This window comes from Tetrao urogallus (assembly GCF_951394365.1).
Source record: "Tetrao urogallus genome assembly, chromosome: 1".
In the NCBI taxonomy this organism is placed as follows: domain Eukaryota; kingdom Metazoa; phylum Chordata; class Aves; order Galliformes; family Phasianidae; genus Tetrao; species Tetrao urogallus.
In genome coordinates, this window is record NC_136813.1 from 175,419,239 (window position 1) to 175,489,051 (window position 69,813).

The following is a 69,813-nucleotide window of genomic DNA, read 5'->3' on the forward strand; positions in this document are numbered from 1 at the left end:
GTGCTCTACATGTTATCACATCTATCTTTTATTTTTGTTCTCCTACTGGTTTAAAAATAATAATTTTGGGTGTAATCTATCTGAAGTTTAGATGCTTTGGTAAAAACCTTACATTTACTGCGTATTTAGAGGACAATAGCATTAGAAGATTGCGACGCTCAACACTTTACAAAACTGCTTATTTTTATGAATCCCAATCATCTCCTCCTTCAACCTGCTACTACGAATTGTAACGTTTTTAAGACTTTCCAGAAAATTTAAGTACAATTGCCAAGCTTAGTTTGCATAAGTAATTTTTTTTCCCTTTTTCTATGTACTTGTAAACAAATGAACTTTGGATAAAAAGCAGTGTTTCTATTCCTTTACTGACAAATTCAAAATGCCATGATCCCATGATAAAATCCGTCTTCCATCCCAGAAAATAATGGAAATTTTGTCACAGCATGAATATTTCTTGGAACCATTTTAAAGTTCTGAAATAAAGAAATTTCCCATGGAATTCTATTTGCCTGCTATTCAGAGAACATTAACTCATGTTGTTTCTTCTTTCCAGTACTGCAATTCTTACTCATGAAAACACTGTGTTCTTACTTCATATTATGGGAAGCTCAAACATTATTACAATAAAGAATACAAGCCAATGGGGATTTGTACTGCAACTTGGTGATGGCTTTCCTGGTAAATATTTTACTATTTTTGTATAGATAGCTATTCAGAAGTACTACATTTTCTTGTTTATTGAATACTGTGAAAACTGGCAGTTTTTTAAATCGCTGTTAACAGACATAAGTTCACAGGATTTGGAACACATGCTCTGATATTGCTAAATTCAACAGCCATGGATGTTTTCCATGGAAGTGTGAGACGTAGACCAGGGGTCAGCACCTTTTCAAGTGCAGTGTGCCAGAGTACTCTTTTTGCTAACAAGAAGATAAGTGCACTGGAAGAAGCTCAGAGTGAGGAAACACGGCTGTGAAAAGAATGATGAACTAATTGTTTTCACCTCTATGTGAAACCTGCAAACTCTGCAGTCAGAAAGTCAGGGGAGCCTCCAAGTGTCTCAGAAGGGCTCAGTAGCTCCAACCCCTTATAACCAAGTACAACTCAAGTGACTCTTTTCCACCTTTGGCCATGTTGTTGATCTTTGCTACTAACTGAAGCATTTCAACCATCATGTAGATCTCTCTCGTCCAATACTGCAATGCGCTACTTAAATTCTATGTGCCAGTGCCAATCCTCTTATTAAATTCTAATTGCATTTGACACACTAGAGATTATCCACAGCCTTAAAATGATGCTTTATTGCTCATAGAGCCTCAAGCACACATCCATGATTCGGCGAATTGGTTAAACTTATGCTTAAATACTACAGGTTTTATGGCAAAAGTTGTATTTCAGTTTGCATTTAATACTTTCTACTTGTGCCATACATATTCTTGTATAAAAATAGATGCATATGTTTGTATGAATTTACTTTTTTTCTGAAGAGTGCCTAAACCAGGTGAGATAAGAAGGCATAGGCGTGTATACATATATAAAATACATGTACAAGGAATTTATGTTTGAAGCAATGCATACCCCTCATGCCAACCTGAAATGATGTTCGCAATTGTTATCTTTAGCATTTTTATCATGCTATTTGGTCATCACAGCAGTGACAAATAAGAGTTAAATTTTTAACATTGCTTATTTAAAGCGGTGATGGCTGGAAAACTAAACTAACTTTAAGGTGCAAAAGATTGATCTCACCTTCCTTCAGGAACAAGAATGTTAACTGTCTGGTCTATACACATTCCAGTACCTAATTCCCTCCTTGCTATCTCTTTCTTTCCCCTAATGATCTGCTCATAAAAAAATTAAATACGAGGGGTGGTGTTCTAAACAACAACGTTCACCCATTCTTTTACTGTCCCAGTATATTTCCATAAGATTTTTTAGAAGAAAGAGGTAGAATTTAACTGGCTGTAATGTCAAGTCAAGGGTCTACAAAATGATGCTATTCTGTTGTTAATAAGTAACCAACTTCCATTAAAGCACATCTGTTTCAGGTGGCACCAGGTTGCAACTTGATCAAAAAAAGTCCCAATACTTTCAGTGCTCTGATGATTCCAGGAGCTCCAGAAATGGCAGCAGAAAGTCTTAAAGCATTTCCAGATGTTTCTGGATACCACATTGCTCTGCCTCTGGTCTGCAGAAAACATTCAGCTAGAGGCAACTGGAACAACTGGTGACATAACTGACTGACAGAAGAAAAGACTGAAAAGCAGTGAGAGCAAATTGTTTTTTCGTTTGAATAAACTGAGTTTGTATAAGTGAGTAATGAGATGGTTACAAGTTTTACAGGGAAAGATTATGAGCCTTTAAAAATGAAGATTGTACTTATTATGCAGTCTGTATCACTTTGTCCGGTGCAGCAAACAGTGCACTTATGCTACGTCTTTTTGATATAAAATCATGCTAGACACATGTAAGCTATGTAAAATAAAGACAATTTTTCTTCAAGTGTTATATTTTAAAGGAATAATAAAACATCATAATCAAATTTTGCAGTTTTGTTTGCAGTACATTTATGTATAAATCTCCACTGTATATTCCTGCACTTAGTAAGGAGGAACTCCTTGCAATTAGGCTGGCAACTGCAGGCTGGGAAGAAGCTCTTTAGTGGAAAAGGGCGTGACGGTGCTGGTGGGCAGCAAGATGACCACAAGCCAGCAGTGTCTTGGCAGCAGAAAAGGCTACCAATCTCATGGGCTGTATTAACAGGAACTAAGCCAGGAGTCAAGGATTCACTGCAGTGTATGGCATCAGTGCAAGAGACAAAAAACATGAACTGGAATAATACTGGCTGAGACTAAGCATATAGAAAAACATTTTGATCATGAAGACAGTTGTCAAAAAGATTGCGCAACCTCCATCTTTAGAGTTTTTTCAAGAGAAGATGAGACAGCTGGTCATAACTCATGGCTGGTTGGACAGAAGACATCCTGAGGTCCCTTCCAAGCTGCAATTTCCCTTTTATAAGTTCATGTTATTTTAATATGGTTGAGAAGATCTCAGTTGATTGTGGTTTTGGAAAGAACACGGTGCAGAAAATGTATTAAGTATATGAACTATTCATCAGTTTTACTTATTTGTAATCAGGCCCATATATTGCCATTAAAGAAGGGACATTTCTATCCCTTCCACTCAGTATGAAAACTCAGTTTTGACATAAAGGCCTCATGAAGCAAAGTAACACCTTCTTGGAAGCTTAAGAGTACCCTCTGCTGGCTTTACTTGGAAGTTGCGAAAGTGTGCAGCACAAGCTACTGAAATAGCACTGTAGAGATAGGCTCCTTTCCTGGTGTAGCACAGCTGTGCATCTCCGCATGGGGCAAACAGCTGTGTAGCAACATTTATCATCTACAAAGAGAATGCCTGGAGCAACATCGAACTGTGATTGTTACAGAGTTCTCTTTCCCAAGCAACGGGAATTCCAGAGCTGTCATGCCATTAGGATGGCTGTCTTGTCAAACAGCCTGTCAAACACCATCTGCGTGAAGAGCTTTAACATAAAATAAGACTTATTCTGGGGACACTGTTTGTTTTGTATGAACAATGTGTAATGAATTGATAAGAGAATTATGTCCTAAAAGATAGAACAGCTTGTGTCCTAATGACTCATCTGTCTCTCTTGTGAGCTAACAGGAAGTTTTTCCAACTTTCCCAGCTCACACAGCAATTTAATTTCTTGTTGCAACTTTGACATCAAGTAGGAAGGACTTATGTTAATTGCTGAAGAAAAATTGAGAACTATATATATCATAATGTATAAAGACAACAAAATAAAGCTATGAAATACTGCAACAGAAAGGTGATCATTAATTTATATGGCTCAAGAAGCACATCTGCATATACCATATACCTAACTATGACAGTACCTCTTTAAATACATAACCATCTAGATTTATAGTCACAAAAATAGACACATAAACAAAATTAAGGCTTAATACTTCTGAGCTGAAGCATTAAAGAGTACCAAGATATTGCCATTGATGTGGATAGTAAGCCACACTAGTGTCAGAGTGGCTTTGTACACTTGCTGACTTCTCTCTTTCCCCACTGATGTGAGATCTATTTAGCAAAGCTGGGCAACCAGAGCTAAGTTTTCTATCATAAAGGCCCTGGGAAGCACACTTGTACAGAAAGAATTCAGAATGAATCTTCCAAGCACAAGCATAAGTGGACTGAAACTATATGCTTCATTACTGTCAGGATTTATGGTTGGCCATTTCCTTTAGGAAACATTTTATGTTAAAATTTCAGTTATTCTTTTCTAAATGATGGTTTATAGCTTTCTTCGCTTCAGTGCTTGAAAACATGAAAATGTGTTATTACCCAGCTCAGAACCTAAAACTGAGAAATGAAAAAGGAAAGTAAACTAAAAAACCCTTAATATTTATGTTAGATATTATAGGTCAGTCTCAGTTCTTTGAAACACTTCCTCCTCCATCTTTTGCAAGGCAAAGATCTTGCAGAGGATCATCTTCTATGTTTGCATGTTACCTTAAACAAATGAAGCTATAATCACAGCTGCATGCAGGATGGTTTTTATTTTGCCAGTCACTAAAAACAACTATTATAAAGTAAGTACCTGACAATATGTTTTATGTTATGTTATGTCATGTTTTAATACGTGAAACTGTAGCGAATGATTGAAAAGATACTGCCTAATCAATTTTGTAATTTGATGTGTTTTCAAATGTCACAAACAACAATCCCACTTGGGCAAAAATAAGATGATCCACAAAGTCTTTCCTGTTAGAAGATCAAATTGTTTATTCACAGATCCTCTTTTGAGCAGTCTTTCTTACTCTAGAAAAAATGCATGCAGGCCGTCCTATTTTTTTTGGTTTGGGTTCCTCCTCGTATCTCACCACAAACTTTCAAAATACATATATTTTTCTTTTTAACTTAGAAATGTTGAAGACAAACAACATAAAAAAAATGGAACTTGAAATAACTTCTTTCTTACAGCCATACGCAACAGGCAAGAATAACCAAATTGGACCCAAACTGGAATCTTCGAAGATACCTAAAAACTATTGTGAAACTATTTAAAGGTTCCCTCCTCCCTTTTCCTCCCCCCTTTGAGCAAAGATGATACATACATAGGAGTGCATGAGATGTGGAAATAGGGCAGGTGACCCTGGAGGAATACAGAGGTACTGTCTAAACATGAAGATATGGGGTCAAGAAAGCCAAAGACTACTTTTTAGAACCAGGTTTTTTAGAACCAGGTAAGGAATTTGAAGAACAAGGGCTACTACAGGCCTATCTGCAGCAAATACGTATGCAGAAAGTGAAAGGTGACAGAAAATGGCCTGCTGCTGGACAATTGTGTATTGGGAGACAGGACACAGAAAAGGCCAAGTTAATCAATGACTTTTTTGCTTTGGTCTTTATAGGCAATATTTGTTTTCAAGATTCCCAAGCCTATGCCAATATTTGGAATAAGGAAGACTTATCTGAAAGATGATCAGATTAGGAAACATTTAAACAAACAGGTCCATTGGGTCTGATGGGATGCATATGAGGCTAGCCAATGTTATTGCAAAGCTGTTCTTGATCATCTTTGAAAAGTCGTAATTGGAAATGATTCCTAAAGACTTACCGAAAGCAAACGTCATACTATCTTTGAGGATTATCTAAGGAATGATAGGGCAGTCAGCCTCACCTCAGTCTTTAAGAAAATGATGGAGAAAATATTCCAGGAAGCCTTCTCCAGACATATCAGTAGCATTAAGTTGTCCAAACTTGGGTTAGCACAAATTTACATCATGCTTGAGAAAGCTGACAGTATTCTACAACAAAACAAGCTTGATGGATATGAATAGAGCACTGGATGTTGTTTACCTTGACTTTAAGCAAGGCCTTTCACGCTGTCCCTTGACATCTTCACTGTTAAACTCAAATATAAGTTAGATAAACAGACAGTGATGTGGTCTGAAAACTGGCTGAACTGCCTGGCTCAGAGGGTTGTGATCAAAGATGCAACAAATAGCTATGGGTAAAGGCGGCATTTCCCAGGGGCTGATCCTGAGACCCGTATTATTTAATACCTTCATTAATGACCTGGCAGGTTTGCACACAAACAAAACCAGGAGTATTAGTAGATTGACCAGCTGGTTGTGCTGTCCTTCAGAGGGAGCTTGAAAAATGAAGAAACAGGCCAACATGAACATCCTGATGTTCAATAAAAAGAAATGTCAAGTCCTGCACCTGAAGAAGAATAACCCAGAACAGACTGGAGGCTGGAAAATGGTTTTTCCAACAAACTGAGGGTCCCAATAGATACCAAGTTGACTGTGAGCCAGAAGGGCCCCGATGAACCTGCTGTAGACTGATCTTGTTTTGACCAGGGCTGTTGGACTGGACATCCTCTACAAGCATCCTGTACAGGTATATTCTATCCTCAACCATTCTGTGATTTTGCCATCTCAGAAACTCATTTGCTTCCACTGTTGGCAGTGGAAAAGTTGTTCAATTCTGTTGAACTAACAGAACTAATTCTGGCTGTAGCGAGGATAGGTGTGGAAGAATAAAAAGTCAAGACAAATAAAAAAAATAGGAAAAAAAGAGATCTAATATAATGGAAATACAATTTCAAAGGTACATTCTAATAATAAAGACAATATAATACATCAGTGCTACTACACTAGCATCTGTTAACATCTAGCTAGTAAGAATCAGAAAGAAAAAAACAACAAAAAACCAGTATCTCTGCAGGCATACTATGTGCTAATGTTATAACTGAAACAAGAAAGCTAGTCATGGTGTAGCTGAAAGAGACAGGGAGAATTCCATTTTGATCTGAAGAAGGTACAAAGGATAGGTGACTGTTCTGAGTAAGTCTAGGAGCTTTCTTTCAGAATATATATGATGCAATTGCAGAAAATAATCCATGGCAGACTGATGGAAGGTAAGAATAAACAGGAAGGATATTAATAGGCCAGCTAGGATAATAACAGAGTACTGTCATTTATCTTACTGCTAAATAGGATCCGGGACTGCATGCTGTTGGTGGTGGTTGTTTCACGGCTTTTATTTGACACATTATTTTCAATTAGCACTTGTTAATATGGAACAAAATTAGGTGTACAGATAATTAAGAATGGTCTGCATTAAAAGTGACCCGAAAGTAACTTCAAGGGAAAGAGTCCATCGTGTTTGTGAGAGATAATCGTGTTATACCTGCATAGTATACACTGAGCACTTAACATCTTTGGAGATTTTCAAAAGTTTTGGTCCCTTTTTAACTTGCAAATATCAGCTGAAAAGTTAGCAAAGACAACTGCCTGACTTTCCATCACTCAGTAGGATAATGTATGATCAATCCTTGTCAACTGGAAATGGAAAACAAGCGTTGAGTTTGTACAATATATATATCCAATGTACATAGACTGCTCTAAAAGTAATGCCTCCCATTTATTTCCATGGAAACTACAACAGAATCCAATCTCCCTGCTAAAGCAGGTTCCCTACAGTAGGTTACACAAGAAAGCATCCAGGCAGGCTTTGACTATTTCCAGAGGAGATTCCAGAACCTCTCTGGGTAGCCAGTGCTTTGTTACCCTCAAATATTTTCTTCCTCATGTGGAACTTCCTAAATTCCAGTTTGCACCCGTTGCCCCTTGTCCCATGCATCAAAGTGGCTGGGCTCCACTGAAAAAAGCCTGGCCTCATTCACTAGATGCCTACCCTTTTAGTATTTATGAGCATTGTAAGATGCCCTCTCAGTCTTCTCCATGCTGAACAGCCCCAGGTTTCTCAGCCTTTTCTGATAAGGGAGATAATCCACGTCCTTCATCATCTTTGTAGTCTTCCACTGGACTCCTTAAAGTTCTTGTCTTTCTTGAACTGAGGAGCCTGGAATTGGACACAGTAGTTCAGATGTGGCCTCATCAGTGCACAGCAGAGAAGGATCACCTTCCTTGACCTGCAGGCCATGTTCTTTTTAATGCACCCATTCCATGATTCTGTGAACAGTGTTAACGTTTACACAATACTTGGATTTCTCAACATGCTAATAGTTCTCTCTCTGAATTTCCAGATCCCACCAATCAAGCTAAAACATCAATTTTGGACACTATACTAAGAAATATAAATAAGAGAATGTGTTTCGTTACTGTTATTATAGCTAAAATGATAAGACAAAAAGGGAAGAGTATGAAGATCTTTCAAGCATTAAGACTAGCAGGTTATAAAAAAAAAATAGGTATTAGAGTTGAGTACGCTGCTCTGTGCAATGATTTGCAGTTTGACCTTCATTACCTTCCTAATCATGAAATTACTTCACAGCTGTTAAATGCTTCTCTTGAGAGTGACAGGCAGCTTGACACAAACAACCTTGTATGCGGACATGAAACAGTTTGAAGACCAAAAATTTGAGTAATATGTGCAGTTACTTTGTGGTACACTGCAGGTTCTGCATCCAGTGACGCACCTTTGCTTCACACGCAGTTCCATGTTAAATACCACTGTCAAACAGCCCCTCTGCTGCCATCTGTCTCACAGCAACAAAACATAACAGAACGTTGGTGCAAAGGTTCAACTACGGGATAAAGAAGGTCGTTGTATTGCTAATGAGTGGTAAAGCTCAACAATAGCTTGAGGCGGACGTAAACACGCACAAGGCGCCAAGCCTTAAATGTAAGCAGTCTTGGCTGAGCAGGAAAACCGTTGTGTTGTGCGGGTATAAAAGGCTCTGAGCACCTACAATAAAGGTCTTTTGTTCTGGACCATGGAGGGAGTCTCGTTCGCAACACCCGCAAGGGAGCTTGATGCCCTCTTGCAACAACCAACCTCTACTGCCGTAACACCAACACCCAACTCTAACAGCCCAACATAATAAAATCGGAAGCGTTACTTTCAGAGCAGCCCTCGTGTTTTACCGTGACATGCATCTTGACCTTGTCTATAAGCGATGGGCTTTGGCATCTCTACTGAGAAATAAGTTAGTGATTTGAATCCTTTCATGAGACCTCTATGAATGAATTACCTCAATTGGCAAGTTATCCACCAAAACAGACTGCTTTTATTGTATTTATGAATGGATGGTATTATACTTTGCAGAGAACTCAGTGTCCATGATATATACGCTGAGAACTCGTGTCAGAGAAAAAAAAAATTCAATAGTGAGATTATTTCCAAATGCTCAGATGAAAATATTTCAGCACATGCTTAGATGTCTAAGTTTAGACACTTCATAAGCACTGTGGCATACTTGCTGTATAGAGAACTTCCCTGACCCTGTTTAAGAGCTTTAACTGAAATAGAAGAAGAAGGTTTTCTTATTCCTGGAAAGTACTTCCCTCTGAGTTCAAGATTAATCTTCTATAGGATTCATTTATAACCTAACAGAGAACCTTTCTGTACAGTGCTTGGATACTGAGTAGCATACTTCCCATTGCAAAAAGTGCAGTTTTTAATCTGATACCACAGCATGACATATATAAGATAATAAGCAATAATCTGGAAGCATGGGTTCTGATGAGACCTCATTGCAGCTTTCTAATACTTAAAAGGAGCTTATAATCAGGAGGAAGATGGACTTTTTATACCGTCTGATATTGACAGGACAGGTGGAAATAGTTTTAAACTAAGAGGGGAGAATTAGACTAGATCTTAGAGGGAAATAAGGCACTGTAACAGGAAACTACATTCTCCATCAAGGGAGGCACTCAAGGCCAGGCTGGATGGGGCCCTGGGTGGGTGCCAACCCTGTCCAAGGCAGGAAGGTTGGAACAAGATGATTTTTAAGGTCTCTTCCAACCCAAGACATTCTATGATTCTCTAAATTAGGAGTTCACCAATAATTTTAGCCTGTAGTATTTATAACAGAACTTCACTAAGGCACATCTTGTTTGCTGGATCACTTTTGGAGTATTAATCAACATATTCACATAGTTTGGCACAAGAGCTTAAATTCCAGGCAACCATAAGACTAAAGCTTTGTACTAGCTAACCCTATCTGCTTGCAATGTAAGGAAAAAAGCAAGCTGTTCCTGTTCCATTTTAACATGTTTTCCTAAAAATACAGAGTAGGAAGCTAGACAGGCTTGCTGATAAGACTAGGTTGTCTAACACAAAGAATCTCACCTTCATTGCCAGTTCCTGATAAAGTCAGTTTAAATTCTGCCCTACCTCCCATCTTTGGTGCTCATTTTGAGAACGATGGGAAAAAAAAAATAAGAGTCCACTTCTCACTATATTCACATCCGAGGGCCAAAAAAACAATATTCAGTCAGAACAATTTTTAGTTCTGATTTTTAAAATGCAGTGTAATTATGGTCTGAAGCAACAAAGCAAAGATACAGAACAAAACAAGAACTGACTCCAGAAACTCAGCAGTGAGAATGGTACGAGGCAGCAGAATATTTATTGTAAGATGCCTATCAAATATGTAGCTCAGTAAACATGGCCACAAGGGCACACTGCTGGCTCATGGCCAACCTGTTTTCCATCAGGATCCTCAGGTCCTTCTCCTCGAGCTCCTCTCCAGCAGGTCATCACCTAACCTGTACTGATGCATGCAGTTATTTGTCCCCAGGTGCAAGACTCTACACTTGCTCTCGTCAAACCTCATCAAGTTGCCCCCCACCCAAACCTGCAGCCTGTCTAGGTCTCGCTGCATGCAGGACCTTTGTAATTCCACTTAACTGAGGGTACTGTTGATGGTTTCTAGACTATAACTTCTTCACTGTCAAGCCTATGCTATGTTCTTTTTATCAGTGCTCTATCCTACCTCTTCACGCTCCCAGTATCTACCACTCCAAACTTCCATCTAAACTTTAAATGCTGCAGCAGGCTGGTCCTTGCTTTATTTACAGCTTTGATGGTTCTGCAATAATTTTAGCTCTAATACTTGCCTCTAAGCCTAGGGACAATGTGGGAATGCATTTTATGCTATACTTATTAGCTTTATTTCCAAAATGGCAAAAGATAAGATAACAACAAGATAAATTGGTTGTTATATGCCTGCTCTGAAAAAGACAAGAAACTATTATCTGCAGGAGTAAATGGTAGTGGAAATGAAGATTTCATCACTTCCAGAGATCACTCATATAACAGCTCTGAAATACTGAGTGCAAGTATTAGCCAAGCTTACTTCTCATCCCTTTATAGTTTTATACACTTACTGCTAGTATCTGGAGGAAAGACTTGTCCACCTGCCTTCGGAAAGCTGTTTGACATTACTTTCCTCTAAGAATTACATTTCCCCCTAAAAATCTACATTCCAGCACAACTTGAAAAGGTGTCCAAGCGCTGAACAGAAATGCAGTGCTTATTAGGTTCTGTATTTTTTTTTTAACCTTTTCCACTGTCCAAACGCAAAGTAGACATGATCACACAGCAAGGTAGTGACTTTTTAAAAATTTTAAGGCACGTTCCAACAAAATAATTTTTTTATTGAATGCAGTAGTAGGCATTCTATTTTAAGGGAACAATGTTTTTCCCCACCTTAAAGAGATCTTCCCTTTCACAATTTCTAAATGCTGTATTTCAGTTACAGAAATATTTCTCATGTCAAAAAAGACGACTCAGCTTAGATTTTTTTCTTGAATTATGAAGTGCAACTAAGTCCTTCCAAAAGAAGATGATAATTACCAATAGGCAGTAGAATGAGAAATCTTCAATGTTTACTATCGTTGGGTGCAATTTATGTTAATTCAAATTTTATACTTACCCATCTAGACTGTTGTTCTTAAAGAACTATATAAAAAGTGGCATTTAAGAATAAAGAAATGCAGCTTAAAGAGCAGTTTATCACCATTTTAAAAAAAAACTTAATGTTAGCCTGCATGTTTAATACCATTCCAACAGTATGTCAGCTAGCACAGGCTTAGTCCAATAATTTAGAACTTGAGAATAGGAATGTCTTTTGGTTCTGAATGCAGATCATAAGTCCTCATGTTCCGTATGTGAAGGCTCAGTTGTTTCAGTCTCCACTTCCTCTCCTGTGAAATTAAGTATCATTAGAACACAAAAATGAATATGTATTATTAATGTATTATTAACTACATCATAGCTTTTTAAATGATAAATCTTTAAAAGGGAAACTCCAAATAAACGTACTTTACAAGACCAAACAAGGTACAAGGTCATATAAAAGGGCTACTTGCACCAGCAAGTCCAAGCTCATGAAATTTGTACCAGATGCAAACAAGAGATTCAAATATACTAGTTTCACAGTGGTAGTGAAAGATAGAGCAGCACAACTATTTCCATTTCAAACTTTTGTTTTCAGCTATTCACAAGGAATTTTCTCCTTTCCACGTGACCTCCCATAAGACATTCAGATATTTGAACCTAAAAATCAAGAACCTAAAAAGCAAAAACTACGTTCTATACTGCAGACTGCCCAGTTCAGATGTTAAAGCAGCCCTCAAAAAGCAGAGCTGTTTTATCGTGTTGATAATACAATCACTTAAAGAAAATGTTAGGTCACTCTGTAAACTGCTCATTTTGCTTTTACATTCATACAAGTGTCAGGCCACGTTAAAATCATAGCTAAGCAGCTTTTGTGCGTGCAAATACTCAGGAGATCAGTGACCATGCATTTGTGGTTTTTTTGTTTGTTTTTTAAAAAGGACTAATAAGAACACTAAGTACTGAATGTAGTTAACTGAAAGACCCTAATGAGCAATACTGAATAGTACTGCACAGATCTTTACAACTTCATCGATGCAAGATTCACCTGTTCTGGTTCTTGTGTGTTCTCCGTACAATCAGACAAACCTCTACGTCATAATTAATAATGAAGAAAAAAGCAATGAGGAAGACAACATTACTTTTGAGATAGCAGTGATCTGCTAGTTCACATTAATGAAACCTAATGACTTACAAACATAACCTTGATTTAAACACAAAATACAACACAGAAACTTGACACTTAAAAAACACTCCTTTTTGAGCAAGACAACATGCATGTCAGAATATGCCAGAATGCACCCTCAGCAAGTTTGCTGACAACACCAAGCTGAGTGGTGCGGTTGATACGGTGGAAGGAAGGGATGCCATTCAGAGGGACCTCGACAGGCTGGAAAGCTGGGCTCGGGTGAACCTAATGAGGTTCAACACGGCAAAATGCAAGGTTTTGCATTTGGGCCGGAAGAACCCCAGGCACCCGTACAGGCTGGGAGGAGTGGTCCTTGAGAGCAGCTCGGCAGAGAAGGACCTGGGGGTCCTGATGGACGAGAGACTTAACATGAGCCAGCAGTGCGCTCTGGCAGCTCGAAAGGCAAACGGGATCCTGGGCTCCATCAGGAGAGGGGTGGTCAGCAGGGACAGGGAGGTGATTGTCCCTCTCTACTCGGCTCTTGTGAGGCCCCATCTGGAGTACTGTGTCCAGGTGTGGAGCCCTCAGTACAAGAAAGACATGGAGATTTTGGAAAGGGTCCAGAGGAGGGTGACTAAGATGATCAGGGGGCTGGAGCACCTCCCCTATGAGGACAGGCTGAGGGAGTTGGGCTTGTTCAGCCTGGAGAAGAGAAGGCTGCGGGGTGACCTCATTGCAGCCTATCAATACCTGAAGGGAACCTACACCCAGGAGGGGAGTAAACTCTTCAAAAGGGCTGACAATAGCAGGACTAGGGGAAATGGATCCAAGTTGAAGGAGGGAAGATTTAGGTTGGATGTTAGGGGGAAGTTCTTTACAAGGAGAGTGGTTAGGCCCTGGAACGGGCTGCCCAGGGAGGTTGTGGATGCCCCGTCCTTGGACGTGTTCAAGGCCAGGTTGGACGGGGTCCTGGGCAACCTGATCTAAATGTGTATGTTTGGTGGCCCTGCTAGGCAGGGGGGTTGGAACTACATGATCCTTGAGGTCCCTTCCAACCCGGGTGATTCTGTGATTCTGTGAATACAAGGCCAACTGCAACAACCTGAGACAGACTAGAGCTTTAGAAAGATAATAAGTTATACAGAATAATTTTCAAGTCGCAAGATCCTTAGACAGAAACACATCTCTATCTATATATTTAAAATATATATTTAATATATATATATTTAACAATCTGTCATTAAAAAGTTACTTGCCTGTTTTTACAGTTTGAACACATGTTCCATCCTTATCTTCAAACCCTTCTGAACATACACACTTGTAACTACCTGGAGTATTAACACAGTCTTCATTCTCCTTTGTGCATACCTTTTCTGAAAGGTTACATTCGTCTATATCTAGAGACAGGATAGAGGAAAAGAAATTAAAAAAAAAAGTCCATTGCTATGGTTTTATTATATAACTTAGTTACGCTCAAAATTCCATCTCAGGCCACTTCCAACATAACAATTAATTGCTTACTAAAAACACTGAAGAGCAGAATGCTGCTGCAACAGATTTGACTTCTGCTAAAATAAGCTGTTACAGTTTGCCATATTTAAGATTGTTTCAAACTTATTCAAGCTCATTTTATGTTCTGCAGGTCCTACATCAAGAAATTAATTAGACTACAGCATTCATCTTAACCTACTGCAGATTTCCCACTGTCACTTTCTGTCCATGCCACCAAGGTGCAACAAAAAGGAAGGAATCTTGTAAACACTTCATTGTCACAGTTAAAAGCTATTTAAGATTGTGTACCCTATTCTCTCCCACACTGAGAAGCTCTGATTTCGCTCTTATTTCAAGTGTGACAATCACTGCAAATTATTATCACTGGAATTTGGACATTAATGCATCCAAAAGACAGACTGTACTGCATACTCTCTTTTCTGTTAAATAAATGACTACAAACACACACTTCTAGTGCAGTGATACATAACTGACAGTATTTGCATATTTGTTTCTGGAATCAGCTATAAAAGAATTTCATCTTTTTGTTGGAGTATTTCAGCTTAAAACTTTATCAAGCGTATTAGCTTAACAAAATTAAAAAAAAAATTACAGATACTGTACATTATATAATATCACAGCAACTGGGATTATTCTGATAGGTTTGAAAACTGAGTCAGACTGAAGTGAAAGCGCTTTGACAGCTCCCTAATGTGACTAACAGTGAGCTGACTGGCACTCAGTCACATCCTGTTAAATTCACCAACCTGTACACTTCTCATCTTCCTTCGCGTATCCTGATGCGCAGGTCTTACACTTGTCAGAACCTTCTCCTGTGCAACCTACACAGCTGGCATCACACGCTAAAGAAAATAGTTTAAGCATAAAAATGTATATACTTTAGTTTTAAAATGCACCCTCTTTGAAGTCAGCCAGTTTACCCACGCTTAAGATAAAACACTTAAATACAAAAACTCAACTATCTCAGTCTTAAAATAACACCTTTGAAATCAGTCAGATTACTCAGACAAAAAAGAGCCAGAAATGCCTCACCTTACTCACATGATAGGTCTAAAGCCTCATCCTCCCTAAGCCCAGCGAGAATCGTACCACATGGTAATACATGCCTTCTCTAGCATTCCATTAAGAGTCTAGACAATATACTACAGAAGCAAATTAAAAAGAAACCTTTGCATGAGAAAGATCCATCTGTGTTCAAACAATACTGCTCATCTTTGCAAGGAGAAGAGGCACATTCATCTAAATCTGAAATATAAAAAGCAACAAGTTACCTGAAATAGTAGTCATGATTAAATAGACAGATAATTTAGTTACTGTTTTTTTCAGCATAAGCTTATACTAACAAATGAAAACTGTGATCTGCAGAAGCTGTTCTATGATGACAACAACAGACATATTAGAAATTCAAGAGATGGAGTTAAATAAAGCTTCCAGGATACCTGCCATCCTTGCCATTTTCAAGTCAATGTTATGCTATTTGCATAAAAAGCGTAAATGCAGGCAAAACAAACAGACTACTCTTCTGAAATACTTTGATTACTCTACTATGAAACTTTTAGAAGCATTTACAAAAAAAAAAAAAAAGAAAAGACAGCAAATTCATACAACTAAAGCCCATAGTTTTCCACAAAAAGGAAACTGGAAAAAGAAAAAGTTATGGTCCAAACCATAGCCAAGTTTCACTCAGAAAGTTAAAATATTTTGGCCCTGTAAATTCAAGGAAAGAGCACAATAGTATTCATTATCAAAAAAATTTGGACTAAAAAAGGCTATTTCAGCCATAGTTGCCAACATCATTCCTACTAATTCATTAATTAGCTTGTACTTTATCAGCTGCAATGTGGAAAAAACCAGCTGTACAGAAGACAATACCAGAGCACCTTAAAAACCTCTTCCTGTGTCTAGGCAGGTGTTGCAGCAGCAGTAATTCAAATCTTAATTCCCATTAAAGGTTTTCAAAAGAAGCCATATTCACATAACTTCTAAGGTACTGCTTCCAGACACCACTGTAAATGTCTTCTGCTAGTTTGATTCGATCAGTTTGCTATGGCATATTTCATATACTCGTGACTTTTACATAATTTGAGTGGAACATGTTACTCTCACATTAGTGTAGTCCTGCAGTTTTTCCTTAAGTGTTCCATATATATCTCCCAAGACAGAAATACTGACCTAGAAACCAGTGATCAGTGGGGAAGAAATACCACTTTGCTCCCACATGAAACAAGTTTGGAAATGAGAAACTACAACTGTAGGAACCTAAACCAATTGGTTTCATAGAACACGTTCAAAAAAATACTATAAAACTTAGTGCATTCTATTTTTATCATCCAATGTTGCTATAAAACCTGCTTTAAGTGTAGTAAGCATTACTCACCCACACAAGCTGCTTCTTCATTTTTGATCCAGCCTTCTTTACAGTCTTGGCAGTCCTTGTTACTTGAACCAGTACAAGTTTTACAAGCAGTGTGGCAGGCTGAGATGATAGAAAACCACAATGTGAGCTATGCTGAGAGATTCCAATATGAGTTAATGCTTACACATTTTCAAAGAAAAACTTATTTAGGATTTACTAGAAAAAAATCCTATTTTAGCAGTCTGAGCCTTGTATTCACAAGATTAAAAGTTGATTTTGTGGAGATATCATTTACAAAAGTGCAGCTCTGTCCTACCAAAAGTACAGGAAGCCACTCTTCAGAAAACAAGGAAATACACCATAAATCCAGCTGACTGACTGTATGTTATATTGTAATATAAAACAAATTAAGTGGAAGAATTACTAGACAGATGAAAAAATAATAGAAAAAACTATTAAATCTCACTATCAGGATTTAGTTGATATAGAATCTTATTCAGAACATAAAAATAGCTGAAAAAAAGTAACATATTATTTGTACAGCCTGATGGACTGTTTTATAATTGAACTTAGACATATTTAATTGGAATCAACATATTCTGTAGTACAGATACGCTATTTCCATGCCTGTTTATTCCAGCTATGTGTATTTGAGACATGAGGTGAAACCAGCCTTTAAAATAGTTCATTCCACTGCCACTTCAGTTGAAGATTTTTGTACAGTACCTTAAGGGATTAAAGAAAAAGTACAGAACTGACTCTTGCCTCTCTCTTCTCTCACAATAGAAATGAATTCTGCTTTCCAAACCAAAAACAAAACAAACAAAAACAAACAAACAAAAAAAACCATACAGGGGAGAAATTGAAATCAGTCTATGAAATTGACCTACAAAGTTTTCAGAATTCCGTAAAAATAACTGGGAAGACCTCCATGGTTAAAGCTAAGTAATCAAAAACTATTTTCTTACAAATACTTTAAGTCATTATACTTATCTGTTTAAATTGCTTCTACCTTGCTTGCAAAAAAAAAAAAAAAAAAAAAAAAGAGAAGATGGAAGACAAAGATCTTTGCAGATGCCCAAGATTTTGTTACCTGTACAAACTGAATGTGTGTCATTTCTCAAGCTACTGTAGTAACCATTAGAACAGTCCAAACAAAATTCTCCTGTGTATTCCTTGTTGCAGCTGCATGTGCCATCTCCACCTCGGGTACCATCACCATCACAGCGGCCATTTCCATGACAAGGTCTTTCTGATCCACCACGACAAGCTCAAAAGGATCAAAATATTTTTGAAATCAGATGTAAAAGGAAATAACTTCCTATTCTTAGCCACAGTCTCCCTAAGCGCCTCCCTCTGCATAGACAGTACAACACAAAAATATACACCTATAACAGTATGCAATTTCCAAATCTTATTCACTTGGGAGCAACCAAAATACTAAGATACCTGAGTATACGGAGGAATTCAAAACAGTCTCCAGGGAAATTCAGCTATACATTTCATGACTTAGAATGTTACCTATTTTTCTAGCTTGCAGGATAAAGTTGGTGTCTTCATTTACTCCCGATATCTAAGAATGTTCAGACTGCAGTTGGAACTCTTAGATCAACACCAGGAATTAGCACTACTTTATTAGCAATTGCCAAAGATGAGGCCAAAGCTGACCTCCAACAACATGGAAAGTTTTACAGATTTATAAACCATACAGTGGCCAAAACACTTTCTTTCTCTTGTATCATAGACCTCGCTTTGATCCAATCATGTTCCCACCTATTTCTGCCACTCCCTTTTTAACTTATCCTTATTTATGATTTTCTTTCATTTAATCCCCAGTACTGTCTCGGCTGATTTGTCTTGAACTCAGTCGAGTTCTCTACGAACCTTCTGAAATGGTACCTAAACAACAGACTTACTACTCAGCAGCTGCTACTCAGCAGCCAAATGTCATACTTCATATGTCCATATTATTAAATGGAGAAATGAAACAAACAAGTGAAAAAGAAAACATCTGTGACTATATGCTTCAAAAGAAAAATTACCAAGGCAATCTGGTCCATAAGTTCCAGGTGGGCAACAAACTTCTAATGTTTCTATACAAAACCACTTAAACAAATCAGGATATTTCTTCTTTCTGTATATGAAAGACAATCATTTATCAATAAAAAGAACAAAGATTTTTAACAGTTAACTCACACAAATGAACATCCACACTGTCAACCACAATCTATTGCACGTGACACAAGATAGAGACTTCTCTGCTGAAATGACAACTACCTTACTTCAGGAATCAATTCCTAGAAGTCTTCCAACTTCAGGCATTGCTAAAAAAAAAATAACTTTCTAAACTGCAATACTATTAGCTAATTCCACACAATGTTTTTATTTACAAAAAAGTGGAATAAGAGTGATCAACAAAATGACTTGAGTGTAGTTTTGATATCCCCTTCCACTTACTTATTTTTTTCAGGAAAAGTTTACATAAAATTCAGACAGTCACTTTGAAATACTTCTCTTAAAGACAGCTATTGTATTTACCTCAGAAAGAAGAGAACCCCAAGCAGATATTAATATTTGCTCAAATGACTGAACCTGACTTCTCGGTAAGATGCACATTAAAATTCCTTGTCTTTTTTGCCATGAATCAAGGAATGTTTCAGAAGGATTTTCTTTGTATTAAGAAGTAATAGTTATGTTACTTCAGCACTAGAATATACCCTCAATAAACGATATAAACACTAAGTATTATTTTACAAGCAGGCACAACAGCTGCTACACTTACACTTATGACTCTCAACACTGCAGGGCTTAAAAGTGACCTCTGGAGACCACCTAGACCAACTCCTCTGCTAAAGTAGGATCTCTACAATTTAGGTTGCAAAGGAAAGTATCCAGACTGGTCTTGAATATCCCTACAGAAGACGACTCCTCAACCTCCCTGGGCAGAAGTTTTTTCTTATGTTCAACTTCCTGTGCCCACTGTCCTTTGTCCTGCCACTGAGTACCACCAAAAAAGAACTCGGCCTCATGCACTGATACCTGGCCTTTGATATTTATACACACTGATAAGATCCCCTCTCAGTCTTCTCTTCTCCAGGCCCCTCGTCATCTTTGTGGCTCTCCTCTCTCCAGTAGTTCCCTGTCTTTCCTGAACTGTGGAGCCCAGAACTGGACACAGTACTCCAGATGTGGCCTCACCAGGGCAGAGTAGAGGGGGACGATCACTTTCATTGACCTACTGGCTATACTCTTTTGAATGCACCCCAGGATATCATTGGCCTTCTTGGCCACAACACAGGCTCATGGTCAACCTGTTGTCCACCAGGACACCTGGGTCCTTCTGTTCAGAGCTCCTTTCCGGCAGATAAGCCCCTAACCTTTCAGATGCACATGGTTATTCTTCCTATGTGGAGAATTCTACACTTGCCCTTGTTGAAACTCATCAGGTCTCTCTCCACCCAACTCTCCAGCCCATTCAGGCCTCACTGTATGGCAGCACATCCCTCTGGTGTGTCAGTCACTTCTCCCAGCTTTGGATCATCAGCAAATTTGCTGAGGGTGCACTCCATTCCTTCACCCATCAGGTCACTGATGAAGATGTTGAAAGAGACCAGACACAGTATCAACCCCTGTGTAACACTACCAGTTACAGTCCTCCAACAAGCCTCTGTGCTGCTGATCACAACCATTTGAGCTCTCCTAGTCAGCCAGTTCTCAATCCACCTTAAATGAAAACTGAAAGATCTCAGTATCATGCAGATACAGAAGTTTCAAAAACCATAATTAATGAAAGCCCTACAAAAATGCCTAGAAATTCTGCAGTCTGCCAGGAAATAAGCCTTCAGCTACTCCTGAGGCACATACAGCTTTTAAAAACTACTATGTCTGATCGCTTCTACTCTAAGGCGCAGACCCTGAAAAGCTTTCCTCCAGTTTGCATGTTTAAAGTCTACTCAGTCCTGCACAGTACAAGTATGATGCAATAAAAGAATCATTAAGAACAAAAAGGATTATCAAAAATTCTTATCCAGTGATAAAGTGGTGTAACAGTAGTTCACCCTATTGAATTTCACTTGATCTGACCCAGTTTGCCTGCAAATGGGAAATTGAAGTAGATGAGCTAACTGAATTGCCCAGCTCCTTAATCCACACAGGGTGATCCCTTCCACAATTCATTTGGTATCACTTCCTGACATACATGTATTCCTATACTAAATGGAAGGATAAAAACAACCTGGGGACTGGAAAAATCTTGTTCTAGCATCTTGTGAACTCAAGGTAATAAAAACAACACTAACTTAATGAATTAACAATCACTGAATAGAGGAATGAATATTAATTGTTAAGTAAAAAAAAAAAATCCTATGAAATTTTCTTTTCATCCAAATTGTAATTAGATGCTTTCTCCTCCCCTTGCTGTTGTACAGCAAAACCCAACTTCCATTCAGAGGTGGCTGCAATTAGCAGCCCTGAATAAATTTAATTTGGAACATATAGTTCAGTGTCACTTCATGATAGCTCTCGGAATTTCCATAGCTAACTACTGTCAGGAGAAACAAGTGGACTTACACACTTTCCATCTCTGTGCTACAACTAACAAACTCCTACTAATTAGGCACAAAATATAGCATTAGTATTTTGTCCTCGTTTATCAGCACAAAGATCTATACTCAAAAAAAAAGATACTTACAGTTTGAACCACCATTTCTCTATATGTTCTTCATGCTCTTCTACCATGTTGTTACATTCAAAGTTACTGCTGTCACAGAGATTCTCAGTGATCTCTACAAGACGAATTTCACTACGAGAAGGAAAGTCATAAATTTAATCTACTGTTTAATTTCAGTTTAATTCAGCACCACTCAAAACACAGAAGCTACACTGCGGCCCAGAATATTTTATCAGTTAAAGGTGTGTTCTGAACTAGCTCGAAGACACAGTAAATATTAGAATAAAGACCTAATTCACTTACTGTAACTATGAAGATTGCATTTATTATGTTTGCAGACTACACGTTTACCAGATTTTTCTACCAAATTCAACAGTAATTTTTACATATTGCTAATATCTGACAAAGCTTACAAAGTTTAGACAATCTACCCTTGCACATCAGTGTTCCAATTAAGATTAAAAACTCAGTTTGAAATTTGGAAGAGGCTAGATCGCTTTGCTCTGCGATCAAGCACATACACAAAGCAGTGCAGTAACCTGTCACTCTTCCAGTTTGCCACTTGGTACTGAAATAGCAACCAGTGAATTCTAGGGAGCAGTTATTGCTCTAACTGTAAAACAAGACTGGCACTACACCAAGATAAAGTCCACGCCGTTTAGGACAATCAATTAACTACTAACCATTATTTAAAACTATTGTTTTGGTAAACAAAAAAAAAAAAAAAAAACAACCAATGCCATGACCAAAAACAGTACTACCTTTTTTGTTTTTCAAAAGAAATAAAAGTAAGCACTGTCAGTCACTTACAAATAAGGGATGTCAGTCTTTATGGTGAAGTGCATACATGCTGCTGTAACCTGTTGTATTTCAGCCAGTATGGATTCATGATTTGGACACATGAGGCTTTTGTTCTGATATTTAAGTGCCGGATTAGCAGTCACACACAGGGATAGAAAACCCAACCAAAAGAGTGCCAAGGCACTCACCTGGACTCGTACTTCGACAGCGTCTTCTCCTCCCAAGCAGTGTTTCCACCACCAAAATTCTTCTTTGCTGTATCTGCTAACCCCTGGCAAATTAACAGAATATGAGCAGCAGTCTCCATTTCCAACAAAAGTTTAGGGCAGCAGTGACTGCTTACATGATGCCACAGACACTTCAGCAAAGCTCTAAAGGTGCTGATCAAATCGATAAGCACAAAACCGACAAGCAACAACAAATGAAAGAGCAGAGGCGATGGTTCCCACCCACCCACCAGATCCTACGGACACACCGGCATTACAGCACCGGCTGAGCTCCGGCAGCGGAGCCCGAGCCCGGCCAGGCCCCGACCTGGCGCCTACAACGGCTCCTGAGCGCGGAAAGAGCCGCTGCCGCGCGGCAATTCGATCGCCGCGGGGGCTGACGAGGAGCTCCGCGGCGGTCCGGCCTGCACCCCGCAGCCCCGCCGCCCACCTGGTTGAACCTGTCCACGATGCCCCGGCAGGTGGTGCACGCCAGACGCCGCCGCTCGCCGGCTCCCATAGCAGGAGGAGGCGGCAGCAGCAGCAGCAGCAGGAGGAGCAGTGCGGCGTACAGCGCGGGCAATGGCGAGCGAGGCGCGAGGCCGGGCCCCATGGCGAGCACAGCGCAAAAGGATAAGGATAAGGCGCGAGGCGGCCCGGCCGCGCTCCCAGCCCGCCGCAGCGCGGCCCCGCAGCGTCGCCTCGCCCCGCCCCGGCCCCCGTAGCAACCAGGGAGACACCGGCCCGCGAGCCCCATTCGGATTTCCGCGTCAGCCCCACGCACGCTCCGGCTCCCAGCGGCCATTGGTAGAGGCGGAGGGAGAGGAGGAACGTGGTCCAATCAGCGACCGCCACGCTCTGGGCCAATCGGAGCCCCCCGCGTGCACAGATTGCCGGGCGGGGCGGGACGGAGATCTGCGTTGACAGTAACTCCAGGCTCCGCCGCCATCGTGAGTGCGGGCAGTCGTGCCCGGCTCGGAGCCGGCCGCCATTTCTACTGACGGCTGTCTCGGAGCTTAGGGTGGCTGGCGGCGAGCTCTGCCCTTACCTAACATGGCCGACGAGGAGGCGGTCACGTGAGTTCGGCGCTATTCTCTTTACTCCTCCCGCCGGCGCCCTCTGGGGGGCGGCCACGTGGAGAGCCGGCGGGTGAGCGCGGGGCGGGACGGGACAAAGCGCGACAGGGCGCGGTGCCGGGGGTAGAGGTGAGACAGAGGGGCGCGGTGGCGGCTCTTTGAGGGACGAGGCGGGAGGCAGCGGGGGCAGAGAGGGCGCGGGCGGGGAGTTGCTGCCGCCCGGCGTCCCCGAGAGATCCCGCCCCTGCAGCCATCAGCCCTTCGGTGCGGAGCGCCGGCCGGGCAGAAGCTGGCGCTTTGCGGCTGAGAGCACCGCCAGGGATGGCCGTTCTGTGCGAGCGTTGTCGCTAGCGCAGCCGTTACGCCCGGGTTCTGTTTCCCCTCGGCGCTTTCTGGCTCCCGGCGCGGAGCGCTGCCGTGGCCTGGCGGGGGGTGGGGGACGGGGAGGAGCGGCCTTGCGGATGTGCTCCCTGGGGTCGCGGCATCCCGCGGGTTGGGGTCACCCCGCTCCGTCGGGCTCGGCGCCACGACAGGAGGCTGCTCGGCTCTGCGGCGATGGCTCTTTATTCCGAAAATAGCTCTGTAGCAATCAGGGAAGTCAGCGCGTACGTCAGTACACAGGCCAGTGCGCTCCTAAATGCTGGCCCTGTAACCTGGCGTTAAGCCGTTGTGATTCCTCAATTCCTAACCTATGGAAATGCGGTGTTACCTTATCTCTTACGATACCCTGCGGGGTACAGCACGTAAGATGCGGTCACGTACTTGATTCATTTGGCAGTGATTCCATAGCTGACGTTGGGAGCGAGGAGGAGTGTCGGAGGAGCGGAGCGGCTGAGGGTCCCCGACCCGTGCCCGGCTGGCGGCCCTGCCCAGGTAGGTGGCGGCCTGGCGTGAAACGACCGCCAGAGGGCGCTGTGCCCGCGCGGAGCGGAGTCCATTGGTCCTTAAGGGCCGGTTGACCAGCCCAGGTTGGCGGTGCGTGTGTAAGGAGAGGATTGGTTGGTCGGGAGTGTCCCGTGTATCTCGTCTGTATGTGTGTTGTATGGAAGGGAGAAAGTGCTTTTTCACTCTCCAGTAGGCGTATTCTACGTAGCTTTATAGTTCCTTCGTAGCTGGTACTGTCCCAGGCTTTGTTTCCTGGCTCAGATTTCTATTTCCTGTTGGTTTTTTTTTTTTTCTACTTTCATAAGTTCCCAAGCTAATGAGGCGATACAGCTTTAAATAGCAACTATCACATTCATTTTTATAAATAATGATGGGTTAAAAAAAAAAAACAAAACACCTTCAGTGCTTAAATCTGACCTCAGAGGTTATCTCTAGAAAGGAGTTGGACAAGCTATTGAAGCGTACCAAAGATAGTAGCCAACAAGGGAGGATGCTAGTTGGCATGCTCTTGATGGCTCTGCTTGGATGCTTCCAGACAGTGTGTGAGGGGGTGAAATGCCATCTCTGGAGAAATTTGGGCACAATCCGATGCATCGCTGCAGGCTTGAGGGCAGAGTGGCTGGCAAGCTGCAGCAGAGAAATGGGTCTAGGGATGTTGTTGACAGCTGGCTGCATGTCTGCCACAGGCGTGCCCAGGTGACTAAGAAGGCCAATGGCATCCTAGTATGCTTCAAAAATAGTGCAGTCAGCAGGAGCAGGGAGGTGGTCATCCTTTTGTACTCAGTGCTGGGTGAGACTGCACCTTGACTGCTGTGTTCAATTTGGGTCGCTCACTGAGGAAAAATGCTGAGGCCCTGGAGTGTGCCAAAGAAGGGCAACAAAGCTGTGAATGGTCTGGAGAACAAGTCTTACACGGAACAGCAGAGAGAACTGGGATTGTTGAGGCTGGCCAAGAGGAGGCTTAGGAGAGGCTTCATTGCTCTCCTGTCCTGCTTGAAAGGAGATCCTAGCAAGGTGGCAGTCGGCCTCTTCTGCGTAGTGATGGAATGAGAGTCAGTGGCCCAAAGTTGTGCTAGGGGAGGTTTAGGTTAGATATTAGGAAAAAATTCTTACAGTGGTGAAGCATTGGAGCAGGCTGCCTATAGAAGTGGTTGAGTCACTGTCTCTAGAGGTGTTCAAGAAACATGTAGATGTGGTACTTGGGGATACAGTTTAGTGGACATGGTGATAATGGCTTGATTGTTGGACTAGTTGATCTTAATGGTCGTTTATAACCTTAGTGATTCTGTGATTCAGTGTGTGGATTGGCTGCAAAACTCTTCGTGTATTTATCCTGAAGAGTGTCTAAAAAGCATAACTGAGCCAAGTAGGGAAGACTGGAAAGTGAATTCTTGAAACTTCTCATGCTTCCACAAAAGAAATATTAAGAAAAGAATAAGCTACTTTTGAAAGAACTGTTTGAGACATTTGTTTCTTTCAGATGTTTTTTTTTTTTTTTTTTTTTAAACATTATTTTCACCCCATTGAATTCCAGGAAGGGATGAACTCCTGTTGAGAATCTCTCTGAGGTTCAATTTCTGTGAGGGAGTAAATGTTGTTATGTCATCTGGCTCTGAAGATTCTTCAAAAGTTGCTAGAATGTTGATGATGAATAAGACTATTTGATTAGTATATTACTCTAACCTTTATTATTAAAAGGTAGTGGGTTTTTTTAATTGAAACCTGTTTTTGGCAGTAAAAAATAAAAATGTAAATTGCATGTATTCTTGCTGTTATATAGCAAATTCATTTTAAGAATCAAATTCAGTGCCTCCCTGCCTACCTGTTGTGATAAATGGCACTTGAATTTTGAGGCTTGTCAACATCAATTTTCAACAGAGCAGGTTATCTTGAAACTTGACAAGATCACTAAATTTATTAAACTTGATCTCAGAAGACTAGGTGTTGTCTTCATGCTTTGTTTTTAATCTCCTAGCTTGTTTCCCTTCAGGGAATTTCAGGACGTATAATGCATACGTTTATCTTCAAAATCTGAGTGCTCTGGCAAAAGCTTCCTTTCTTCAGGCATGCACTAGGATTAGAGTCTACAAGATCTTAGAAAAGAACGAAAAAAGAAAGCTTTGTGATAAACTGTATATGGGATATGCAGCTTCAGTGTCGCTCACTGATAAAGCTGTTTGGCTCTTGAGTCCTTTTCCAAGGATTCATTGACTCCTGTAATAGCTGAAGTTTGGACGAAGGAATTTCAGCTTGCTGCTGGGATACGTGTCAAATACAAGTTGTTCAAACATTTGTGCTGCTATGTGGCCTGATTCTTCAGTGTCCATTTTTCTGTGGGTAGATTTTTCAGAAATGTGAGATATCTCTGTATTTAATGGAAGAATTCAGCAAGGGAGCTTTCTAGAGGCAAGAGTTTATGCAAGGTAGACTGTACTGTACAGATACTTAATTCCTATCCAGCACTTCTTGAAGTGGTAGTCCAATACCTCATTTACTACTGCTGTGGAAAAAGGATTATGCTGTGACAGAACTCATTTTTATCCATCTGAGTAAAGAAGTAGTACTAGGCATGGATTAACAACACTTTCCACTTCATGGGATGTGTTTATTTAGGCTATTTACATTGTAAAACAAGGCAAAAATTGTGAAGACCTACCGCAGAACTCTTCCTTTGAGCCCCAGATCAGAGCTTTTGTTAGAGTCTGTAATCGTAGGAATTACACAAAGTAGAAAATTTCTAGTACTATTTTCTAGTAACTTTTCCTATTGTGTGTAGGAATATGTAAGTACATGTATATATGGATTGAATTGGAATCACTAAGGTTGGAAAAGACCCATCCAGTCCAACCTATCACCAGTAGATCTCACTAAACCTTGTTCCTCAACACAACATCCAAACAGTCCTTGAACACCTCCAGAGTCGGTGACTCCACCACCTCTCTGGGCAGCTCATTCCAGTGCCTGATCACTCTTACAAAGAAGCAGTATTTCCTGATATCCAGCCTGAATCTCCCTTGGCACAGCTTGAAGCCATTCCCTCTAGTCCTATCACCAGTTACACGAGAGAAGAGGCCGACCCCCAGCTCACTACAGTGTCCCTTCAGGTAGTTATAGAGAGCAGTAAGGTCTCCCTGAGCCTCCTCTTCTCCAGACTGAACAATCCCAGCTCCTTCAGCCTTTCCTCATACGGCCTGTGCTCCAGACCCCTCACCAGCTTTGTTGCCCTCCTTTGAACCCGCTCCAGGGCCTCAGTGTCTTTCTTGCAGAGAGGGGCCCGAAACTGGACACGGTACTCGAGGTGCAGCCTCACCAGAGCTGAGTACAGGGGGACAATCACTGCCCTGTTCCTGCTGGCAACACTGCTTCTGATGCAAGCAAGGATGCCATTGGCCTTCTTGGCCACCCGGGCACACTGCTGGCTCGTGTTCAGCCAAGCATCAGCCAATACCTCCAGGTCCATTTCCTCTACACAGTTTTCCAGCCACTCCACCCCAATCCTGTAGCGTCGCCTGGGGTTGTTGTGGCCAAAGTGCAGGACCTGGCATTTGGCCTTGTTGAACCTCATCCCATTGGCTTCAGCCCAGCCTGTCCAGATCCCTCTGTAGGTCCTCGCTACCCCCGGGCAGATCCACACTTCCAGCCAACTTGGTGTTCTCCACAAACTTAATGAGGGTGCATGCCCTTATCCAGGTCATCAATGAAAATTTGTGAGTATATATGAGGGCTGCTCTGGACATACTGCCTCCTATTTATTATATTGGTCTACAACATCAGGGTGGATGTTGGTGGTATGGAAGTAGGGGTTGAACCTTTGCATCAAGATTCTGTTACATCCTGTTGCCATGTGACAGATGGCAGCAGAGGGGCAGTCTGACAAAATGGTGTCTGATGTGGAAATGCATACGAAGCAAAGGTGTGTCATTGAATTCCTCCATGTGGAAGAAGTGGCACCCATTGACATGCATTGAGACTTGCTGAATGTTTATGGGGACCAAGCAGTGGATATGAGCACGCTCAGGCAGTGGCTGGTGAGTTTCAGCAGTGGTGACAGTGGCAGCAGATCACCTCTAGCTGGTGCAGATTTCTACAACCATAGCATGTAGGCTCTTGTTCGTTGCTGTCAGAAATGCGTAGTTAATGTTAAAAAAGATAGTTTGTAGCTTAGAATTTGCTCTGTCAGTTAGCGTTATTGTGTTCCTTGTGTCTGTTGTAGTTTTCGTGGAAATAAGCTTTACCTTCAGAGCAATCTGTGTGTATAGCACAATATAAATGCATGCTATTTGCAGGAATTGTATAGTTTTCTGGATTAATTGACGTTAGTTTGGAAATAAAGAGTATTTATGACATTATATCTGTTTCTCTTTAATGTTAGGAAGGACAAATCAATTGAGGAAAAGGTGACTATAGGAGGCAATTGCTGAATGATCCTAATAAATCTGCCAGTTGCCTGACATCTGTCCGATGGACAGATTTAGACCAAAACACGGGAGCAAACATTTCCAATCAAAAACCCAATTGTACCTAAAAAGTGCCATTTTTCAAGTTTTGTGTCTGTGAGAACAGAGCAAGAATAACAATAAACAAAATACCTTGACTTTTATGAAATTTAACCTAGAAAAGTGGGAAGCTTAAATTAAAATAGTAGAACTAGACCACCATTTCTGCTGGAAATGATAATGGAAGTTAACTTTTTAAAACTAGTTTATGATTTTAAATTACTAAAGGTTAGCATTAAAATACCTGTGTTTTTTATGCCCTTGATATCAGCTGAAATACTTTGCAGGTAATGCCATGGGTCAGCACGGTGTTGTGAAACAAAGCACTATGGACAGATGGCCTTTCCTTCTACGCAGTAGTGTGAAGGTTTGGGTTTTGACAGTGCTCACCCTGTAATGATGTGTGGTGTGGATGCCAAGGGGGATTCCTTTCTTGCTTGCCAAGACCATACCTAGCCACTGGCAAGCTAGAAAACTCAGAAGTTCAAAGTACTCTGTTCTGAACAATTAATCATCTTCTGGCTTCCTCTCCCATGAGCTTCAGAGTCCCAGACAAAAGAGATAGTATGTCCTGAAGATCATGTGTAAATCCAGTGTGAGATTAAAGGGAGAAGAAATTACAGAGCTCTCTTCCATAAAACACAGGCATAATTGAGATGGTGCTCTTGGCAGTAGAGACAGTATGGGGCACAAAGGGAAGCATTTGAAGTAGGGTCTGTGTTAACTGAAATGTTACAGATTGAAAATGAGAGCCTTTGCACTTGCTGGAGATGGCACAAATCCTGAAATGTAGTCTGAATATCTTTTTGTCTATCTACTCCATGGCTGTAGATTATTGTTTATTTATTTTTTTGTTTAGTATTGTAGTACTTTTTCTTTCTGTAAGAATCACCCTGACCAATTTCTCTCTTTTTCTGTTTCTATACCTCGTTATTAATGTATTAATTTCTACACCATGTTATTAATGTATGTTCTTTTAACTTCTGGTCTTGATAGGTGAATATATGTGAATTTTGAACACAGGATGGCTCAGAAGAGGAGCTCAAGTGGGCGGTCATTCCCATTATTGTTGTTGATTATTGTTGTGGCCTTTGTTCATTTAACTGTCTGCCCATTTACAAAAGTGGAGGAAAGCTTTAACCTACAGGCTATCCATGATGTTGTGTACCACCAACTGGACTTGGATAAGGTAAATTCAAAATAGGTGTTCTTTTTTTGGGTACTGTTAAAGCTTGCTATTACTTTCTATATGAGTAGAAAATATGCAGTGTGAATATAATTTATCTTGATTTTCTTTTGTTTCTGATTTGCCTATCTTAAATTTTTCTTTTTGCAGTATGACCACCATGAATTTCCTGGAGTTGTCCCAAGAACGTTTCTTGGACCGATCTTTATTGCTGCTCTTTCCAGCCCAGCCATATACATACTTTCCCTGTTAAAAATGTCCAAGTTTTACTCCCAGCTGATTGGTATGTGAACTTTGAATTCAAACTTGGTTTAATGTAATGTAATATTCAGTGTTTGAGTCAGTGGTTAAAATGTTGTATTTTTGCTAATGAGGGATTTTACAAACTGTAGTTATGTGGAGCCAGCATGGCAATTCCACTTCTTTCTTTGGGGGGGTGTAATTAACAACACAGAGGAAGTGTTTCTTAGCAAAAACCTAGAGAAAGTGTGTTCAGAGAATATATTCCATTGTATCCTTCCATTTACACTTTGTAAGATATTGCTTGATTTGGGCACAGAATCACTGACCTCTGTGCAGAAGTATCAAGCAAGTTAAATAAGAGTTAAAACAAACTAATGTGGAAAGGGTTTGGTTCTTTTCTATAAAGTGGCTTGCATTATAAGCTCTTCAGTTGTGTTCTTAGTAATTTCTTTCCTTTGTGTCTTTACACATTCATTGGTGATCAGTCTGATTATGTTGTGTTTGTATTGTTCTGATAGTCAGAGGAAGCTTGGGGCTCAGTGTGATTTACACACTATGGAAGTTGCAGAAAGAAGTTAGAAAGCAGTTTGGAGCAACTACGTCAACAATCTTCTGTCTCATAACTGTTACTCAGTTTCACTTGATGTTTTACTGTACACGAACCCTTCCCAATGTATTTGCACTTCCTTTTGGTAAGTATTTGCATATGGATAATTTCAAAATGTGAAAATTCTTTTCAAATGTGTGGATAATTAAGCTATAAAAAAAGTATGGTCAGCCCAAGTTAATATTTATGCTCTGTTATGCTGTGTGATAACAAGATGAGAAAACTTAAGTGGTTTTGAGGTGGGTTTTTTTTTTTCCAGAAATGCTTACAGTGACTGTTAAATCTAATACAACATCTGAATACATGATGAGTTGGAGTTTCTCAGAGACTTGAGTACACTTATCTAATGCATAAAACACAGGTTTTGGAAAAGCAGTAGGCATACTTTCTGTTTAAAAAAACAAACAAACAAAAAAAACCACATCTGTAGGACTTAATCTACACAGGAAGCCATTTTCTCATGAGGCTGTGGAACTAACTCTCACGGCAAGCTCTCCACCTTACTTTTCTGGAATCACCTATAAATCTAACAGTACAGAACTGGGGGGAAAAAAAAATCCATGTCAAAATCATACCCTACATACACGGTTTTTCCCCAGAGATGGTGAGAGGAAAAATTAACTACATATGATAAATATTAGCATAGTCACTTAATGCTTCAGTGGAATTTGTTTGGCTTGATGTAGGAACCTGCATAGATCGGAACTGAAAAACAAAAGGAAGAAAACTGAGTCATCAAACACTGTGTAGTAGTAAACTTTCCAGCTCATTTCTGTGGGTATTAAAAATACAAATTGTTTTAAGTGTTTCTCCTCTTTGTATTTCACATGTAATCAGCTGGTATTGTTCTTTTGCATTTTGCTTAGGGTCCAGATCACTTTACAATGTAGTCAGTGTTATGATGTGATTTGAACTCTGTAGTAGTAGAGGTAACTTTGTGGAGATATAGTTTATCTCCAGCTAACATTACAGATGGATTCGTAGTTCCTTCTCCCTCACCTGTAGTCTGTAGTCTCTTTTTCGTATTTGAAATGGGGTGCTGTTGTCAGTAATACAAGATATACTAATCTAAGGAAAAAAAACTTTTCATGAGATGGTGGGAAATGATAATTATGAGTCTTAGTTTGAAAGGCAATTAGTATTTAAATTTGAATGGGGTGGGGGTCAAAAGCTATCAAATGCACTGTCCAGAAGAGCTGCCACATGTTCCTTTTGCAGTATGCTTTTCCTGATTACTTAAGCATCAGTGATAGTATGATGCATGATTTTACAAGCTCTGTTTCTGTGACAGAAGGAGGATTTCTGGACAAAAACTCCTAGGAAGACTGTGATGGGATGGGTTGGGAAGTTTGAGTAACAGAGTGCTTTTCTTAATAAAAGCGTTGCCCTGTAGAAAACAAATAGATGAGACAGTGTATTTTATCTTTACAGTGCTGTTGGCATTGACATTTTGGATACAACAAAAGCAGAGGCCATTCATTTGGTTCTCAGCTTTGGCAATTATAGTCTTCAGATCAGAGCTTGCCATATTCTTAGGTCTCATGCTTCTCGTGACGTTTTTAACCAAAAGGATCTCCATTTTAAAGATACTTTCCCATGCTGTTCCTGCTGGATGTTTTTGGTTGGGTAAGTATTTGCTGGGGGGGAGGGGGGAAGGAGAAGCCACATATTAAATTCAGCAGAAATACGGAGATTTGCTTTTTTTTTTTTTTTTTTATTTCTCCTCTAGTGTCCTGGCCCTTAGGGTTTGGTTTTGTCTCATTCTGTTTACCAGTAATACCACAAGCATGTTAAGCATGTTTATTTCTTTGTATGTTTATGTGCATGGAAGTAAGTATGCACAGAGCCCCAGGAAGATACTGTGATCTCTGCCTTCAGATATCCTGTATGATGTCCTGGTCTTGAAAAATCTTAGATGTACAAGTTAACTTCAGTATAATTAGTACCAGGCTGCAGTTCCAGATACATTATCAGCTGTATTATCTATTGCCATGATGACAGGCTGAAACTGAGGATGAAATGAAAGTGACAGACAGGGGTACTGAACAAGAGGATTGTGGAGGGTCACAGTTCTACTTTGTATGTTTGAGGTTTAAAAAAATTCTCCATTGTGTCTCCTTATTACATTAACTTGAACAGCTATGATTTTCCACGTTGGAGAGGCTGAAAAATTTTGTTTCTACTTATTCACAGACAGCTCATGCACGTGCATCTAAACACTCTAAGCTTTTCTGCCAGCCTGACTGATAAAAATACTATCATCAGATGACCAATGATGAGCTATGGTTAATTTTCTGCAGTGTGGGCAGCAGAAACAGTGAAGGATCATTGCACATGCATTTGGAAGCACTTCATTCAGAGTCCATAGGTCCAACAGGAATTTCACTGATACTCCCATTCCCTCACTGGCAAAATTCATAAATACCAGAGCGGTTCTTGGGGAGCTGAGTGGAGGAGATAAGACTGATGGATTTGCTGCTTTTCTGTTTGCCTTTAATCCGTTATCATCCTTTATCATCAAGTTTGTGTTGCTGTCATCAGTAAATGTGCAGTGTGGATGTGCTTGTTTGGTTTGCCTTAGTTTTTAATTCATCCAGATGTGTATTTAATTCTTTCAGGGCTAACAGTGGCTGTGGACTCTCTATTTTGGAGGCAACTTGTGTGGCCTGAAGGGAAAGTGCTCTGGTATAATACAATTTTAAACAAAAGTTCCAACTGGGGAGTATCCTTTGAAACATCCTGGGAAAAAGACCTGTAACATTGTCAACTGAAGTGAAGACTTACTCCTGAGACTCAGTTTTGGTGTTACTGAAATACTTGATGAAAAGCAGAATGTATGTGAAGTTATAAGGCGATGTCTGTGCCTTAGATCTTCCCTTAAAATTTTAACTTTCCTCTGCTGATTTTTCTTTTTGCTTCTTCGTGGTGTCCCAGTATAAATCCAGGTTCCTTCCCTGTGATTTTCCTCATCAGTAACAACACTTAATGTACCTTTATTGGATGATTTGAAAGCAGTTAGGCAACTGCTCTTGCTTTTCAAGAGTAAGGCAGAAAACCAAATCCCTGGAATAACGTGATATTCAAAATTCTACTGCATGTTTGCAAATTTTGTCTGTTGCTGTAAAGAATAGTTACTCATTAGCAGTAAAACCATCCTTAACTCTCCTTTTCACCTTGAAGATATCCCCCTTCTTTTGGTATTTCTATTCAGCTTTGCCTCGTGCTTTGGGATGCAGCATTATATTTGTACCTTTAGGTGCAGCAGAAAAGAGAACTCGAATATTACTTTTGCCAGCACTGGGCTTTATTTTCTTGTATTCATTCCTTCCACACAAAGAGTTGCGCTTTATCATGTACACTTTCCCCGTCTTCAACATAGTAGCTGCTAAAGTGTGCTCACGAATGTAAGTTTGAGATTGCTTTTTCCTTTTTTTTTTTTTTTTTTTTTTTTTTTTTTTTCCTCCTTTTTGAAATGTAAGAAGAAGGAGAACGTGTTACTGTTCTTATACAATTCTTTCTCTCTTGGAATCGTGATTATATTAAGGTCTAGAGAAGCTCTAGAAAGAACGTCTGTATCATTCTGCCTGTTCTTCTAGTGAGAGAAATGGAGACAAAAGTGATAGGATTTGAAGCAATAATTTGATAAGTCTGTGGCAGAGGCAAAAATGGAGTTGTGATCTAGAGTTCTGAATTGCAGTAGCATCATGCTATTACAATTCAGTTTATCCACTAGAGAAGAAGTTACTAGTGTGTTGTTAACATAAGTTTCCTCAGGAAATTGTTTAATACACAGGTGGAACCATATATTACCATATATACTCATGAAACTTGGAGTTTGTATTAAATGACTACACTTGAGTATCTTGAGTAAACACATTTAAGTTGAATTCTGAACTTATCTGAAATAGAGTATATCCATAGCTGAGTTTTGAATGCAGAAATACTTATCTGTAATGATAGACCTTAATCAATTTTCTTAATAAGGATATTTAAGTGTTTGTTGCTATAATTTAGTCTCCTAGTAATAATGAATGCATTCCTTACGTGATTGTAATTAAGTTTGCACTGTTCTTTATTATCTAACGGGGCTTTTTTTTTTGTTTGTGAAAGATCCCAGTAATCAATGACCATTAGGAAACAAATATAACAGTTTAGTCTTGCTCTTTTTTCCCCTCTCAATAGACTGAATAACTACCGGAAATCCTGGCTGTACAAACTTGGATCTTTTTTTGTTGTAATGCATCTTCTAGTTAATGCTGCTTATTCTGGAACTTCTCTGTATGTTTCACATTTCAATTATCCTGGAGGAGTAGCAATTCAGAAGTTGCATGAGTTGGTACCTTCAACAGCAGGTATGTCAGGCTGCTTTTGAGGTATGTTTGTCTAACTCAGTTGTAATTTTTTGCTATTAGTACATTTTTACATGTATTGAATTTTGCTTCTTCATGTTGTTTTCGTGTATCTTTTCAGTTACTATCGGTGACCTTACAGTAATTTTGAAACTTTGTTTCTGCAGAGGTCTCTGTTCATATTGATGTAGCTGCAGCACAAACAGGAGTCTCTCGGTTTCTAGAAATCAATTCAGATTGGAGGTATGTTCAGATTTTAAAAGGAATATATATATATTTATATATATTATATTTATTTTATATATATATATTAATATAATTTATATAAATATATATATATATATAATCATTCATAAAATAAGCACCTGATACTTAATTTTTATACATATGTATATATGAATCTTCAGGGAATTTGGGTATGTGAAGTGCTGCCAATTTAGAAACAGAACACTGTTTTGGTTAGATCTGTTTTGCTTAAATGCCATATAATCTTTAAATACATGAGAAATAAAAGGACAGCACAGAAGATATTTTGCTAAGGCACTGATATCCTTAAAAGAGCTACATTTGCTATTTCACTAGGTTTTATAAGACACAGTTGTAGATGAACATCTTTCTGTTCTTGGTAGAACATAATACATTTATTAATAAAGTAAATTAATAGTAATATAATAATTGGGGGGGAATCTTATTTTATCTGTTTTTAAATGCTGTGTTGCAAAGTGCAGCTTATCTACATATTAATATTTAAAGTCTTTTTATGTGAAACATCCTTCAGATAGATGATGTTAAAGCTGCTGTCACATAGACTGTTAGTCATATACATTTTCTGGTAGATAACAGTTTTGAGAGCTTTGTTACCATGAGCAGAATACACAGTGTATTAAGAATCATAATATCTAAACAAACAGTAGAGGATATCTGTGGGATGCCGTTGCTTGCTTTTCAGGTTGATGCAAAAAAGGGGCATCTCTATGATTCAAGGCTTACCTTGTCAACCGAAGTCAGGATTTCTAATTTAAAATGTAATCTTAATGAAAAACCTTACTTTATCCTTGCACAAACAGGTTTTGTTTTTAGTTTAAGTCTGAATTAGAGTTGTTTTTCCCAACTTAAGCTGTTCAGGATAAAATGAAGAAACATAATTAATTTACTGCATTGTTTGAGGAAAAATTTTGTAATAGAGAAAAAGAAGGGAATAGTATGCTTCCAGGGCGAGCTGCAGGAATTGCTGTATTGCCTTTTTTTCTTTTCTCTGTGCTCTTCTGTAGTATCATGATGATATTGACAGTTAAAGGCAGAATTTCTGTCATATTTACCAATCCGCTGTTCAGAATTATTTTTTTTGCATCTTCTGTGTAGAGAGGGTTTTAATACATGAGTAGTTAGGGGGAGACATTACTCTATTAGTACAAGTGATAGAACACACATGATAACTAAAATGCTCCAGTCTTTGTTTTTTGAAGATACATAAATACTTATTTAAACTACTCTTAAATGTATTGGGTAAACAAAACTTTCCAAATACAGTGCTTAAGTTTGTTGGCCTTTTTTAGATGATAGAGTTTGTTTGGATATTTCTTGTTATTTGATTGAGGTTTTTGTGGTGCAGTGGGATTGGAAAGTGCATGAATAATATCCCTGTCACTGATGGATGGTTCATAGTGTTGGAGCTGTAGGGTCTCTATCGCTTTTATCTTTCCTTATCATAAAAAGTCTTAAGGGAGGGCTGGTTCATTATAAAGTTTCACATACAAAGGGCTACTGTGTTGTCTGACAGCACAATAGTGCAGAGTTTAGTGTCATCAGCTGTCCGTTTTCTCTTTATTTAAGAATGTGACAGATGGGTGAAAACTAACCTACCATCTTCATAGATAGATTTATGGGTGGCGCAGCTATGAGGACTGATGATTCTTCAGGAAAACTACAATCTACAAATGAAAGTCTCTTAGAAGTTAACAGCTTTCAGTGGTGTGCTTAGATTAAATCTATAGGCCTCAAGAAAAATGCAGGTGATCCATTATTTTTCTTCAAAGGTTGACTGAAATAAGCTTGGTGCAGATTCTTACACAAGACAGGTGTTACAGTCTTGTCTTCAATTATGTACTCTCTTTGAACCAGGAATAAATATGCTGTGTAAGCTTCAAGTATTTAAAAATAATAAAATTCAAAAATGCTTGCAGCCAGATGAAAGGCCTTTTATTTGCTGATGAGGAAAATGCAAAACTAGTAGTTGGTAAAGCCTATTACAAAGTATATCATTCTTTCTGCCAGTTTTAACACATCTATCATCCTACATGGCATCCTAAATGATCTTTCTGGCAATAGCAGATGAAATTAGAGTGTGCTTTGTTTGTTTGTTTCAGAACACTTGTAATGCAAGATCTGGTCCTGTATTCGGTTAACCATGCACACAAATCCTTTAGTTTGCTGTAGAGTGTCTGTTGCTTCACATATCTTAAATGTTAGTGACTTTGTTGGAAATATGTGAGATTATTGCTTCCAGTTTTCCACAGAGAATTCAGGGAGATGAGAAGCCAGGTCTGCAAAGCTACACATAGTAAAGGATGCTCATAGGTACATGCAAGAATAGTTGCAGGCTTGGAATTGCACAACTTCAGTACCGGTGTTCACTTCAGTAACAACAGCCACAGACTTGAGTAAGTTAATTGTGAAACATGTGGGGAGGAATCAGGTGCCTAAGTTACAAAAGCTGGTGGAGAATAGCTTGCAGAAGAGGGCAACAGAAAGAGTGAGGAGCTGCATCACTCTTCAGTTGGCTTACAGATTATTTTTTTTAACACTCTTGTTATGGTTAGATACTTATGACTGTTCTGTCCTAAATGAACTAAAGGTAAGTAACTTCGCTTTTAACCTCTATCTTCTGTGCTGTTTTCCATCATTAGTAAGTGTGGGATATTTTTCTGGAATGTGGAACAAAGAATTAAAGCCAGGTCTTCCCCTTTCAGAAGTACAGGTAACAGTGGTCTGTGGAATATTGAGGGCTGCACTCAACTTCCCCTTCTGAAGTTGTTGGATTGAGGACTCAATTAGGATGTCACATCCAATATGAGCATCCTAACCCTTGGGCTACAAAGTTCACCTTCTTCTCTTCAGTGAAGACAGCATCTTCATGAGACACTAAGAGAGATTCCTCATAGTCTAGATAATTAGGTTTATGCATCTCTGTGACGTGTGAGGGATGAACTGAACTCAAGTGTTCAGTTCTGGGCTCAGATCAGACAGAGAACGTACACCTAAATCTTCAATATCCCTGTCAAATACTTCAGCCATTTGGTTTTTCATCTCTTAAATTCCCTCTGCAGCTAGATTGAACGTAAGCCTTCTTAACAAAAAACTGTAAGTGGACATGTTAAGCACTTTTGAAACTTAGTTGCCTTTTATATATGTATTATGTAGAGATAATAACGTGTATTTAGTATTCTTTAACAGGTTTATAAAAGCTGACCTTAAGTCAGCTGCCCAAACATGCTGTAGATCAGGAATTTGAACGTGCCAGGTTAACACTTCAGTTTCCAAGCTGCTCTTTCTTTCCTGTGGTGTTCAGTGCAGTGTTTTCCCTGCTGTTTTCTGGGGCTCATACTTGAACATTTCACTACCAGGAAAGAAAGATTTCTGATGAAATGCTTCATAACAGATTTTCTTAATTTCAAAAGGAAAAGGCAAGACTGTTATCCAAACATCAATTTTTGTAGATAATGCTCAGACTGCCTGTCATTCTCTGTAGTCATTGGCTTCGTGCTTTTTCCACAGAACTGAGAGGACTAGATAAGAAATTTTCTACAAGTCCTAAATCAGATGATAGTAGTAGCAGAAAGATTTGCATGGGATGACTAGCTCTGTAGCCTCTTCAAAAAATAACGTTTTGTTCTCCGAATAATTTTAAAGCAGGCATATAACTGAGAGTGTTTTGCATTTGTTTGTTTTGTTTCATCTTGGAGAGTATCTGCCTTGTGATGCGTAGAGAGGAATGTAACTAAAGCTTGTGTATTCTCTACAGGTATGATAAAAGAGAAGATGTTAAACCAGGAGACCAGCTGATGTTTTCTTATACACACATACTGATGGAAACAAACCCTCTTCAGATATCACATTACAAGACAACCCACAGGCCGCTGGCAAATATACCTGGCATCAGTAAAATTGGGTTGAACCTTACTGCACTACCTCCTTTTACTTTAAACTTAAAACCAAAATTAGTACTGTTGGAAAAACTTCCTCTATCATCTTGACTGTGAATTTTATGTAAGTCTTTTGGTGTAATTTTGCTGATGACTGAATGATCTATGACAACAGCAGATTATCATTCCAGCACTGCAGTTCAGCTTCTGTGAAAAGGTACAGAAAATCTTTGTATTGATCAGTATTTAGCTTCATCCTGTTTATTATATGAATACTATAATGCATTCCTAGTCAGTATAAACTCAAATCTGAGTTAGATATTATTAGATGTGTTTGAGAGAGGCTGCCTGCAAGTTTAGTGCTATTAAGTGAAATGTCTACTTAATTTGGGTAGTTATTTCATAATGCAGCACAGGTATGTCCTAATTGTCCTATATAAGATACATAATGGAACGAGATCTTACTTTGGCAATAACTTTATATGTAATCTGTGTGTGCAAAGATGTATTACTCGATATATCTGCAGGACTGTAACCCGCTTAGTTGTCAGATTGCCTGTGTGAAACTTGAATGATGTTATCAGCATAGGAAAGCCATATTCATTGTAGCTTCATCACAATACATGATTGTGCCCTCTGGGCTATTAAACTAATTAAAGTGAAAGGTTCACTTAAACAGCATTTGGACCTTTTGGCAACACTGTTTTGTTAACAGTATTAAACAGTATTAAAGAACGGTTATCTTTATTTCAGTAGTTCATGAATGAGCAGTGCGACTTGGATTTCACTGAAAATAGTATTTTGAAACTATTTTCCCTTTTCTTCTGCAGTTGTATCTTAATTTGCAGTGCAAAAGTTTACCTACAAAAATATTTACTTGAATACACTTGAAGAAGATAGGTGCTGTTTTATTTCTGTATCAAGTAGACCCCTTGGAAAAGAATAAAGTACCATGTGTTAGAATTGCATAAATTAGAATAAAATAGTATGCTCTGTAATTTCTTCTTTATTAGATGTTTTTGTTAAGGATGGAAGAAATTTAGGGGTAAACAAAAGGGAAAATTTTCAGTAGGGATATTTGTAATATGGCAAGAATTCCAGTAGTGTAAAAATTCAGAACTGGTGAAATAAGCATGGGCAGAAAGCTGTTCCTTGCTGACTGAAAACTCAAGTAAAAAAAATTGAGTGGTTTTTTTTTCTTTTTCTTAAAGTGTTTCATTCAGAAACTGTTTATCTGCATGTGCTTCAGGTTTTTAGCCTGTGTTTTCCTTTTATCCTGTAGATTATGTATCAGAGGAACTGATCTAGTGAGGTGGAGTCTGTCCCATAGTGGGTGGCTGTTGTGCAGGCTTCCTCACACTGAGATCTGGCAGAGGCAACCTGCAGAACTCGTTAGTCCAGTCCGTGGCTCCTCTTGAAATTGAAATCAGTGAAGTACTATCTATTTGTCTTTGGAAGAAAACTCAGCTTCCTCCAGAGCCAGTTTGAACATCAAATAATTGACATGATACAGAAGGAAGTATATGTGCAAATAGCTGAGAACTTGGGACATGATGAAGGGAAATTTTTGAGTAAGGATTTAAGTCTGATCTACATTATGTAACTCCCTCACAGTGTAAGCTGTAACTGAAGAGCCTGAAGTGAAATTTATCCTGCCTGAAGTATAGACAAGCATCTGGCAGTGGTAGCAGCGTGTACTACTGCTCTCAGACTTGCTGCTGATGAAAGTATATACTAGCAGCTCAAATTGGCCTGTTTATTATGTCTTTTAGGAGTAGAGAAAGGAAATACACATTCAAGGAGGAAAAAATGAAATCCTGAATTGCAGTTTCAGACAGACTCTAGGGTTTATTTGGATCTGATATATCTTGCTCTACATCTGTGGTTCACAAGAAGTGCTTAGTTTTTCCATCTGAAACCAAGTTGAGGTTGTAGATATGATGCTGAGAAAAAAGTCTTAAGGGGAGTGGGGTGGATAGTTGATGGAACAGGCATGCAGGTGTTTTTTTCTTCTTCAGTAGTGGAGAAGGATACTGAGAGGATCAGGAAAACTCACCTCATAAATAAATGGCTTAGAGGTTGGTGCAAAAACAGGAATTTTGCTTGTTTTTTTGACCATGAGACAATTTACTCGGCACCTGGCATGATGGCTGCAGATGGAAGTAGCCTATCTCCAAGGGGTAAGAGGATTCTAATTGAGGAACTGGCAGGACTGAAAGGTCTTCAAACTACATACAAAGGGGAATGGGGATAAAATAAGGGCCAGTGGGGTTGAGCAGAGGATGGAGTACAAAACAATGGAGTAGGGCAGTGGGATGCTGCTGTTCTAGGGCACCCTAGATCCTCTAGAAAAGTGGTGAGGCAAAGCCCATCTGAAGTGCCTTTATACCAATGCACGCAGCCTGGGAAATAAGCAGGGGAAGTTGGAAACTAATGCACTTGGAAACTTATGACCTTGTTGGTATCATGGAAACATGGTGGGATGACTCTGATAACTGGAATACCACCACTGAGGGGTATCGTCTCTTTAGAAGGGAGAGGCAAGGTGGGAACAGTGGGGGAGTCAAAGAGTCAATGTCAAAGAGTGGATAGAATGTGAGGAGCTCTTTCTGAGCAACAGTCAGGAACAGGTTGAGCCTGTGGGTTAGAATTAGGGATAGGACTAATAAAGACCAGCTGGTGATAGGGGTATACTACAGGCAACCTGATCCAAGGGAGACTGCTTGGGGATATTGTGCTCACAGGCTCTCATCCTGGTGGGGGACTTCAACCATCTGGATATCTGTTGGAAGAGAGATGTTGGACAGAGAGCTGCAAGAGATCTAGGAGGCTCCTGGAATCCATTGATGATAACCTTCTGGTTCAGATATTGGACAGACAGACCAGAGGGAGAAGCGTTGCTGGACCTGGTGCTCACCAGTGTGGAGGAGATCATTCAAAGTATTAAGGCTGGCGACAGTGTGGGCTGCAGTGATCATGCCCTGGTTGAGTGCGTGATCTTGAATGTGGGCCTAGCAGACGGGGTCAGGATCCTGAACTTGGAAAGAGTGAACTTTAAAATGTTCAAGGAATTGTCAGGAAAGATCTCTTGGGATGCTGTCCTTAAAGACAAAGAGGAAAGCTGGCTACTCTTCAAAGATGCCTTTCTGAGATCACAAAAGATCTCTGTCTCTCTGAATAGCAAGGCAGGCGGAGGAGGCAGTAAGCTGGCATGGCTTAGCAAGGACCTGCTGGGCACACTGAGGGCAAAGAAAGATGTGTACAAGCTCTGGAAACAAGGGCGTCACCTGGGAAGAAAACAGGGATGCCATCCAGACTTGCAGACGTGGGATCAGGAAAGCCAAGGCACAGGCAGAACTGAACTTAGTGAGGGATGTGAAAAACAGTATGAAGACATTCTAGAGATGCATTGGCCAGGAGAGATAGGCCAAAGCGAGTGTACCTCCTTTGGTAAATGTAAAAGCACAACTGGCTTCAATGGACGAAAATAAGGCTGAGGTACTGGATGAGTTCTTTGCCTTGGTCTTCACTGGCAGCCATGATTCTCGTATTTCTCATGTCCCTGAGCCCTGCATCCTCTAGGTGGGGACCGGGGCAGTAAATCCCTCCCACTGTAAGGGCAGAGCAGGTCTGAGACCACCTCATGGGATTGAATGCGTACAGGTTTATGGGGCCGGATGGCGTGCATCCCGGGGTTCTGAAGGAGCTGGCAGAGGTGGTTGCCGAGCTGCTTTCCATCATATTTGAAAAGTTGTGGCTGTCAGGTGAGGTCCTGGATGATAGGAGAAGGGGTCACATCACTCCCACACATAAGAAAGGAAGCAAGGAGGACCTGGGGAACTAGAGACTGGTGAGTCTCACATCTGTGCCTGGCAAGATCATGGAACAGATCATCCTGGATGACATGCTTGATCACATGAGGAATGAGCGTGTGATCCGAGACAGCCAGCACAGCTTCACCAGGGGAAGGTCACGTTTGACCAATCTTGTGGCCTTCTGTAATGGAGCGATGGCATTGGTGGACAAGGGAAAGGCAACCGGTGGACTTGAGCAAGGCCTTTGTCATGGTCCCCCACCACAACCTTCTCTCCAAATTGGAGGGATGTGGATTTGATGGGTGGGCCACTCGATGGATAAGAAATTGGTTGAAAGGATGCAGACAGAGGGTGGTAATTAATGGTTCCGTGTCCAGATGGAGGACAGTAACGAGCGGTGTCCCCCAGGGGTCTGTCTTGGGACTGGTGTTCTTTAACATCTTCATCAGTGACATCAATGGTAGAATCGAGTGCACCCTCAGCAAGTTTGCTGACGACACCAAGCTGAGTAGTGCGGTTGACATGGTGGAAGGAAGAGAAGCCATTCAGAGGGACCTCAACAGGCTGGAAAGGTGGGCCCAGGTGAATCTAGGGAGGTTCGACACAACAAAGTGCAAGGTTTTGCACTTGGGCCAGAGGAATCCCAGGCATCCATACAGACTGGAAGGAACATTCCTTGAGAGCAGCCCTGCAAGAGAGGGACCTGGGGGTCTTCGTGCATGAAAAATGTAACGTGAGCCAGCAGTGTGCTTTTGTAGCTCAGAAAGCAAATGGTATCCTGGGCTCCATCAGAAGAGGAGTGGCCAGCAGGGACAGGGAGGTGATCGTCCCTCTCGGATCTTGTGAGGCCCCATCTGCAGTACTGTGTCCAGGTCTGGAGCCCCCAGTACAAAAAAGACAGGGAGATGTTGGAGAGGATCCAGAGGAGGACACAAAGATGATCAGGGGACTGGAGCACCTCCCCTATGAAGACAGGCTGAGGGAGCTGGGCTTGTTCAGCCTGGAGAGAAGAAGGCTGCAGGGTGACCTCATCGCAGCATTTCAATAGCTGAAGGGAGCCTAAAAACAGGAGGGGAATCAACTCTTTGAAAGGGTTGATAACTGCAGGACAAGGGGAACTGGTTTTAAGTTGAGGGAGCGGGGATTTAGGTTGGATGCCGGGGGGAAATTCTTTACAGAGAGTGGTGAGGTGCTGGAACAGGCTGCCCAGAGAGGTTGTGGATGGGGTTGCTGGCCCCATCCCTGGAGGTGTTCAAGGCCAGACTGGATGGGGCCCTGGGCAGCCTGGTCTAGTATTAAATGTGGAGATTGGCAGCCCTGCCTGTGGCAGGGGGGTTGGAGATTCGTGATCCTTGAGGACCCTTCCAGCCCAGGCCATTCTGTGACCTGTGCAGCAGTGTAGCACTGGTGGCTGTATGAATCGATGGCAGTCAGTAGATGTAAGACCTCTACAACATAGGTCAAAAGTATTAATGTAGCCTGCACCCTGAACAGGAAGGACTACCTGCCAAACTGTAGCACAGAAGAGTATTGCAGATTTTTTTTTTTTTCCCCAAAAGACTGCTTTTAACGAACAAACAGTACTTGGAATAGAAAGTAAACTCCTTTCTTTTAAATTAATGCTCTTATCTCTGTGTCTTTTGCTGTCTTTAGATCAGTAAAGAGCTTCCACAAGAGATATAGAGCTCATTTTCTATTTTAATGGGGATGGACATTTGCATAGAAGAAAGTGTGGGTTTAAACTCCCTTGCTGTAAGAGGGCATTAAGGAAGTCTCCCACCCCCTTATGGTCTTGGAGTGCAGCATTACAAATTCTTCTGCCTTTAGGGGCTTGGAAAAGGTTGGAGGAAGCATCAAGTTACTACATGAGCAGTGCAGGGAGGAGACACATTTCGAGAGTTTGGTAGGAACTTAGAAAGTAATAATAAATTTTGTGTTACTATTGAAGTTCATAAAAAAAAAATAAATCTTTTTGTCTTTATTGATCACAAATAGCTGTGGCTTAGAGTATAACTTTTCTTAAAAAACCAACCAAACAAAAAAATCCCACGAAGAAGATGAAATAATGAAAGCACATTTATATGGTTGAATAAACCTAAAGAAACAAAAACAAAAAAAAAACACAACAAAAAACTAAAACACCAAAAACCAGATAGTACAGTCCATATGTGAATTATGCCTACAACAGTCAAGCAGAATGAAGTAGTAAACAAAATGCATTTAACGTGTATAATTGTGCTGTAGTAAATGATTGAATTTAGTGTGAAAAACTCCCCAAAGGTCATCAAATGTTGCACAGTATCACGTTTGAAGCTTGAGTTAATTTCCTACAGACAAGGTGTGTTACCACGTTTTCTCATTAAGAACGGCCTGGAGTTGGCAGATAATCTGTCTGAAAGCACAAGATTTAGAGCAGCCCCTGTGGTAAAACTAAAAGTAGTTGCACATTGCAGGACTTGCTGATGGCGGTACTTTCAATAATGAAAGTAGAAGCAAATTCAAAACATAACTGCAACAGCTCACTCTCTTCCATCAAGAAATAAAAAGGAGAGATTAAGGAACACTGTCCAGTTTAGATTATCTATGAGTATTCTCTACTCATAGAGTACTTATATCTCTGTAAGCATTCAGAGCTGGGGAAGAATACAGTAGTTTACCTTGTACGTGTCCTATATACCTGCTGTGGTTTTCAAGAGGAGGCAGTTTCAAGAAGACAGCTGGAGAATGGTTGTCATAGATCAGACAAAATGCATTTTTCTGTTAACTGAGAAATGTCAAAACATGTATCAGGTTCTAATCAGTTTCATTCAAACTATTAGTGTACAACCTCAGTACAGTGTAACTGTGTAATGTGTTAGAAACAGTTTGATCACACTCCTTTATCTCACTCCAGGCTCACGTATTCCCTTGGTGAGACACATTATACATTCAGGCAAACACGATGGAGATGTGCTGTAGCTAACTGGGCCAAAGACTCTTCCCAAACCTCTAGTTGTGTCCGTAATGCTAAGGAGCCTGATGACAGCTAATAAACTTTAAGCACCGATTTGCTGTATCTCAGCTTCAATGCAAGTGTGTCTGTGCGCATTTCCCTTGAATCTGAGCACTTTCTCAAGTATAGTAGAAGCTACACAGAAGTCGTCTTGCCTTCCTCGCCTCATTATGTTCATTCTTAAATTCCCCCCTTCACTTTCTATTTGCAAGAAAAGAACAAAACCACAAACTGAGTTTATCGCCAGTGTCTGTTTAGCCGCAGCTTTCTCAGTTAGCTGGTTACATAATTAGTCACAGCTATGTCTCAAATGAAATTTGCCAGTATATGCTTAGCGTGTGACACAAAAGATTATGGTGATGTTTGCAAAAATTCCCAGTTAAATGACATATGTAAAATGCCTCAGTGAAGGTTTTGTTTTTTATTTAAATATATATGATTCCTCTACTTAAGAATACAAGCCATTTTATATGCACCTTATATCAGCTCCTTAGATGACCATGAGCAATTCAGTTACTTTTAGTCATTTGTTTCAGAACTTTTTTTAGAACAAGGACACTCAATGATTTTTCTGAACTTCATCTTACTGTCATGGGCAGTCTTGCACAAATTCTGCTTTATTTCAGCTGAAACTGCTGTTGGTTCTGTACCAAGGCTTGACTGGTGTCCGGTTAGGCAAGTGGGAGGTAAAAATACTTTCCGAAACTGTGGCCATCCTTTCCTTTAGAACTGCCAATTTAATTCCAGAGACTAAAAGAAGGAATTGGTTAATGTAGAGAAAAAAAAAAAAAAAAAAATTGTTAATAATAAAGAACAGGGACTTATGCATAGATCCAGCCTTTGGAATCCAAGCTGGTACCTAAGTTGGGTACATCACTGTGGTTGCCATTTCTGGCTGGCATGTTCATTTTATCATACAATCACAGAATGGCCTGGGTTGAAAAGGACCACAGTGATCAGAGAGTTTCAACCCCCCTGCTATGTGCAGGGTCGCCAACCAGCAGACCAGGCTGCCCAGAGCCACATCCAGCCTGGCCTTGAATGCCTCCAGGGATGGGGCATCCACAACCTCCTTGGGCAACCAGTTCCAGTGCGTCACCACCCTCTGGGTGAAAAACTTCTTCCTAATGTCTAACCTAAACCTCCCTTGTCTTAGTTTAAAACCATTCTTCCTTGTCCTATCACTATCTAGCTCATAAACAGCCATTCCCCCTCCTGCTTATATGCTCCCTTCAAGTACTGGAAGGCCACAATGAGGTCTCCCTGAAGCCTTCTCCAAGCTAAACAAGCCCTGTTCCTTAAACCTAAACATAGGAGAGCTGCTCCAGCCCTCTGATCATCTTAGTGGTCCTCCTTTGGACCCACTCCAAGAGCTCCACGTCCTTCCTGTACTGGGAACCCCAGGCCTGGATGCAGTACTGCAGATGGGGCCTCACAAGAGCTGAGTAGAGGGGGACAATCACCTCCCCCTCCCCCTGCTGGCCCACCCCTTTTTTAATGCAGCCCAGAACACAGTTGGCCTTCTGGGCTTCAAGCTCACACTGCTGACTCATGTCCAGCTTCTCATTCACCAGGACCCCCAAGTCCTTCTCCGCAGGGCTGCTCTCAAGATCTTCCCCCACTTTGTATAAATACCTGGGATTGCCCCGACCCACGTGCAGCACCCTGCACTTGGCCTTACTGAACCTTGTCAGGTTTTCATGGGCCCATTCTCCAGCCTGTCCAGGTCCCCCTGGATGGGTTCTCTTCCTTCCAGTGTATTGACTGCACCTCTCAGCTTGGTGTCGTCCGCGGACTTGCTGAGGCTGCACTCGATGCCATCGTCTGTGTCACTGATGAAGATGCTGAAGAGCACTGGTCCCAAGACCGACCCCTCAGGGACACCACTTGTGAGGGGCTTCCACCCTGACACAGAACCACTGATCACAACCCACTTATCACAATCCAGCCAGCCAATTCCTAATCCACCAAACAGTCCATCCTTCAAATCCACACCTTTCCAATTTAGAGAGAAAGATGTAGTGAGGGACCATGTCAAAAGCCTTGAAGAAGTCCAGACAGATGACATCCACCACCTTTTCCCCATCCACTGAAGCCATCACTCCATCATTGAAGGCCACCAGATTGGGCAGGCATGATCTGCCCTTGATGAAGCCATGATGGCTGTCTTGAATCATCTCTTTATCTCGTATGTGCCTTAACATAATTTCTAGGAGGATCTGCTCCATGATCTTCCAGGCACAGAGCTGAGGCTCACTGGTCTGTAGTTCCCCATATCTTCCTTTTCATGTTTCTTAAAAAATGGGACTGATGTTTCCCTTCTTCCAGTCACTGGGGACTTAACCGACTTTATGAAACAAGGCAGCTTTGGGTCAGCTTTGCAATGAAACAAGGAAGATAAAAAGTCACTCCTGTTGCTAAGAATAAGGCAAAGGATGGACGTACTTGTGGGAAGACTAAAATTTGGTTTAAATGGTTTTAAAAAAGTAAATCTAATATGTAATTAGAAAGTAATATTTGCTAATTAGAGGTTTGTATTTCCCAGTTTGGAAATCCCTAAATGAAAGTTTGTTACTGTCCACTTTGTAAAGCAATGAAAAGAGAAAAAAAAAAAGCTGTTTTAGGGGACAGATCTCTCAACCACTTTATCCATCTATTTTGAGTTTGGCATATCTGTCACATCTATCTGAATTTTATTAATCACATCCTTATGCTACACTTAAACCATTTTAAACTGAGAGTTCTGTTCTTTGTAAAGTAAGAAGCTATTCTTGGAGAGTGGGGAGAAGCTATGTGCGTTCTAAATAAATGGTCACTGGATGAATTCTGCAGTCAGGCAGGTTTACTTGGTGGGTATGGAAAGAGGCCAAGTAAGAAAGGGCCATATGGGAGGAGCATTATTGTGTAATATATAGTGTAATATATATCTCAATAAATACATTATATACGCCTGCAGGACCTGATACGTTTTTGGACAGGTTATTGGAGATACCTATTTTTTCCCCTTCCTACCTTTAGTACTGCAAAATATTTCTTGCTGCAGTGGTTAGTGGTCACACCTATGCCTCCTTTTAAAAGACACAAAAGCTATTAGATCCTTACAATGACATCTTTAGTACCATCTGCACTAAATTTATTTCTGAAATTACTAACGTACTGAAATTAACTGTTTAAATGAAGTTCATATCACTCTTGTGAATTATACACTAGAGAACCATACTGCTGCAGGGATAGGTCCAGCCTGACAAAAACTCCTAGAGCTTGTGCTTTGTTGAAGTCTGGAAGATTATAAGGTAAAATAAGGGAGTTTCTAATGGAGGATTTTCATTACAAATATGAAAAAGAAAAAAAAGTTTTTAGCAATTGCTAAGAGCTTCTATTAAAAATAATATTTCCAAAATAAAATCAAAACCCACCCATAATCAATGCTTCAGCAAAAGCTTCAGCACTTCTTTTGAAGGCGCTCTTTTTTCAGCGTCATCGCCTCAGCTAGAGATGTAAATGCTCACATAACTCATGTAAAAGGATCAAGACTTCCATCCCCAAAACAGCAATGTTGTCCTTTCAGTTTCTCTTGGTTTAAGTGACCTTTTTTTAATTAAGTGAAAAAAAAAACCACAATCAGCAACCTCTAATAAGCGTATCATTAATTCTTAACCAAGTTGATATTGACACACTGCTATTTTAAGAATTAATGCCCTTCAGAAAAGGAAATTAACTTGCAAATGAAGTAGAATAAGTAAGTTCTGCTTCTTCAAATAGCCACTACAATTCTCGTGCTCTCACAAGATGTTTTTACAAAGAACTAAGTATCTTTCACAAGAAAAAAAATGGAATCTACCTTAAAATGCCATCACTGCAACTTCCTACGTGAGACTTATAAGGAATAAAGACCGCCTTAATGCAGAGGAGCCAAGACGTTTTCAGAGAAATGGGAATTTCAGGTAAACTTGTTCAATATTCCTGCAGGTGTAATGTAGTTTGACAGTGCCTTAAGACTAAGGCTGTATTCATAGCCATATTCCGAGTCTTGAGTAAAAATTATCCCTTGTTAAATTAAAAAACACAAGGTTTCTTCACCCTCTACATACCTTTTTCTGGGTTTGGAGATATTAAGCATCTCACAGAGGTCAAGGCTATATTCACAGTTAAAGTGCAGGAAAAAACTGAGGTAATAATTAACCAGTAACTATTTAAGCATGCTTCTCAATAAGCTACTTCAAAATCACGTTATTCAAACTGTACATAAACTAGAACAAGTTGTTTTACTGATGCGGAAAAAAATATCCGAGTACCCATTCTCTTTTAACCCTACAGGAATAGGGAAATGCTGACTGTTGATAGTATTTAAAGTTAGCATATAAAATAATGGACACAAAATGCAGTGTGAGTTCTTCCTGAGTGTACAATATAGTAACATATCTGTATTATTAATAACAGTACAGATCTAAATCACAGAATCACAAGGTTGGAAACGACCTGCAAGATCATCTAGTCCAACCACCCTCCCATTCCTATCAGTGCCACAAGCTACTAAACCATCTCTCGTAGCTCCTCATCCAGGCGCCTCTTGAACACTATCAGGGACGGCGACTCCACCACCTCCCTGGGCAGCCATTCCAGTGCCTGACCACCCTTTGAGAGAAAAAGTTTCTCCTAATATCCAACCTAAACCTCCTCTGGTATAGCTTCTGGCCATTTCCTCGGGTCCTACTATTTGCCTGGGAGAAGAGGCCAGACTCTTTTGCACCACAACCTCCCTTCAGGAAGTTGTAGAGTGCAATGAGGTCTCCCCTGAGCCTCCTCTTCTCCACACTGAACAATCCCAGCTCCCTCAGCCGCTCCTCATAAGGTTTGTGTCCAGACCCCTCACCAGTTTCGTTGCCCTTCTCTGGACATGTTCCAGGGCCTCAATGTCTTTCTTGTAGTGAGGGGCCCAAAACTGAATGTAACTGACTGACTAACAATTAAAATATGTGAAACTACAGAATGTTCAAAGAAAAATCCTGTGGAAACCAAAAATCACCTGGGAAAGATTTCATCAAATTGGCTAAATTCTTTAAATACAATACAAATCTGTTCACATAGCATGTTCTGTTGTGTATTTATGATTACAATTATAGCAATTAATTTTTATTCAAAGGTTGTCTTTAACCCATCTGGAGGGGAAAAAAAAAAAAAAAAAAAAAAGGCAGTGTTGACTACCACTAGAAAATTGCAAATAAAATGTTTAATTTCAGAAGTTCACCATTTATAAATACACTAAAACATAGTAAATGCAAAATTAGATTAGGCATAGGTACAGTATTTTAACAAAGCTACAACTTTTCTAAAAGGTCATAGGCAAATGATGATTTTTTCCCAAAAAGTATTTAATGAAAACAGAAATGAGAAGATTTATCTTTCTAAAGTTAAAAAACCATTGGAGAACATTCCTTTCAAATTAGAATGCTGGCTGTATTTTTCTTCTTGCTTGAAGTCTTGAGGGCTCTATATCCCACTTGCCTGATGGACTCTGACAGTTAAGAATCAACCCTACTACATAAAATTCTAAGCAGTGCACCGTATCCATAAGGCTATTACTGAAAATCAGAAGATCAGTTATTTTTGTACTAGGAGCTTTAAGACAGGCTGTTCTACAGAGTTGAAATTACATTAGGAATAAGGGCTCAGTTTATACAATAGGGAACCTTACAGTTCTGATGCACTAAAGATAAGAAAAGGCTTTAGAATGACTTTATAGTCTTCATTGTAGATTTTTTGCTTTTTTTTTTTTTTTTTTGTACACGGCATTAAATAACAAGCATTAATTCATAAACTTTGATAAAACTCCCAAAGAGCTTTTATAAATACCCAGAATATTTCCATCGTTCCATTAAATGTATAACCTGAACAGGAGAACCCGGGATGGGAAGTTTTACGACAGACAGTCGTATAGCTGACATTCCATATCATCTCAAATTAAAGATTTATTTTCAGATACTACATCGATAGTCTCCTGTAAACACATCTTCCTTAGTGACTCTTATTAATCCTTTTAAGTTCTTTAGGGCTTGCAGCTAAAAACATCGTATGATAAAAAGATGGCTTGAATCCCATCTTTCATATACAGCTTTCTTTTGACAACTATAAGAGCTGTTCGTTGTTTGTTGGTTTTTTTTTGTTTTTGTTTTTTTGCAATTAAAGCAATGTTCAACTAAAATACAGTACCTGGTTTATGGTTTTTACATAATAATTGAATAAAAAACTACAGAATAGAACTGTTTACATCTTTTTTTTTCTTTTTTTTTTTGCCATCCTATTAAAACAAATGACTGAGTTTTTTTTTTTAAAAGTTCATTTACAGTTACGGATTAAAACCTACATAATTCTGTATAACTTGACAAGACAGTCTATCTCTAGTGTGAACTTTTAAAAAAAACATATATACAATATCTGGCCTGAAGTACTATGAATAAGGCACATGTAGACATATTGAAAGCTGAAAAAATGAAACTAAAATTTGGAATTATAGTCACTGATTAGATGTCATACATGGCCCCTATTGGAGCAATTTAACAATCCAAGTTACAGATAGTTATTATCCAGTGAGCAACAAAATTTTTAGTCTAGCAGTTTGTTCGTTAGTTTCAATACTGGAAGTATATTAAAGGAAGATTCACTTTCAAAAAGATAAGTTTTTCAAAGTGTTCAATCATTAATCTCGACTGACTAAAGTTGTTGCTTTCATTGGATGTATTAAACAATCTCTCTGAAGGAACAATACTTGGTGGACAACCCAAGAACCTGACAGCCAATTTTGACAGTACTGGCCAAGATGACTTCTTAAAGTTCCAGTAAGTTAGAGGATCACAGTTATGCTCGAGTACTTCTTCCTCCAAGTAAGAAAGCACCATTTCCTCTGGTAACTTTGCTCTCTCCTTCAGATCTTTCGTTTTCTTCATGTCACCCATGAGTGACCAAAGATTATCTTCTCCATATGAATTTGTAGATGGTGAACCTATATCACATCCATTGGAAACAGGTTTATCATCTTCTGAGGTAGAACTCATTATTTCCAGCTCCCTGATTAAGTCTTGTTTATACTGTTCAGCCTCCTCTTCAGTAAATAAAGATGTTTTATAGCGAGGATCCAGAAGCGTCGCAAAAATGTACCTTGGATCATGAAGTGTGGAGGACAATCTGCTCACCATAGCTTCTTTCAAAGATTTCAGCATAGTATCTATGCCCATTGTTTCCTCAAATAGCATTTCTATTTTCCTGTTAAGTATATGGATCATTGGGATCACTTGACTTAAAGTAGACATGTGTGTACTCATTTCCCTACTTGCAGCTTCGAAAGGCTTGAGAGCATGACACACTGACTGCATAACTTCCCACTGATCACAGCTTATCAGCTCCCGAAAGCTGCACTCTATTGACATTTCATCAATTGCTCTTTTCTGTTCAATCAGACGTTCGAGCATATGAAATGATGTGTTCCACTTGGATGGAACATCTTGTATAAGCTGATGCTGAGGCAACTCATACTCTTTTTGCAACTCAGCTAACTTCTCTTTTGCTTTTGCTGACCGATGAACACGTTCACAGATCTTTCTTGCAATACTTAGCAAATTCTGAACCATCCTCTGGCTCTTAATGGCCTCGTTTACGATGACATTAACAGTGTGACTAAAGCACTGTACACTTGAATGATCACCCTCATTTAAAGTTTTTTCTATACTGTGATTATCAGTAACAGTAATCCCAATCTGAAGGCCAATGGAAGTAATCCACATTTCCCACCAGTACTCTAACTGCTTTTGAATACTGATTCCATTGTAGTCGCAATCGATCTGTGATACATTTAATAGTGCTGAACAATGATAATCCTCACACTGCGGTCGAAATGAAGACTCAAATGTTACCCAGTGAGCTGTAAGGGTTAGATATTCTCGTGTTTGGTTGCTCATCCATATTCCTGATGTAAAATGGATCACTCCACTTTCGGCTTCTTTAAGATGAGAAATAATTATTTGTCTTACATTATCATACATATCTGGAATTGCTGTCCTAGAAAAGTAAGATGGAGAAGGTAAAGAATACTGAGGTTGCAAGTATTCAAGCAGCCTGTTAAAGCCAATGTTGTCTACAAAAGAATATGGCTGAAGGTCAAGTGCAATCATTTCAGCTACAAGACTTGTGATTTTTTTGGCAACTGGGTGAGAGTCACAAAACTTGTCATTGGTTTCATCAAAAGTTGAAGATGCTAATAATTCTGTGCTCAGTGGCATATGATTATCCGTAGATGTGGATAATACAGTCTCTGAGACATCAGTTTTCAATACATTGTTATGAAACCGCTGCAAATGTCTTAGAAGGCAACTCGTGCCCAGATTTGTTGGCTTTTTCCCCCTACTTATTGTACGTCCACAGTGCATACATATTACTTTTGTTGAATCTGCAGAACAAATTGAAAAGTGATTCCACAGTTTTGAGGTCTTCTTGCTATTGACAGGAAAAATAATTTGATTATCGTGTGTAACCATTGTAGGTAACTCAGTCAACTTTGAGGATGAACATTCTGCAGAAGCCAAAGTAGCATAAGGAGAATTTGCCAAACTAACATCAAGACAGCTTTTTTGGCTTCCAATTATATCAGGATGGCGTCTATACAGATGTCTCATCAAGCAGCTCGTTCCTACATCTCCTTTTTTACCACGACTTATCATACAACTGCAGTATCTACATACTGCTTTTAGACTGTCAGCAGGTGACAATGAAAAGTGATGCCAAACTTCTGATTTAAGCCTTTTCATAATCCTTTTATTTTGCTGAAATACCGCAGTAGGTTCAAATATGAGTGGGCCTAATCCCTCACACTGTTTCTCAGGGGAGGACACAAATGAGACTTCACCTATGTCATCAGAAGATGACAGCATTGAGTCTTCCACTAGAACATCTCCAGAAGAGAGATTAGTATGTATTTCCTCTGAGATTCTGTCTGGAGAAGAGGACACAGAAGCTGATTCTTTCATTAGTTTTCCAGGAGAGGATGACATAGAATTCAGATCACTATCTGATGGTAGCAAAGAAGGCAACAGAGTTGGAGGTGTGGTGTAGAGAGGTGGTATACTGGTACCACCCCCGTTCTCTTGCAGGACAATGGAACGATGTGCTCTCCACATATGTCTTATCAAACAACTCGTTCCCAGGTCTTTTCCATTTTTTCCTCTACTGAATTCATTCATACAGTGGATGCAAACAGCTTTAGAATTATCAAGCGGTGATAAATAAAAGTGTTTCCAGACAGCAGATCTCCTTCTAGAACCTGATGTGTTCTTTGGAATTACAACAGTTTTTTCTGCTACATTCTCCACAGTTTCATCATACTGGCTGTTGGGCAGCTGTGGAGATGACCCAACCATGACTTCTTCTTTGTTGCACTTTTCAGAAACAGAGAGATCTGCTATTTCTTCAGAAGAAACAATAGAAACAGATTCCTCAATTATTCGATCTGGAGATGGTATTTTAGAAGCCATTTTCTTTACCAGTTTTATAGGGGATAACATAGAACTCAGATCTCCCATATCTGCAGACTGAGGAGGCAGTAATAATGTAGGTGAAGAAAAGGAAGATATATTTGGCATAGTCCCGTTTTCTTGAATTAGTACAGTAGGATGGGCTCTCCTCACATGTCTCATGAGACAACTTGTACTTAGGTCCTTTTCATTTTTACCCCTGCTAAATTCTTTCATACAGTACATACATATTGCTTTAGTGCTATCTCTAGGAGATATAAAAAAATGGTTCCAAGCAGGTGACTTTTTTCTGGAGCTTATATTTCTGCTGGAAAGGAGGCTCTGTGTCACAGCCTCCATTGCTACATCATACAGCGTACTACTATACTGAGAAAAAAGAGATCCATAATCATCTTCATTTTCTGTAGATAAATATTTGCTAGCGTTGTTGCTAATGAAGTTCTTTTCTTTGTCTTCTTGTTCATCACTACTGTCTGCATGTTTGAATTCATCTTGTTCTGTCTTTATATCCATTCTTTCTAGAGTACAGTTAATGCCATCTTCCTCTTGTTCTACTTTCAAGTTATTGATTTTTCCCAAGATGAAATTACCATCCATGATGGGGGAACCTGATTTACTGTTTTCCATGGCTGACAAATTCCTCTTGCCAAGTCTTCATTTATTAATAAATACAGATAATTTAAAAGATTATGTAAAATTTGATTAAAACGATGTATCTTGTATACTGAATGCACAAACACAAATCTACGTGATAAAATAATCTCTGGTTTATGAATTCTGTATCCGTGTTGTGCGGACGCAAAAATGATTAGTCATAAGGATGCATTAAGAAATTATAGACTTAATTAATGGAATCTCATCTTTTTCCCCAGGATCAGGACATTTCAGGTCATAGATGAACGTTCTCAAAGGCAGCTTCTGTTGAATGCTTCATGTTGTAGATATCATCCTAAAAATCGAATCTTCTATTTTCTTGGTCAAGGAAGCCATTCTGTTCATCTTGATTGGACAACTGTGATTCTTCTGCACCATCTAGAAAAGAAAAAATTAGATGACAAATGCTGATTGACACATTCTGAATAATTAGTAAACAATGTGAATTATGAACATGCAATAGATGTTCTGTATTTTTTCCCCACTTTCTTTAAGGTAAAAATAATTCAGTCAAGTGCTATTCCCTTTCTCCCCCTTAAAACAAAAACAAGACCATACACTTACTCAATGCATCTATTTACATTGAGCAATACGGGGCAAATACAGACCTACGCACTCAGCTCTGATTAAGCATTGTCAAAATCTACAGTCCACAGCTGCTTTTGTGTTTGTTTCTACATATATACACCTCACCATGCATCCTAATTCAACTACTGCATAGTCATACATACACACGTCCATACAGCTACCTATATTTACAGGCATTTATGAAGACAAGCAGGCACTTAGTCACGTTAGCAGAGAAACATTCACTTAAATGCAAACATAAAGCTATTCTTTGTCAGAAAAGCAAATATCCCCACCAGCCCTACACAAGCCTGAAGATGTCTGCATCTGTCAGCCACTCCTTGTTTTGAATTTTTATTTTTCCTACATTTTTATCCGAATTCTAAATTTTGCCAAACCCTTTCTCTTCTTTTGTATCACTAGTGTAGTTATTAGTATCTTCGTTACCATCAAAAAACACCTTTTAACCAGAGAGCTGATGCTACACTATCCAATTTGTGCTGAACTGATTTTATGGAACTTTTCTCTCAAGATAAAACACACAAATTTGAATTTATCACACAATTTTTATGTTACTCAAATGAGGATTTCAGCAGACAAAAGGTGAAATTAGTCACAGCTACAAGATACATACATAGGTTGAGGTTGTACACACAGGCATTTCTTTTGCATCTAGACAAACAAGATAGTAGCTCTGTGTGGTTCTAATTGTTCTCTGTCTACAGTTGGCTTGCAAGAGAGGTTAAACAGAACAGCAAACAACTAGCTTTCCCTGGATTTCAGACTTCTTTAAAACATACTGTAGTGATAACTTCTCCTTTTTTTTTTTTTTTTTTTTTTCTTTTTTTTTTTACTGAAGCAGAAGAAGTAGATAAAAGGACAATCAGCTTATTACAGCTATTTAAAGACAAGGGAGACAGAGCCGTCAACATTTTACAAAGAGGAAGGCAGCCACTCTGCTTTTTGTTTCTGTAGAAGTTTTAGTATTTGTGTTTTCTTTCTCCTTCTCAAAGAGAGAAAAAAAAAAAAAAAAAGAAAAGAAGAAAAAGAAAAAAAAAAAAGAAAAAAAAAAGAAAAAAGAATACTTTCAGACACCCAGACACCAGAAGAGAACTCCAGAATGAAAAGAAAGAGCCTTACATTTCCATGAGCCAACTCACTAACACACTGCCCAGTGCTTTCCACAGGTTTGTGAAATCAGGTCCAGCAGCAGAGACTAAATTTACAGCCCTCAATATAACACTGAATGAAATGGAAGTTAGCAATCACACCCATATTGATGATACGGAAGCACATACATCTGGGATGAGGATGAGAGTGTAAGACAGTCAACATTTTGAACAGAAGTCAATCAAATAGGATTTTTAAATTCTTAATGTGAATTTTGATCTTATTTTTGAGTGTGGAATTAATACTGCAAACATGCAAAAGCATGAATATTTAGTGAATTATTGCAACATGGGATCATGGAATAGAAAGTCTCGCAAATATTCCATACAGAGTTTAGAGAATATAAATTATGCATCTAAGTGCCAAGCTACAGTAAGCGCATTACAAATTCTTAGCTGGATTCACATATAATGCAAATATCCATCAGCAACAGCTTCTGATGAAAACAATTTCTTCATCTCAAAATAGGTAACCACAGTTCTAGCTTGTAACTCTTAACTTCTTTCGCATGAGGGAGAAAAAAATAAAGAAAATCAAAACCACTCGCAAACACAAACCAAATACAAACATCAAGGCAAAAAAAAAATAAAAAGACAGTTCTAGGCTCTTGTAGGAAAAAAAAATCCATGCAGATGCTGCACTTGTGCTTGCCCCAATAACCACTTCTTAAAGCAGCTGAACTTAAGGTTGCTGAGATGGGAAGATAAAGGAGCCCAACTGCAAACTTCCTAACAAGACCTTACTAGATCGATGTTCATTAACAATATACATTGGCAATGGTTAGTTCTTAATCACTACTATTCATTATCACCATATATTCAAATAGGTCCTAATCATTTTATCCTAAATTACCTTTCGGTACAAGATACCACTGAGCAGAAGCCAGGCAGTTAAACACTGATGACTGTGTTCCTTGATGGTCTCAGTTCAAGTTGAGGTGAATAGATGAGAGTTAGCCTTGAACAAGGAACTGCAGTTGTAGACCTTCTTCCCTATTTTTCCTTGCTGTGCTTTTGATGCTTGTCATCAACTCTACCAAAAAAAAAAAAAAAAAAAAAAAAAAAAAAGGCGTGGGAAGTAATCTCATCTGCTCCTGACATGATTATCTCATTTTCTTCAGGACCAGAAACTGTTCTGGTTCCACCAGAAATGCTTCCTGCTTATTCAGTATCCTTTGTTTTAACTTGCAGATTTTCATTCTTTAATTGTTGATTCACATGTTTTTCTGTCCCCTATTTGTGCAATTAACATACTTTTTTTACCCTTTGCAACTACATACTATTTCTGTACTCATGCTTAGCATTAGTAGGGGGGCTATGCTACCAGCAGTGTTATTAATTACACTATTTTATTTATAACTGAGTTTAAGGCAAGAAAACACATTCAGTCTATTTGATAGGCATCCATGGTTCCCAAGAAATTTCAAAAGTTGGATGCTCCTTGTAAGACTTTGCATGTCATTTTTTCAATTTTCTTTTAAACATTCAAGTCTGATCTCTATTACATTGAGTTTTACCATGTCAGGCTGTAAAATTAAGTTGAATTCTCTCTCCTTTAGCACCCCTGCGGGTGAAAAGGAAATTTTCGTTAGAATGTAGTCCTCAACATGTGCAGGTTTAGAAAGAGAGAGATATTTTTAATCTCTGCCTCCCAGGCCAACTCCTTGCAAGAATCAATCTGTTTTAAGAACAAATAGAATACACCATCCAATTTTACAATTTTATGGTACCCTAGAACAAATTATGAATTTCCTTATGACCACCTAAAGTAGCTACAATTCTATTAATTGAGACTTCTTGCAAATTAAAAAAAAAAAAAAACAACAAAAAAAACAACAAAAAACATCTTCAAGGAAAAAGAAAATAAAGTAGAGAGCAATTATCTACTCAAATCCACTTTTGGACTATTAGACCCTAAATGGCAGTAGACAATCAGTGGCTTGCTGTGGTCAGAAGCCTGCAGAAACATTTTTATAGGATTTTCCATTCAAAATTGGATTACTGAGAGTGTACAGTGGTTGATGAGAAATGTCAGGAGAACATCACTGATCCAACGAGTGACACAGCAGACTGCTGTGACCTGAAGAACTCAGGATAAATAAGGTGAAGGAGAGAAATATCAGTGTTCTGGGGTTCTGCTGACATGTGTTACCTTACAGAGAAGTATGAAAAGCACGCAGGAACACTGAATCACGAGCAGATTATTTGTTTCTAAAACAGAGAGTGTCCTGCAAGTTTTAAACAACTTAAAATTTTAGCCTGGGTAGTCAGGTGATAATCAAGGAATTGATTATATTATAGAACCTAACTGCAAAATTAACAAATCTGAATCTAACTAGAGAAATCAGAGCTACAAAGTTTGTTATTCACCGTGCACACATCTGCAAAATGCAAGAGTAAGTGGTTTAAAGAAAGATGCACAATATGGATGTAAAGTGAAAGCAAAACTGTTTACTAGTTTCAAGAATCAAAAGTAGTGACAGATTTTGTGAGTAGGAAGTAGATAAATACACATTAAAAACAAATTGTGCAAACATTTGCACAAATGGATGTTGGTTTAGAATGACTAGTGCTAATCTTGTTTATTTTTGAAATTCTACAGGCATCATTAACAGCATCAAGTGCAAAGAAAATGCTTACAATTATACAAGCAATGAGAAAGACACATTTTAAGAAATTATTATTAGCTCCCACTTCAATGGCAGGTACCATGCTAATTAAGTAATATTTTCTTGAAAAATAACACCATACCAAAAAACTGTAAAAATTAACAAATCCTGATGAAGGGATAGCCTAGAGAAACTTTACTCAATTTTACAAACTTCTCAAAGTAGCAAAATTAAGAACAGTAACAGATTTTTTTCTATAGAGACTTACTTTGACAAGGTGTCGGCTTGCCAGTATAGATCTAGGGAAGCTTGCAAGATACTGAGTGATTAAATGAGGCATTAGGAGAGACATCAACATTAGCATGTTAGTTACATTCTGCCAGGATGTGGGTCCTATGCTTAGGTCTCACTGAAGTTCACAGGAACCTGCACAGACATACAAGCATGAACTAATGGATGTAACTATGTAATTGGGATCAAAGTAGAGAAAGTTAGGCTTAATGAAAGAAACAAGTTGTTCTGGACCTCACGGAAAGTATGACTTGTGGAGATCAGTTGGGAGAGAAAAAAGGGTAAAGCTGTCTTTACTATTCCATTACCTTTCCAGACACCTGAAAGCCAGAGCTACAGCTATTTCCTTTAATCCTGAATATCTATGAGTTGTAGTCCACGTTACAGTAACCCATAATTTCTGCAGTTTTGAAAAGGTATTCTCTCCAGTTTGCAAAATACCCTCTTATGTCTGCAACCCCAAGGGCTTCATCTGGACACAAGAGATTGAATGATGGAAACAGCACCATCAATGCTGCATGCTGCTCTTTGTTGATAGGAATAATCTTCACCCTAACTTCATACTGGGACAGAATATAACAATTAGGACAATTGCTAACCGTATCCTGGGCTGCATCAAGAAAAGTGTGGCCAGCAGGGACAGGGAGGTGATTCTGCCCCTCAAATCTGCTCTTGTGAAACCCCACCTGGAGTACTGTGTCCAGCTCTGGGGCCATCAATGCAAGGACATGGAGTTGTTGGAGCAGATTCAGAGGAGAGCCATGAAGATGATCAGAAGGCTGGAGCACCTCCCCTCTGAGGACAGGCTGAGAGAAGTGGGGCTCTTCAGCCTGGAGAAGAGGAGGCTTTGGGGGGATTCTATAGCAGCCTTCCAGTACCTGAAGGGGCCTACAGGAAAGCTGGGGAGGGACTTTTAAGAAGGGCATGTAGTGACAGGATGAGGATAAGTGGCTTCAAAATGGAAGAGGGTAGATTTAGACTAAATATTAGGAAAAAATTCTTTACTGTGAGGGTGGTGACACACTGGCACAGGTTGCCCAGTGAGACTGTGGATGCCCTCTCCCTGGAAGCATTCAAGGACAGGCTGGTAAGCAACCTGGTCTAGAGGGAGGTGTCCCTGCCTACAGCAGGGGGACTGGAAATAGATCCTTTCCAATCAAAATCATTCTATGATTCTATGAAATAGTAGTTTCTAGGTTTCTCTTGTTCAGCCATAAGCTCCTAGTCTAAATTTCTCCCAGTATGACCCCTCCCAGGTAAGAGGGAGCTTTTCTTTCCGTCTTTTTTTTCTTTTTAATCTATTCCAAATAAGTTTTATAGAGTTGTCCTTACTATGTCTTACATCCATTGAGTCCCTAACTACTCCTGACATGATTCTATAATGGAGGGAAAAAAAAAAAAAAAAGGAAAAAAAGAAAAAGGAAAAAAAGGCTTTTGTAATTATTTTTAAGATTCTATTTTAGACTGATACAAACATTTTGGTAGAGAAAAATCCTAGAATGCCCTAGGGGACATCTAGTTTAGTCTGCACATACAAGAAAAGACTACAAGTTAGTGGGGGGTGGGAATAAAATAATAAAAAAAAAAAACAACAACATGGTATTCCAGAAACTCTTAGTCCATAGTATTTCAAACAATTTACTTAAAAGAAAAATAAAAACAAACAGCCAAAACTAACCACAACAAAATACAAGTTCAATCTCAGACACACCAATTGCATTTCAAATGACACGGAAAAAGTAAAGAAATGCCACCATGTTGTATGTAACAACATACACTATCCATCACCACACACAGTAATATATTTACACCTATAACTACCTGATAAGCCTTTAATTGCTGACAGTTTTTCTTTCCTGGTGCACTAAAAATACCATCACACCTCAAAAGTGGTTAACTTCCTTCACATGTCCTTTGCTAACTTCCCATAGCTGCAAGCTATAAAAAAAAAAAAAAAAAAAAAAAGCAGGCTGTACATATGCTAATCATTTCTGTCACAGGTTTTACTGAGAGACTGCTCATAAAAAAAAACAGATTTGTTGTGGTAAGTAAATTATGTCAATATTTGTCTGTGATCCAAACCGTCTCTTCAGAGTTGAAGAACCTTCTTCCTCATTATCTGCTGCAATGCTACCGAAGCAATACTTTCAGGATCTCTTTCTATGCTATTGTTCGCACCCACCAAGTGGCAGATCTGCCTCTCATTTGTAAAAATGCTGATGCTTTAAGAAATTACTTGAATAAACTTTAAGTAGGATTGCTGTAAATCGTACACATCAGTTGAATGTTGCTCCAAGAAAAAATAAAAAACTAGGAAGATTTTAGATGCCTTTGGACATTTTTACCATTAGCATTTTTGTATTACATGCTAATAAAATAGGGGCTTATTCTCAGAAATGCTGGAAGAGAGAAAGCAGTTTTACTAAGGAAAAAAACCTAAAACAAATGAAGTATGTACTGTTTTGATATCCTGCCTTAAATAATTCTATAGACCAAACTGCTTTTGGTATCTCATGCTGCACAGTTTGGGGCTAAGGGAAGGGAAGTGTTCTAAAAACAAAATAGGAGGCTAAAATTCAAAGATAAAAATAAGAACAGAAGTATGGAAACATGCATCAATATTATCACGGAACAGGAAATAAAACACAACCAAGAACACAGGAACAAGAGATAAGTTCTGAAAGAATTAGAGATGAAAGACACAATATTTATTCCATGCTGCTACAGAACAGCAATCAGGGTTCAGAAAAGTGTCAGAAAACTCGAAGCAAAGCTCCTCTGACACTTCTCCCCAAGTGATGAATCCCTCTGCTTAGTCCATGGGCTCTTCTCTTCCTCCTATGCAGAGTACAGCTCAAGTACAAGTAAGTTATGAGTTGTTAGTTTGTGTTTTCTCTCTTGATGAGTCCAACGAACAGATACTGCTGTAACTTTCTTTAAATTTCGGCAAGAATGAAACCTCAAGAATTTTAAGGGCTTTTCCAAAGAGTTAAAAGTGAGAAATCTGTAAAGGAGAAAAAGGGGGTTCTCAGCTCTTCTCAGGTAGACAGAGAATGAGAAGAACGTTAGGAGACTCACACCACACCTACTGAGACTTCCTGGGACTCTTGCTGTAAACATCCACAGAAGTATTGCAAGAAAAAGGCCTCACAAAATCTAAATAGGATCTTTTATAGAATATAGCACATAATATTAAAATGCTTGAACTTTTTATATTAAAAAAAAAAAGAAAAAATATCTTTTGAACTGCTAAGATTATCATGAATATCTCTAACAAAGATCAGGTATAAAGAGGTCTGCTTTAAAAATGCTTCATAACCACCCCACTAAACATAACTTTGTGTTCACATTAATGCCATCTTGCCACTGCCTCAGAGAGTGAACTCAGAGAGTTTCACTTGTGCTAATTTGAGATTTTCCATCCTATCCATATACATGTAATAAGATACAGTACTGTACGTTTATAGCAAACAGTTGAGCCCTGGAATTGCAATCCTGTGCACATCAAGGCAGGTTAGAAGGAGAACACAATTCATAGTCCCTGAAGATCTGAAGTATCACAGAATGGCCTGGGTTAAAATGGACCACAATGATCATCTAGTTTCAACCTCCCTGCTATGTGCAGGGTCACCAACCAGCAGACCAGGCTGCCCAGAGCCAAACCCAGCCTGGCCTTGAATGCCTCCAGGGATGGGGCATCCACAACCTCCTTGGGCAGCCTGTTCCAGTGTGTCACCACCCTCTGTGAAAAATTTCCTTCTGTTTTTCACTTGAAGCAAAGAAAAGACCACCTCAGATACTTTTAAGAGGCTTTGAAATACACTTTTACATTGCCAAGGAGCACAAGAACAGGAACAAGGTTCCATAACACATGCAAGTACAATCAGCCATGCCCATAATGGAGTGAACTCTTCAATACCATTCTTAAGCTTTGGGGCTTTTTTTGCACTTCTTGAGTAAATTGTATGTTCATCAGCAACATCCAACGTGTTGCTGACATCCTATTCTAAGAATCAATAACCTCAAAGCTGCTCCTAGTATCTATGACAAAGGGTCTTTTCCCCGTTCACCTCTCTGTGGGACATGTTCTCTCTGCCTTTTCCAGACAAGGTGAGACTTTGCAGCAAAGGCACAGCTGACACAGCCATCGAAGCCAGGAAAGCTGGCATTGTTTCCATTAGCATCACATTGAGCATTAGCAGGAAATCCAAAACAGACACTCCTGTCTCTGGCAAACAAATAGCTCAGTCTTCTTCTCTCTAAATAAATGGTTTATAGGAAAGCCATACTGTTGTTGTAGACATGGGTTCTAATTTAAGCAAATAGAATTTTGCGCAAGGAGATAATGAAAAATGCAATTTTAATTTAAAAGGAAGCTTTTTGGAGAACCTATCCTAACCAAAACAAAGCTTTAATTTTTGTAACGCAACTTATAATTTAAGTAAGTTTTTACAGAATAAGGATGCATGGATGTTTTTTCAGAGCATGAGCTAAGACATTTTTAGTACAAGATTAAGTAAAGAAAAGGATTAGCCGCTGCTGTTCCCACTTGCTTGATTTCTATAATTACACAATAAAACAAATATTTTGTGATGTATAGAAAACGGAAATTAATAGAAACATTTAGAGAAAGAGGAAGGATGAGGACTTGATCTTCATGAGTACCACCGTATTTCCTGGCCTAAACAGATTACAGTCTCCCCCACAACACAGTAAGCCTCAGAGAATAAACTCCACACCATTATGAAGGGAAAAGAAAGCAATTGCAACTCCCCCAATTGCCCAGTGTCAAATGCAAGCATGCCGCCATCAGTACAGTCTGCACCCTGTGTGGCTCCCTGAAATCTGGCCCATTCTGCTGCTTAAGTGGCTACTAACACACATCTCAACAAGCGAAAACCTCCCATGCAGTGAGAATCTTCCCATTTTTTTTTGTCTGTGGATCACTGTTATCAGCATATCATGTTCCCATCTTTAATACACAAGAAGGAAGGAGAACCACAGAATAAAAGCAGAAAGTAGAAGACAATTGCCATCATCTGTGTTGGATTTCAGCATGGCTTTGTAGTCCCACAACTTAAATAAGAAAGGCTGCCAGAAGCTGGGAGCCAAGAGTCTGTGGGAGCTCTAAACAGGTAGTAGTTCAGTGCTGCCCTTTCTAGCTTTTCATGACACACCAAGAGATCGATCGGATCCCTGGAACTTAAGATCTAGTTCCTGATTATCTAAACTGCGTATAATACATGTTCAAAGGCTTTAATTCTCATGCTGAACTTTAAAGGACGTTGACCTATCGTGTTTCCAATCTACTGACAGCTTAATATTTCCATCTTCTGAAACTTTTCAGCTCTGCATACATATCCATTACCAAAAGAGTGCCCAGTGAATCACTAATGAAGGAAGCATGACAAATGGAAGGAACATTTGCAAAATGCTAGCTCTTCAGGCCATGCTACTCAGCTCTATGAACCAGCATGCAACAATTTGTTCATTCACAGTACAGTGCAATCTATAGTGGCGAATGCATTTCATTCTGCATACTGATACACTGAAACATACAGGGAAAACAAAGCTAGTCTTCAACTATCATACAGCAAGGAGAAATTTTTTAAGTGCAAGCTAAATTTGATAGTCCTTTGCAGCCCAGCACTTTGCAGAAAAGCAATCCCCAGCAAGAAAGAGTATTACACACTGTTGCCAGGAATTGGGCTCACATGAACCTCACAGGTCCCTTCCAGTTCTGCATATTCTATGATTATATATGATATATTACTCCTATTTCACACTCCCCAAAATAAACATGTAAATATGGTTGTGTTTTATAAAATATTAATAAAATAGTTAAAGAAAAAAGAAAAAAATATGAATTTTGAAGAAGCACACAAACATCAGTACACAAGTAATAAAATATATGTATTTTTCTATTGGAGCTCGTGTTGGCACTAAACACTTAAAGATTTTGCTGTCAACCAGAACAATCCAAACTGCCGTCAACACTTATATCATCTGGACTGTAATAAAAACAAAGTTATTGAAGATACTAACACAAGATATTCATTTTTAGTCGACAGATAATAATAGAATGGATATTTTCGTTGGAGGGTTTTAGCCTTGAGAACCACTTTAGGTAGAACTATAAAAATCTAGAGTGCTTGACATCACACAATGAAACAGAACAAAGTGATCCTTAGGTGAGCATATTAGAATTCAGCATCAAATATGAGTGAACTTCTAAATATTCTGTGAAATGCAACATCATCCCTTTTCTAAGATTCCTTTACAGTGATCAAGAATTGACTCAACAGGCTGCTGCAATCAATGACTGCTCTTTCCAGTTCTTTGGCTATGCTATGGACTTCGAAAGCACCAACAATTAATTTTGCTTACACTCTTGACAAATAAATATCCACAAGCAGTCTTAGTACATAACAAAATCCTCCACATATTCTGCGTGTACAATCTAGGAAAGCTTTCCCTGAAGAAATGAATCTGAATCATGTTTTTATTCTACTTTCCTCTGGAGGTTAGTCTTACATGACTCCACCAAGACTTCTTTGCTCAGCATTTTACCTCTTAAACTTTTTGTCCATGCTAAAATTGCATGTCAGCAACTCACATAGCCAAAGTTGAACTGTTTTTATTGGAGGAGAAATGGGGAGGAGTAGCATTATCTGAAACACTATACAAAAATAACAGTGTTAATCTACACATAATTGTTAATCTTCATATATTTTTAAGCATGAAATTGATTTTACACTTCCAAAAATCAGTAACCACAACTCAAACTGAATGTATAAAGAAAAGAATTGTTTCAGACAAAAACTTTAGAAGAAAATACTTAAGTTTACTCTGATCAGTGAGAATGCAAAACCAAAACAAAAAAAAACCCTCGAATGAGGCAATTGTACTTGGGGCATGGGATGAATGCAGAGCATGCAAGTTACTTCCCTCTTTTTCAGGAGGTAAACTGCAGAGTGAGGATGTATATATGTCAGCTGTTACCACAGAGTAGGAGGTGCACCATAAATCATACGCCAGTTACTATTAATGTAACACTGTAAAGATATCCAGGCTTACAATGTTAATTTTTAAATCTCAGACACTCACACAAACCTCCTGCTAAATTACTCAGCTCCACACAAGCCGATTCAAATACATAATTTTTCATTTATAGATACATGAATCTTTTTCATAGATAAGCCCCTTATCTATTGGCAAAGTCTAAATTAATACTAACAACAATAAAGTAAGACCCTAAGCAAACAAGCAAGCTATCCACTAACTAATAAACAAGGGAAAAACAAAAAAACAAAGAAACTTACATATCTGTTCTGCTGCATGCAGGAAGCTTCATTTGAGGTTAAATACTTGTTACTCAAACTTAAAGATGATTGTATCTAAGGAAAAGAAGAAAGTAATTCCTTTTAAATAGAACTTTTTAGTCACATCATCTGTTATAGCAGCGAGTCCTGGGACATTTCAAATTTCTTTTTAGATCATAGCTCCAGGAGCTGTATTCATGAAAACTTGGGATTTTGAAAAAAGAAACAAAAAAAGGGGGTGGGGGCCTTATTTAGTCACAAGTGTCAGGAAAAAATAGATGTTTTCAATACGAGAGCCTCAAAACAAAAAAAATAACAGCAAAACCAAAAATGAAAACGCAAAACCATTAAAAGATATTTTTTGTACACGCCTTGATGGTCCATGGATTCTTTTTCCACTTAGGAGTGACAATATGCCATTTTAGTCTCCAAAATGAAGCCAATGCAACAAACTCACTTCTCACCAAAGTAGTCTGCACTACATTACAACAGCTCAAGGGAGCCTCTCGGCACCTTTAATGCACTACAGGATTCACCTGGAAGCTTCTGCTTCCCTTCCTGAGCCGAATGTATTGCTTACACACTGCACCTAGCATGGCTTTTAACTAACATGTGATAACATAGGATAAGCACAAGATTATCATTCTCCACATACAAGAAAGGAATGATTACAAGCAGAGTATATTAAGCCAAAATTTTGGCAAGGCACCAAAAAACAGCAAAACGGTCCATCACAGGGCATATTTCTCTAGCCCCACTGACCACGCAGACACAAGCTTCACAGTGTAGAGTCCCTGGCTGTTTCACTGCCCCAATATATTAAAAAACGAAACAAAAGCCACCAGAACACCAGCAAGGTATCTTTTGCAATCTCAGAAAATCCAGTACACATCATTGTCTACTCCAAACCCGAATGCAAATTAATAATTAAATAAGAATTTTAAAAAGCTGAATTCTGCAGTGCTTAATGGATGAGGCGTCATCCTCTTATGAAGATTTGGACCAAGCGCCAACAGGGCTGCATCTTTCTCAGCAATCAATGCTTACTGCACATTAGACTGTGAATCAATTGTGTAAAATACACGTATTTTTTGAGAATCTCCTTTTGAGAAGGAAAATCCTGGTTGCATGCTTACCACGCATCAGCAGATGTATTACGTGAAAGGTCTTTTACTGATATTTGCATTTAAAAATAGATCCATACTCTCTGTTCAGCAAGTAAGAACATCTCCCAAACTCTGCCTGCTAACTGGACTGCTGAGACCTTTTGCTGTCCCTTCTATAAGGTGACACTTACGTGCACAAAGCAGAAGGTGACAGCAAGGTGAGCAGACCCACCCCATTCCCATGGCTCCCAGCTCCTTAGGGAGCTCTGGGAGATGTGGATTCAGGTCCTGGGGCAGGGAGGGGAAGCAAACCTGGCTCTCCCACATTCCTTGCAATTCCAGAGCCATCAGACTACAGGCAAGAAAGGGTACGAATGCACCATCTTCACCCTTCCTGGTGTCTAAAAAAAACACAAAAC

The 69,813-nt window shown here is 39.4% G+C and overlaps 3 protein-coding genes across 3 annotated transcripts; 1 reads left to right on the forward strand and 2 right to left on the reverse strand.

The window, feature by feature from the left end:
* Window positions 1-11,940: 11,940 nt before the first annotated feature.
* Window positions 11,941-22,977, reverse strand: CRELD2 (cysteine rich with EGF like domains 2; the record flags this gene model as incomplete). Its single annotated transcript, XM_079549821.1, has 10 exons — window positions 11,941-11,999; window positions 14,077-14,217; window positions 15,079-15,174; window positions 15,500-15,577; window positions 16,710-16,808; window positions 17,782-17,958; window positions 18,731-18,822; window positions 21,379-21,489; window positions 22,347-22,429; window positions 22,816-22,977. The coding sequence occupies 10 exons, from the start codon at window positions 22,975-22,977 to the stop codon at window positions 11,941-11,943; spliced, it is 1,098 nt and encodes a 365-aa protein (XP_079405947.1).
* Window positions 22,978-29,845: 6,868 nt separating this feature from the next.
* Window positions 29,846-39,459, forward strand: ALG12 (ALG12 alpha-1,6-mannosyltransferase; the record flags this gene model as incomplete). Its single annotated transcript, XM_079549613.1, has 9 exons — window positions 29,846-30,010; window positions 30,158-30,290; window positions 30,769-30,942; window positions 32,289-32,483; window positions 33,476-33,579; window positions 34,038-34,261; window positions 35,040-35,209; window positions 35,374-35,449; window positions 39,228-39,459. The coding sequence occupies 9 exons, from the start codon at window positions 29,846-29,848 to the stop codon at window positions 39,457-39,459; spliced, it is 1,473 nt and encodes a 490-aa protein (XP_079405739.1).
* A 13,325-nt stretch (window positions 39,460-52,784) lies between these two features.
* On the reverse strand, window positions 52,785-56,303 carry ZBED4 (zinc finger BED-type containing 4; the record flags this gene model as incomplete). Its single annotated transcript, XM_079533627.1, has 1 exon — window positions 52,785-56,303. The coding sequence occupies one exon, from the start codon at window positions 56,301-56,303 to the stop codon at window positions 52,785-52,787; it is 3,519 nt and encodes a 1,172-aa protein (XP_079389753.1).
* Window positions 56,304-69,813: the final 13,510 nt, after the last annotated feature.